General features: G+C 37.2%; 2 protein-coding genes and 2 long non-coding RNA genes across 8 annotated transcripts; 3 read left to right on the top strand and 1 right to left on the bottom strand.

Annotated features, from left to right (window-relative positions):
- Positions 1 to 1497: 1497 nt before the first annotated feature.
- Positions 1498 to 2001, top strand: LOC133792338 (secreted RxLR effector protein 161-like). Its single transcript, XM_062230241.1, has one exon. It carries the CDS (start codon positions 1498 to 1500, stop codon positions 1999 to 2001), a length of 504 nt encoding a protein of 167 aa, XP_062086225.1.
- An 11589-nt stretch (positions 2002 to 13590) lies between these two features.
- Positions 13591 to 17401, top strand: LOC133788767 (uncharacterized). Of its 2 annotated transcripts, XR_009873370.1 has the most exons (5): positions 13591 to 13990; positions 14310 to 14530; positions 15093 to 15155; positions 15293 to 16856; positions 17087 to 17401. It is a non-coding gene; the product is annotated as an uncharacterized LOC133788767 (long non-coding RNA). The 2 variants fall into 2 exon arrangements; XR_009873369.1 differs by having other exon boundaries at positions 13598 to 13990; positions 15293 to 17401.
- Positions 17402 to 30638: 13237 nt separating this feature from the next.
- On the top strand, positions 30639 to 32874 carry LOC133788764 (uncharacterized). Of its 2 annotated transcripts, none has more exons than XM_062226362.1 (8): positions 30639 to 31063; positions 31135 to 31191; positions 31277 to 31352; positions 31710 to 31789; positions 31928 to 31977; positions 32064 to 32148; positions 32249 to 32351; positions 32444 to 32613. In XM_062226362.1, exons 1-8 carry the CDS (start codon positions 30794 to 30796, stop codon positions 32467 to 32469), a joined length of 747 nt encoding a protein of 248 aa, XP_062082346.1. In that variant the 5' UTR covers positions 30639 to 30793; the 3' UTR covers positions 32470 to 32613. The 2 variants fall into 2 exon arrangements, with proteins under 2 accessions (XP_062082346.1, XP_062082345.1); XM_062226361.1 differs by having other exon boundaries at positions 30642 to 31063; positions 32249 to 32347; positions 32444 to 32874.
- Positions 32875 to 32931: 57 nt separating this feature from the next.
- On the bottom strand, positions 32932 to 36479 carry LOC133788765 (uncharacterized). Of its 3 annotated transcripts, none has more exons than XR_009873368.1 (7): positions 35785 to 36479; positions 35451 to 35584; positions 35142 to 35305; positions 34951 to 35066; positions 34310 to 34414; positions 34114 to 34157; positions 32932 to 33536 (listed from the first exon to the last, which is right to left on the bottom strand). It is a non-coding gene; the product is annotated as an uncharacterized LOC133788765 (long non-coding RNA). The 3 variants fall into 3 exon arrangements; XR_009873367.1 differs by having other exon boundaries at positions 32941 to 33536; positions 34951 to 35060; positions 35482 to 35584; positions 35785 to 36473; XR_009873366.1 differs by having other exon boundaries at positions 32945 to 33536; positions 35482 to 35584; positions 35785 to 36470.
- Positions 36480 to 56539: the final 20060 nt, after the last annotated feature.

The raw sequence follows: 56539 nt of genomic DNA, 5'->3' as shown, positions 1-56539 counted from the left end.
AAATCAACATACAACATAAATATTACTTAGTTACAAGTTGCTTCATCATGATCTTAATAATCTTATGAAAAAGATTAGAAGCACATAACTAGAGTAGAAATTACAAAATAAAAGACATACATACTTGCAAAATGCTCTTGAAAAACCCAAATGGAAGAGAGAATGGTAGAGAGAAAATGAGAGAAAAAGATGGTAACCAAAAACATTAAGCACCCCAAAAATGGTCTTGAAAGTCCATATTTATAGCCAAAGTGAGTTTATTAAAATAATCAATTTAAATTAATTAAATTGATTAGATTAATTAAATAAAATAAATATGGTATGTAGAGGTAAATTATAGGGTGTAATGATGATGTTGTGGTGAAAATGTGTAGGAAAAAGGGTAAAAAGTTGGCATTTTTGTCATAGGGGACAAAGGGACAAAATGCATTTTTGTTGGGCTCAATAAGGGAAATGGCAGCAATGTGGTGGCTGGGTGTTGGAGGGGGGGCCACGGGTTGGGCCTAGAGTGGGCCTCACGTGGTTGGGCTTTTGGAGAAACACCATTTTTCTTGTTACTTTCTTTCAAAATTACCATCTTTCCTTTGATTTTCTTGCTTTTCAATGGCAATAATTTTCCTACACAATAAATTATAAACTAAATTAAAATTAAATATTTTCATTAATAAAATATATCATATAACTCCCATGAAAACATTAATTAAAATTTAATTTACATAACATTTAATTTCAATAAAATCATATTTTTAGCATTCAAACTAACAATACTAATTTTAAATAATTAAACTACAATATTTTACAACAAAATAACTATAAAAACACACAAAATTATATAAAATCAAAATAAGACTAATAAATTTAAAATTACTTAAAAACTTAATAAGTTAATTAAAAACTCAAGAACTAAGCAACAATTAGCATATAAAATATGGTAAAATAACTCTAATTTGTAGAGTTATCAGACGTTCAGCCCAATTGCCAAGATTACAACAGTACGAGTCCTGCTAGCGCTTGCAGCATGTAAAGACTGGAGACTATGGCAGATGGATGTTAAGAACGCCTTTCTACATGGAGAGCTAGATTGAGAAATATACATGGTCCAACCAAGAGGATTTGAGGATAAAGTTTATCTTGAGTATGTTTGTAAACTGAAAAAGGCGCTCTATGGATTGAAGCAGGCTCCAAGAGCATGGTATGGAAAGATTGTTGAGTTCTTAGTGGAAAGTGGATATGTCATGACACAAGCAGATTCAAGCTTATTTGTTAAAGTAAAGGAAGCAAAGATCGCAGTTGTGTTTGGTATATGTTGATGACCTCATCATCACTGGCGATGATGAAGCAAAAATTTGCCAAACAAAGGAGAACCTGTCAGTTCGCTTTCAAATGAAGGAACTTGGAGAATTAAAACACTTCCTTGGATTAGAAGTTGACCAAACTAAGGAAGGTTTATTTCTCTGTCAATAAAAGTACGCAAGAGTTTTATTGCAAAGGTTTGGAATGCCCGAGTGCAAGCCCATCTCAACACCTATGGAAGCTAATGCCAAGTTATGCGTGCATGAAGGGAAGGACTTGCAAGATGGAGCAATGTACCGACATCTTGTTGGTAGTCTAATTTACCTAACATTGACTCGACCAGATATCTTGTATGCAGTTGGTGTAGCAAGTAGGTATATGCAACACCCAAAGAAACCTCATTTGGAAGCAGTGCGACAAATGTTGAGGTATGTTAAAGATACCATTAACTATGGCCTCTTATATAAGAAAGGTGACGAGGTTAAGATAGTTGGATACTGTGATGTTGATTATGCTGGAAATCATGATATCCGTCGATCAACTATTGGATATGTATTCAAGCTTGGATCTGGAGCTGTATCTTGGTATAGCAAAAAGCAACCAACGGTGTCCTTGTCAACCACTGAAGCAGAATATAGAGCATCAGCAATTGTAGCTAATGAAGGTTCTACACCAATCTATGGACAATGCAATGCCACTTTATTGTGATAATCAATCGGCTATTCGCTTAGTAGAAAATCCAGTATATCATGCAAAGACAAAGCACGTAGAAGTGCATTATCATTTTCTGAGAGAAAAAATGCTTCAAGAAGAAATAGAGATGCGAAAAATCAACACAGAAAGTTGCTGACATATTCACCAAAGGACTAAGCACAATCAAGTTTTCGAAATTCAGAACTCAACTAAACCTCGTCAAACGAGAAGAAGCTTAGAGATTCGGTAATGAGGGGGAGTGTTAAAATTCATTATCGTATCTAGAATGCTCTAGAGCTCTAGAATATACTAGGAAGAACATATAACATTGTAGAAAGTTCTTGAAGAAACTTAGAACTAATTAGACAATATATAGAGTTCTATAATCATTTAGAAAAATGTAGAAAGTAGTTAAATAAATTATAAAGTTAGAAAATTCTAGAAAGATTTTGATGTTTCCTTTGTAGCCTATAAATACAAATGTAATGTGTGTCCAAGTTCGTAGCAAAGTGAGTGTCCCAAAAGTGTGAATCTAAGTAAGTATTATATAAGTGTGTCTAAAAATAGTGTGAGAGAAATTATTAAGTGAGTGCTCCAAAACAAAGTGTGTAAGTGTTTAGAGTGTGTTGTGATAAAATATTGTATTCAATTCTTGGTGTAATTACTTTTGTAATAATAAAGTAATTACGTTTTCATGTGTTGTGGTGTTCAACAGAGGATGTTAAGGTCGTAATTGGACAAATGAGAATATGAGATGGGGCAACCTGTCAGCACTTATTATTTTGCAATAAGTTAAATACAAAACATATATGTTTTTAAATAGTTGTTGCGCAAGGATAGAGTTGCATAACAAATAGTACATAGTATGGTTTCCATATTGCTTACTTTGTCTCTATCACCGACTTAGTCAGTAACTTGGCTAAAAAGTATATTAGCCCTTAAATTAGATTATTAAAGATATTATACTTTACATTAACCATATTAATGCATTGACTTACTCAAGTAACTTGGCGAATTAAATAGCCTTCTTCCCATTATGAGGCTTACTAAAGAAATGGTTGAAATAATCTGAGTACTTAACTTGTTTATAATTAGGCTTCTCTCCACTCTCCAATTCTTGTGGCAAAGGTCCTATGAATGAATTAGGCTCTGGATTCACAAATATAGGAATTGAAATCCTGCTCATGTTCCTGTTAGGCACTGCTCGATGCTCAATGCTTTTGTATAAATCATTGCTCATTATCTAAAGCACATCACCAACGTTGATTACCAATGCACCATTCACAGGCGGCACATGGATCCAACTGTCTTTTATGTCACCTTCCCTGTGAACATAGAGCTCACCAGAGTCGTCTTGGAGAAGGACAGTGATGGTTGATATGTCCGAGTGGCGGCCCGACTCCTGCTATGAGTTCAGGGTTGGGACACTTGGGATAGTAACTGAAGTTGAGCCTCATTGCCCCCATTACCAAGTGTTTGCTCTCTTTGTCAATCTCCTTCACATTCAGTCTGTCAATAGCCTTTTGATCACAATCTCACCTCCCTGTACTCTATTGCTTCATGCCTAGTATTTTTTTAACAAAATAGAGAGAAAAAATGTTTTTATTTTTCTGATCCATTTACAAAACAGGAACAGCATATATATACAGTATTTCATCACATACCTCCTTTAATACAAAATAAATACACCAAAGAGGAATTCCTATAGACTATGAAACTGAAACAATTATGTGAAACGTTTTGATGCTTGTAACGTTTATTTATTGACTGTTAACACTCCCCCTCAAGTTGGACGGTAGATATTGATGAGTTCAAGCTTGTTTACTAGGAAATCAAATACTCCCTCGGATAACCTCTTTGTGAGAATGTCAGCCAACTATTGATCCATATGAACATATCTGATGCTAACAATTCCTCCCTCAATTTTTTATTTAATAAAGTGGTGATCCACTTCCACGTTCTTAGTTCTGTCATGATGTATATGGTTATGTGCAATACTGATGGTAGACTTATTATCAAAGTAAAACTGAATGAGAGCTTCGTATTCAATCTTCAATTCCCTTAACAGTCATTTGATCCATATTTCTTTGCACACTCAGTGGGCCATGGCTCTATACTTTGCTTCTGCATTGCTTCTTACAACCACCGTTTGGTTTTTACTTCAGCATTTTACCACATTGCCCTATACAATTGTACAATACCTAGATGTAGACTTTCTATCATTAACTGTTAGGAAAAATAATATTGCCTCAATGGAAATGGTAAGATAATATTACAACTCTAGACAATATATTACAAATAAATATTGATTGATTAAAAAGTGTTACAACTCTATGACAAAAGATACATGTAAATATAAAGAAAGAGGTAGAAGATGATAGAAATAGAAAATACAACTCTAAGACAAAATATACAAATAAACTAGAAGTAGTATAATGAAAAGATATAGATGAGATTACAACTCTAAAACAAAAGATACATGTAAAAGAGTGAATAATAGAAGAAAAGAAAAAACAATAGAATAAAAGAACAAGAATAAGAACAATAAACAAAGAACTCTCACTCACACAACCAAAGTGAAGAGTATTGGGGATCACCAACTTGAACAAGGTTTGAAACCTTTGTCCAAAAGCTTATTTCCCCCTAACTCAAGCACTAAGGGATCTCTCACAGATTTTGGAAATGCTTTCTGGAATAATCAAGCCTCAAGGTGTTTCTAGCCAAGTGCTCTAGTGGATAGAAAATGGTGTGTCTTACAAGTGAGCGTTAGGCTCCTATTTATAGAGTTTAGAGACACCCTTTGAATTTCAAATTCCACCAACCCTCATGGCTGTTACCAATGATTAATTGGGTGTTTTATGGAATTAAAATAGAGATTTGGGAGTTACTTGGCTGTTGGAAACGTTCAAAATTGGATAAAAACCGACTTAGTATGAATCTGTCAGCCACTAGCGCCGCGGCGCTTGGTCAGTTTCAGCAACTAATTTTTTAAGTTTTTTCCAAAACGTTCCAATTTATTCCCACTTGATTTTGTAACTTCCATACACAATATGGGAGTTAAAATCACATCTCTATCAGCCATTTGTCATATGGCTTTAAGAAATTCATCTCAATATTGTGTAACAACAAATCTACACAATAATGGGTGATATTTAGGAGTTACAAATTTGTGATGAATTTGTAACACCAAATATGTTACATGTTTGGATTTTTCACATATATCCAAATAATGTAACTCTCTATTATATGTTACAATATGTGACACTCTATGTCACATTTATTTAATCTAAAACATTATATTATAAAATAATATAATATTACATTATATTATATTATAAAATAATATAACATTAACTAACCCAGCCCAATCTTCATCTGTGAATACTTCCACCTTCCTTTCGGTTGTCTTTCTGAAGAAAAGGCATTTTCCTGGTGTTTGCTTTAGATACCTCAAAATTTTATATACTGCATTAAGATGTCTTTGACATGGATCATGCATATATGACTGACCAGACTTACTGCAAAGGCAATATCTGGTATGGTATGTGAGAGGTAGATAAGCTTCCCTACAAGTTGTTGGTATCTCCCTTTGTCAACTAGACTTCCTTCAAACACTTTCCTCTTGTCTCCGAGCTCGGTTGGAGTTTTGCTAGGTTTAATTCCTAGCATTCATGTCTCATTTAAGAGATCAAGAGTGTATTTTCTTTGGGAGACATAAATCTCCTTTTTGCTCCTAGCAAATTCCATTCCCAGAAAATACCTGAGAGGACCGATATCCTTGACTTCGAACTCCTTTGCCAACATTCTTTAAACTGAATCATCTCTTCAGTATGGTCGCCAATGACAATGATATCATCAACATACACAATTAGAATTGACATTTTCCCTCTTTTTGAGTGTTTGATGAAGAGAGTATGGTCAGTCTGACCTTGTATGTATCCGAGTCCTCTGATTACTTTTAGGAATTGATTGAACCATACTCGAGGAGATTGTTTTAGATCGTAGAATGATTTGTTTAGCTGGTAAACTTTGGTTGTATTGGGAGATTCTTCAAAACGTGTAGGCTAACTCATGTACACTTCTTCTTTCAACTCACCATTTAAGAAAGCATTTTTTACATCAAGTTGATGCAATTCCCAATTTAAGTTGACTGCAAGCGAGAGAAATAATCTAATGGTATTGAGTTTGGCAACTGAAGCGAAGGTTTAAGTGTAGTCAATTTCGTAGGTCTGAGTAAAACCCTTGGAAACTAACCATGTTTTGTACCTCTCAATAGATCCATTTGCATTATATTTGACCGTGAACACTCACTTGCACCCTGTTACTTTCTTATCTGGTGGTAACTCCACTAATCTCCAAGTTTTATTCTGCTCAAGTGCTTTCATCATTTCTAGAACTTATGTCTTCCATTGAGGAGTACCAAGTGCTTCATTAATGTTCCTGGGAATCACAACATCTGATAGACTAGTGGTAAAAGCTTTAAATGGAGATGATAATTTTGCATAAGAGATGAATTTTGAAATAGGGTGTTGGGTGCAAGATCTAGTTCCCTTTCTTAATGCACTAGGAATATCTAGATTTGATTGAGTGTTTGAGGGTATAGTACTTGAATCTTTTGGGAGAGGTTGTTCTATCACCGGATCGACCTCTTGACTGTGATGAGAATTTGTTACTTGTTTATTTCTTTCTCTTTTGGTGTACACCCAAATTTCTTTCAACATGTTTTGATCTTGAGGAAGAGAAGATGGAGGAGAAGATGGATGATTTTTTGATTCAAGAATGTGCTATGGAGGAAAGGACATGTCTAGGGGGTAATTTTAGACCCCACGACCACTGAGCTTTTTGCTCGTGATGAATGTGCTCCCCTTGAAGTGAGGTGGGAGTAAAGTATGAAGAATTTTTTGAAAAAGGTGACATCACTGGAGATGTAGAATTTCTTGGTGAGGGGACAGTAACAATGATAGCTTTTTGTGTAGGAGAACATCCTCGGAAAACTGTTTTTATGGCTCTAGGATCAAGTTTACTCCGGTGTTGGGAGTACACGTGGACAAAGGTGGTGCAGCCAAAGACTTTGACTAGCAGAGTATCTGTAGAAATGTGAGGATAGAGAGACTAAAGAATAGAGTATGGTGTCTTGAACTGAAGAGGCCTATTGGGAAGGAGATTGATTAGATAAGTAGCAGTGAGTACAACACCGCCCCAAAGATATTTTGGAACATGCATGTTGAACATAATGGCACAAGCTACTTCTAAGAGGTGACAATTTTTTCTTTCGGCTACTCCATTATGTTGTGGAGTATCCACACACGAGCTCTGGTGAACAATCCCATTTTGTAGAAGATAAGAACCGAGAGTGGTATTGAAGTATTCAGAACCATTATCGGTACAAAGTATCCAAATAGATGTCTGGTACTGTGTTTGGATCATTTTATGGAAGTTTTGGAAGACCTGATAGGCTTCAGATTTGTGCTTAAGGAGATACACCCAAGTAATTTGTGTATGGTCATCAATGAATGTAATAAACCAACGTTTACTAGAAGAGGTAGTGACCTTGGATGGTCCCCATACATAACTATAAACAAAGAGAGAAAGGGCTAGAGGGTGTGTATAGTTTGTGAGGAAAGGAAACACAAGTATGTTTAGCAAGTTGGCAAACATCACATTGAAAATCAACAACATTTTTATTGATAAACAAAGAAGGAAACAAATGTTTTAAGTATAAAAAACTTGGATGTCCAAGTCGACAATGCCACAACATAATTTTTTGAGAAGTTGAATCAAAAACAGAATTAAAAATAGAACTTGAAGTTAAACAATGCAAAGAAGACTCCTCTTTGTTCAGGTGGTGAAAGAAATAAAGTTCATCACGAATCCTAGCACTGCCAATCGTCCTCCCCGGTGATAGATCCTTAAATTGACAAGAATCAAACATAAATTTAGCAAGACAACGATTATCCGAGGTTAATTTTTGAATGAGGATTAAGTTTCATTGTAAAGAAGGAACATAGAGAACTGATTTAAGAAATAAATCAGCAGACAATTTTATGGTGCCAATTCCTACAATAGGTGAGTGAGTACCATCTGCAATCTTAACACTAGAGGTAGTAGAGCAAGGACAATAAGAATAAAACAAATGAGGTAAACCTGTCATGTGATCAGTTTAGCCTAAATCAATTATCTATGGAGTTTGGCAAGGCAGGATATATTGCCAAAGAGTGCTACTGAAGCACTATGAGATTCAGATCCAGATTTTGGTGCTATGGAAGATCGACTCAGGAGAGTATACAATTGTTCGAGTTTTCGTTACTGAAGGAAGGGACAACAATATTGCTCAGATTAGTTTTATTCTCAGATTGAGTTTGGTAGGCCTTTATGTCATTCTGACGACGAGGAGTCTAGTTTGGCAGTTTTCCATGAAGTTCCCAACAAGTAGATCATGTGTAGTCGTGACGCTAGCAATGGTCACACCAAGGTTTGTCTCAGGATTGTGTCTGCCATGTGAAGGTGGGCCTGATTTTGAGATAAGAGCAGAGATTTCTATGGGCTGCAAGTCAATAGAATTAAGCATAACACGACGTCCTGCTTCTTCGCGGTGTACCCCTAAGAATTCTTATTCAGTGCAAGAAATGGGGAACGACTGACAAGTCGACCTCTTACTTCATCAAGACTGTTGTTTAGGCCAGTAAGAAACTCAAAAACTTGTTCTTTTTCTAATTGTTGTCGTTGTATCATAGTGCAGGTAGCACACAGAGGTGTGGTCTCTAGATACATATCGAGTTCCTTCCATAATGTAACGCCTTGGTTACCCTAGAACAGTTACGGTGAACCGGAAATTTGACCCGCTACCCGAGTCCTTTGGTTGAAAATGTGATCTAAGTGTTATTATCAGGTTAAGGTGAAAAATCAGTAAAAAGGAAAGGATATGTTTTATTTAACGCATAAAACTGTTCATGGGCCCATAAAAGATTTACAAGTTATTTACATCCCAGAAAGGTCATTACTGTTTCAAAATCTCAAACCCGCCGACCTAAGCGACAAAAATAGGGTAAACCCCCTAGTTCCTCTGAGAACTCCTTGGCCGTGGTGGTCAAGCGGCCACATATGTACACATCATCACCTAAGCTCTCCACTCAAGGCTGGATGAGTTTTTCTTTCCCTTTACCTGCACCACATAGCACCCATGAGCCAAGGCCCAGCAAGAAAACACAATAAAGCATGATATAATATCAACAATGATCATAATAATCATTCAGGACTATCAGTCCAAAACATATAGGTGACAGTAGCAAAAGTCACAAAAGTGGGTACAGCTCCCTCTAGCCATGTGACGATAGGGTCACCAGGGCTTAACTGATAAGTGATCCTTTCATAAGTTTGACCAGGATAGGTGTATGGTGAATAGTCACCAACATAATCTTCCTCATGACCATAGAGTCATAACCTTGGAACATCGTTCCCTAGCCATGTGACAACAGTCACCGGGGCCTTATGCCCTGGCTCTGAGTTCTAGTCTTAGACTAGCCAAGCGCTTATAAGTTCATTGACCTTAGGGTCGGTCCAGCATTAATGTCATAGAGCCATCAATGCTGATATCGATTAGATCTAATCTTCATTTGGCTCGACGTTCATGACACTATGCCATTTCTGACTCTTAGGTCAGTGTCCCTGACTAGTCAGTGCCATATACAGATAAACAATATTTGCTAGCATTCAATATGCAATCCATGTCCACATTTATCAATCAACATGCCTCAATACAAACACGCATGTCACATATACTCAGGGTGCAGTTTTCTTACCTCTGGCTCGAGTGAAAATTAATATAAGAACGACCCTTGAGAACGATCAATCTTTTAACTCCTTGACGGTCACCTGGTCATAACCAAAATATAGGATTCATCAATGAAAATGATTAACAAAGGTTCCCAAACCAAAACCTAGCCTCCGAGACATTGAATCCTACTAAACCGGGTAATAGGATCGATCCCGAGGCCTAAGGCTTGAATCCCCAAGCTAAAAACTCCTTTCTGGCCAAAAATGCCCTATGGGCCGCGGCCTTCCCTAGCCGCGCCGCGGCTCCCCCCTCTGACAGAGGCGGCCCTTCCCTGCCAACCAACGTAGGCCGCGGCTCACCAAAGCCATGCCGCGGCTCATTATGCAAAACAGCAAGGAACCAGACTTTTCTCCCCTGCGTTCTCCTTGAAACCAACCCTTCAAACCAGTCCCAAACATCAACCTAACACCCAATTCAACCACTAAACTTCATCTACATCTCACCCTCATCAAAACCCAAGTTAAACACCAACCAAACTTCCATTAATTCCAACTATCCACCAAGAAATCACAAACTGAAAACTTAAACCAAAACAGAGTAAAACCAGAAAACTAATGGCTGAAACTTACCTCAAACTTGATATTAAAACCCCTTCAATGGATGAACCAAGTCTACAAACTCCAATCCTTGATTTCCTAGCTTGACTCCTCAATTTGGGCTCAAAAACTCCAAAGGAGAAATGAGAGAAAATGATGTACGGGAAGGAGAAGTGAGTGCTCTGTTTTTGTTCTGTTCTTCTACAGCCAACTAAAGTCCCATATAAGCCTAAGCCAAATGACCTAAATGCCCCAAGGTCACTTAAGGTTTCTAAAGTCATCCCAAGGGTAAAATTGGTATTTTCCACCTATCTCGTTAATCATAATTAACGCTTTCCAATTCCCGCTAATCTCAATATTCCCAAATACCAAATATTCTTATCCAGTTACCCTCTAATTCCCGGTAACGCTCTATTCACCAAAACACCCCGAGACTCACCCCGTGCCCCGAGCTCAAGCCTGTTATGACCAAACTGATAATTTATATTTAAAGATCGTCTCATGCCGAATAACTCGAACCAATCAACATTATAATGTGGCCTCACAATATATCATTGACATGCAAACAAATATACAATTATGCCCTCAACGGGCCAAATTACCAAAATACCCATGTAAACAAATGTGGACCCACGTGCATGCATTTAGCATCATATTATAATTTAATTCTCATAAACATGCATATATTCAGTTAATGGCATAATTAAACAAGTATGGCCCTCCGGGCCTACTATTCCCGCCATTAAACACATCGGAGAATTCAGGACATTACACATAAGTCTTGCAAATCAAAAAAATATTGGGTAACAGTTTAAGTACCTTGCTTGATTTCTTTGAGTTTGGTGTGAATTTCAAAAATCTAATAAGCATTACCAATATCATAATACATATTTCGAGCAACATCCCACACTTCTTTAGCGGTCTTAAAGAATAAATATTTGTGGCTGATTTTGGGATCCATGGAATTGATTAGCCACGCAAGAACTATAGAGTTTTCAGCTTGCCATACCGCGTACTTGGAATCAGTTAAAGATGGTGTAGGGAAATCACCAGTGATATATCTAGGTTTCCCACGACCACAAATAACAAGCTAGATTGACTGGGCCCACTGCAAATAATTTTTGCCATCAAGTTTATAGGCTGTGATATGAAGAGAGTTGTTGTCATGGCTATATATGGACTCAATAGAACCGCTAGAATGGGCAGGATAGGTTGAGTGGGCTGACTAAAGAGTGCCACTTGTTTGAGAGGATACTTACTGTCACAATCACCCCCCTTAGGGGACGTCGAACCCCTAAGGGTGGGGGGTGATTGTGACTGTCGGTATCCCGTTATCCGTAGGGGGAAAGACCGAGTAAAAGTTGTGCAATCCCACATCGCCTGAGGAAGGTCAAGTGTGAAGAGTCTAAGACTGTGTAGGTATGGGACTACACAATTGAAGATGGCTTAAATGGATTATGGGTACTACCTATGCCAACAAGATGCATCTTCTTTTCAGTAGCCCATCACTTGAAAACACCAAAGGTAAGCGTGCTTGACCTGGAATAGTCTCATGATGGGTGACCTCTTGGGAAGTTTTCCCAGGAAGTGTGCGAGTGAGGACAAAGCATGCTGGAAAGACTCGTGTTGGTTTGTAGGGCCAGTCGTCATTCCAGGAAGCAACCATAGTGGCGTGGGGCATTACAAAATGGTATCAGAGCCTTGACCCAACTGGAAGTGTGGCCAACAGGGACGTCAAACCCCTAAGGAGGGTGATGATTGTGATAGTCAGTATCCCTTGATCCGTAGGGGGAAAGACTGAGTAAAAGTTGTGCAATCCCACATCGCCTAGGGAAGGCCAAGTGTGATGATTCTAAGACTGTGTAGGTATGGGACTACACAGTTGAATATGGCTTAAATGAATCGATGGGTACTACCTATGCCAACAAGATGCATCTTCTTTTTGGTAGCCCATCACTTGAGAACTCCAAAGTTAAGCGTGCTTGGCCTGGAGTAGTCTCATGATGGGTGACCTCCTGGAAAGTTTTCTGAGGAAGCGTGCGAGTGAGGACAAATCATGCTGGAAAGACTTTTGTTGGTTTGCAGGGCCACACTCCTACAAAACTGGGCTATCCCGACACCCAACCACGACAGTCAACTCTGTTGACTGTCGTAATTGCTTAGCGGAACTCTACGCCAACAGTTAAAAACTGTAGGCATAGAGACCAACGCCGACAGCTAATAACTGTCATCGTTGCTTTTGATTGTCGCTATTGACCCCAACACCGACGGTTAATTCGAGACCAATGCCGATAGTTAAAAGGTGTCGCTATTGACCCCAACGCCAACAGTTAATTTGAGACCAATGCCGACAGTTAAAAGGTGTCGCTATTGACCCCAACGCCGATAGTTAATTCAAAACCAATGCAGACAGTTAAATGTTGTCGCTATTGACCCCAATGCCGACAGTCATAAAATGTCGCCAAAATTCAAATACAAAATCTAAAATTATAATTAATGAATAGTATAATTTAAAAAAAACTAAATTATGTAAATATATATTTATAAAAATTATGTATTTATTAAAAACTTTTAAAATTATATGTTTTTTGTTTCTAAATTTTTCATATTATTAACTTTTGTATTTATAATAATTTTTATATCAAAATTTAAATTTATTATTCTTTAACATATTTATAAAATTAACTATATTATTAACTGCATTATTCTTTAACATATTTATAAAATTTGTACATTATAATTTTAAAAGTAAACTAAATTATGTAAATATATATTTATAAACATTATGTATTTATTAAAAACTTTTAAAACTAAATTTTTTTGTTTCTAAATTTTAAATATTATTAAATTTTGTATTTATAATAATTTTTATATCAAATTTTAAATTTATTATTCTTTAACATATTTATAAAATTAATTATATTATTCTTAACACATTTATAAAATTTGTATTAGTTAAAAAATAGTTGTTTTATTAATTGGAAAAATATAATATATAAATTTATTAGTTATGATTTTTTATTAATATATATATTTAAATAATTTTTTATAAAATCCTATTACAATAATACTAACTGTTAAAATATGTTACTATTGAATAATTATAGAATCTGAATTTTTTTAATAGGGCGATGCCGACAGCTAAGCTATAAGCTGTCGTTATTGGAGGCAACAGCAACAGCTACCTGTCGGCATTGCCTCATTACAAAAAATAAAAAATTCAGCCTCCTCATATTTCCCACCTCTTTCTATCTTTTTCCATCTTTTCTTTTCCTATATGTGTCCTCCAACCTCCCTCTCTCTCTCTCTGACCAGCCATCTCTCCTCTCCTTTCTTTGTGACTCACTATCTCTCCTCTCTCCCCTCTCACCTCTCACCTCTCACCTCTCACCAATCCGCCCTCCAAACGACGCCGCCACCTCTACGACGCCGACGCCAACACTGGTACCCGCGACCCTAACTTGTCTCTCTTTTTCTGATGAAGCGATTCTCCCACTTCTTCTCTCACCTCTCGCTTTTCCTCGACCCCATCCCCGTATATCTTCCTCAATCTCTTGAAGATGTTGCGCCTCCGGGGAAGACGAAGACGCCGCATCTTTCTACCTCATAGTGTTGTCTTCTTATTCAACATTTGGTAATGTCTCTCCACCTTTTGTTTGTGTGTCTGTTTTATTCTTGTCATTGCTATTTTAGTTTGATAGCTTAATAGGTTCACTACGATTTAAGCTGTCTCTGGTGTTTGAAGAGACAAATAGCTCCAAAAACAAGAAACCACTCGCATATCACATAAAAATTTGTAGGAGTTGTATTGATGAAGCAACCCCACAACTTTGGAGCTTTGTTGATTATTTTTGTTGTATTTATTGAAATAAAAAGTTTTAGTTTCAAGAAAACCGGGATTTATTGTGTTTCTTTGACCCTTTTTCTCTGTGTGCGTGTGTGTGTATTTGTAGGTAAATCAACCCCTCAATATAAATGGCTTATTAAATAGCTACCAAAAGTGGACAGAACAGAGACACCGTGGCTTATTGTTCTGGTTCATTGCCCACTATACAATAGTTATGTGGATCATTTCATGGAGGGGGAACCCATGATAGTGGTTTTTGAACCATGATTCGTGAAGTACAAAGTTGATGTTGTTTTCTCAGGCCATGTTCATGCCTATGAAGGATCTGTAAGCCCTTTTACTTTCTATTCAAATTTAGTATAATATATTGTTGTTTCATTAGGCTTACTAGGATCTCAGTAGATAGAATGGTATCCCATGAATTTATCTTATTATCTTATAATACTTGTTTTGTTATGTCCTTGGACATATAGTTGTTTCCCCTTTTTTTTTCTCAAAAACAAAAAAGAAAACATTTGTAATGCCTTGAATATAAAACAGTCATCATGAAGATTCATGAAATTTACATTTTATTAATAAGATTTGTATGTACTCGAGCTCCGAAAGAACAGGGATTAAGAATTTTGTGAATATATACACAAATATCCCTTACAATTTTTAGTAAGTTCTTTATCTTTGGTAGGTATCTTTGCTGGTTTGGGATATGGTTAATTTATACTAAGCGATAAAATACGATACAGTAGGCAGGTGTACAAAATTAAGCTAATGTTTGCCTACTGTTTTATTTTAATTCTTAAAGTCTAGATTGCTTTATTCTTTTCCATACAACCACATGTGAATTGATGTTTTGTTTCTCCATGAAATTGCTGAGATGGTGTTCTCTGTGCAGCCTTGCCTCTTATATGACAGACGAAGATATCCAAAAGGGCATACTGTATCCATCTATTAAAATGTAATGGTCTAAGGCACATCCTGAGTGTATACTCAGAGGCACATCCTGAGTGTTTACTCAGAGTTGAATATCTTACTTGATTCCATTGTTTTTAACTGATTCTGTTATAATTGGTTATGAAATTCTTGTTTTTCCAGCTGGGTAAATTGCTTCCATTGCCACTACTTCAAGCCTTTTCACTTCCACTGCTTTTTGTTGTTATTGTTGCTGCAAACTTATGGTAAATTTTGTTATTTTTCAATAAATTTTGTTATTTCCTTGAACAGTTTTTGTTTTTCATTTATTGAAATTTATTCTAATGGGTCATTCTATGACAAAAATCACTACAAGAATTTGGTATTGAACATCAGAAGATCTCCTTTGCCTTTTTGCTATTGAAGGTCCTATATGTCCTATAAGTCCTATATAGGTGAATTCTTACTTATTTATTGAGAATGAACAAGAAATTTTGGGTTCTTGTATTCAAATATTGATTCTCTGTTTTTTTTCCCCTTAATTGTCCTGATTGATAGTATTGTTGAGCTATTATAGTTTGGGCTACAAGGATATGAGTTTTTGCACACAAATCAACTAGTAGATTGACCCAATGATAAAATCTCACTTGCAAAAGAAACTTTTCTTTATTTCTATACAAAAATTGGCTTATGGGGTATAGTTGATATGCCTATTTATTGGCTTTAAATTCTAGTTATTACATTTATATATGAGAAATTGGCTCATGGGGTATAGTTGATTTGCCTATTTCTTGGCTTTAAATTCTAGTTATTACATTTATATATGTGACATCAACTTTCCCATGATCTGGGTGCTACTGTATTTTCATGTCTGGTGGTCTTAGAGAACAACTTTTAGTTCTTGTTTATAGGGTCTCTATTATGATCTTTATTGCCTAAATAATCATTGATATTTTATTTTGCCTAAAGATGTAAGCCTATATTATTTTGCTTCAGTCTATATTAATTGATCAGGTCGCTTATATAATTGATGTTTCTCAATTTATTGATTTGGACCACCCTCATCCCCTCAATTTTCTATGTGAAGATTGTGTTCATGTTTCAGTAAAAGTTACCTGGACAACGTTAATGCTGATAAATGTATGTACCTCTATTCAATTAAATCTTTAAATTTTTAGCATCAAAGCCTTATAAAATCTTGGGTGGCATGCAGTATATTTTTTTTTTCAAATAGCATGGTGTGGCTGATATGACAATTAGAGACCTATTTCATTTTATATTTGATCCATGTTGTAGATGATGGTGTGGAAAGTTATCTTGAAGAGGTATTCCCTTATGTGCAGTCAAATCTTATTTTTATTTTTGTAAGAATCATAGGAAAAATTCTGACTGCCTTTGTTTTATATCAACTGCAACAAAGAATCATGTCGAAAAGGGACATAGCTGTAAAGGAACAAATTGTAGATTCTATATTTGTGCATGTATCATATTCAATATAGATAAAAATATATCTAAGCATTTTTTGGATTTTTTTTCCTTTTTTTTTTCTTTCTCTGTTTTAAACAGCTTAGATGCTGTTGATTTGGGGTCTTCTAGCCCTTCACCTTGCTGGTTGATTCAATTCTACCTTTCAACTATTGCGAACAAAACTTATTTCTTGGTATAGAATGAAAATAAGATATGGAGGGTTGCTAAAGCCATCCAAATGGCAACCAGTGAAATATGTAAACTTAACAACTTGTAGAAAGTAAGTGTGTAACATATTTTGATTCAATCATATATATATATATATTAATTTATATATTCATGTAATAGTCTTAATAATTGAAAGTTCCTGAGTTTAGTCCTTGAAGAGTTCTCAGTCATGAATGGTACTGTGTGTTAATGGGCTTAATAATTGTACTTATGTTTTCTTTACCATTCCTATTAAAAATCTATACTTTAATAAATAATATTAATGTTAGCTTCTCTGTTCAGCTTGGCGAGAAAAAATAACCCTATACACACACCCATATTTGGACATCCCTCCCACCTGTGTTTTACCTATGTCCAAATATGGGTGTGTATAGGGTTATTTTTCTCTTTTCAGAAAGAAAAAAAAAAAAGAAGGGAACAAGGATAAGAAATGGCAATCAACATACTGAAGAAGCATAGAAGATTTGGGCTTGAAAATTAGGAAGAATATTTATAAAAGAAACATGATTGAGAATTATGTTGTCTTGTTGAGATTTGTTGTATTATATCTTTTGAAGTTTATGGATTTATAATATTATAATGAATTTTTATTGATAATTATTTAGTCTCACGAGGATTTTATGTATTATTTACATTTCAATTGTATGAATAAATGTTGTATGTATATGAATTTTTATTATGATAAATATAATTTTTTTACAATGGTAATAATAATTAATTATATGAGTAATTTTTTTATTTAAATTTATATCAAACTTCAATTGTTAAAAATATAATTAAAAGTTTTACAAAACATATATCGAAAAATTATTATTTATATATATAAATTTAATATTACAGTGACACCTAATAACTGTCAGCGTTGCCAGCAACGGCGACACTTATTAACTGTTGGTGTTGCCAGCAACGGCGAAATTTATTAACTGTCGGTGTTTCCAACAACGACGATACTTATTAACTGCCGGCGTAGCCAGTAGCGTCGACACTTATTAACTGTCGGCGTTGCCCCAACGGTGACAGTGTTTAACTATCGGCATAACTACCCCTTCGTCGGCATAGGCAAACACGACAGTTAGTTGACTATCGTCATTACTCAATAGCGACAGTTAAAAACTGTCGGGAAAGCCCGTTTTTGTAGTAGTGTCAGTCGTCATTCCAGGAAACAACCATAGTGACATGGGGCGTTACATCATCGATGGTGGCCATTGTGAAAAAGGGAGATCTAAAGCACTTAAGATGCAGTAACAAGAAAAAAAAATTCAAGAAATGTGTCAAAAAAAAAATCTGGAACACAAAAATAGAACTGCCCAGAACAAAATGTGCCAAAAGATTTTGAAAAACATGCTGAGAATTGATTCTGAAGGGGACGTTACGTGCGCATGCCACAAACTTCGAAATAGACAAAAAATGAACCAAACTGAGAAAAAAAATGAGCCAACCTGTTTCTGAAGGGGACGTTGCCGAGAATTGGTCTTGAGATGATGGGAACCCGATTTTGTCGAAGAAGAAGAAGATTGGAGGAGCTGTCAGACTTGGGCTAAGGAGCGACCGCATGAGGTATGGCTGACCAAGAAATGAAGGGACCAACGACCACTAAAATGTGCACTTGGTTTTGATAGAGGTGCACCTGGACAGAGGAGAACGGCTAGACAGAAGAGCACGCCGAACTTGCAGAGGATCCCGCCAGAGAAGATGAAGTGCAAACTGCCGGAAAAAAGAAAAAATGAGCATTATGACTCTGATACCATAACGAAATAGAAAGAAAAAAAATGTTTTTTATTTTCTGATCTAATTTACAAACACAAGAACAATGTATATATATTGTATTTCATCACAGACCTCATGTAATACAAAATAAATACACTAAAGAAGAATTCCTATAGACTATAAAATTGAAACAATTATGTGAAACGTTTCGATGTTTGTAACGTTTTATTTATTGACTGTTAATATTTTTTTAAAATTATTATTCATTAATAAGACAAAAATAAGAATAAGTTCACAAAATTTACACACAAAAGAGTACATAAAGAGCGAAATTTAAGAACAACCAAAATTTACACACAAAAGTTTATATGCAAATTAAGTTCCATCAATTTTTTTTTTATATATATATATATAATAATATAATTCATTCATATAAACACTTAACATAATTAATCAATCATGAGATTGTCTTTCCACTCTAAAAATCCCAAAACAAGTAAATGAAAATTGAGATTGTCTTTCATTAATAAGACATAAAGCATCATGAGATTGTCTTTCCACTCTAAAACCTGCTCCACTCTCAGGCTGAAGCTCGTCGCCAATCAGACATTCTTCGATGGTAAATCTTTCAGATATTTCCTCTTCTCCGGCACCAGCAAGTCAAAAAATTGATGGATGAAGGCCTCGAGACCGTCGAGAATGTTGATCGGGATGCCATGGTTTACAATTTGAAAGAAACCCCACTTGGTTGCAGTTTCGCAGATGGCTTCTTTGACTTGAGGATCGTCCGACTTGGAGAAATCTATGATGGATTTGGAATCTTGGGTGTTGGTTATGGAGGAGTTGAATCTCTCATGAAGAGGTTGGATGTATTGTTGGGGGACAACTTCGATCCCCAAATCGGCTAGACCCTTTATGACATTTCCTTGGTTCACTACAAAGTCAGTGACGTTGAATGAATAGGGCAATGTCGATGCCATCTCCTTAGCTAGAGGATCTATCGTAGGTGCCAAATTCGTGATTGTAGTGCTATGATACACCTGAGTTGGGTTGATCCCCCCTTTTTTTGAGGGAGAAATAATATAATATTTTTATAGTGAAAAAGTTCATTCTAGGAGTAATTGGATTATTTCACTTATTTGAATCTAAGTAATTGGATTATTTCACTTATTTGAATCAATTTTTAACTTTTACACTGACTTTTAACATTAAAAAGACATATAAAATCATACAAAAACACTAAAACATCATCATTACTCAAAAAGTAACAAAGTACACAACTATTAAATATAGCTAGCTAACAATAGAACATTGATACCGAAAAGTCTTAAACACCAAATACATCTCCAATCTCATAAAGCCTCCTCTACTCAATAGAAAAAATGGGGATATTTGCACTGAAAATACTAAATATGTGATAATATTACACTTATATACTATATTTTTAACAGAGATAATATTAAATTTTTATCAATAGTTACACTTTAGTATCAAATTAATTTTTTTTATAGCATTAATGTCAAATCTTTATTAATAGTTGTACTTAAGTACCAATTTTTTTTAATGTAGTAATAATATTAAATCTTTGTTAATATTACACTTATTTAAGATATTATTACTATAGAAAAAAAATTGGATTGGTATATATGTGCAACTATTAGTAAAGATTTGATATTTTACCGTAAAAAAAAATCTATTTGGTACATAAGTGCTACTATTAGCAATGATTTGATAATATTGTCGTCAAAAAAATAATTTTGGTACTTAAGAATTGATATTTTTAATGCAAATAACCCTAAAAGATATAAGATAAAACTAAATAAAAGAATATTGATCAAGTATTATCTTTTATAATTGAGTGAGGGAAAGAGCTTTGTGTGAGCCGAGTGAAAATGAGAGAGGGAAAAAGTTATATGTGAGTGGAACCTGAAATTAATTTTTTGTACAAATATGCCTTACTAAATTTTACTTTTACTCGTTAACCTTGATGAATGTTTATAGGGCTACCTCGAAGACCTATGAACTTATAATTTCAAGCACCAATAAATTAGACAATTTAATTAAACTATTTAATCAAATAAATCATACTTATTAATCTATTATTATTTCACTATAAATATGGTATTGCATTCTTACAACTACAAAATAATTAACTTGGAATTCTTAAGTAGTCCATTGATATAACCATGTCATGCAATTTAATCATTCAATAATTAGCTCATAATTAGATAATTTTTTTACCCTTCTAATTACTTTTTTACCCTTATGTATCAATAATCCCCTAGACAGTTAATATATAATTCTTATTATAAATTTAGGCTTCATATTTGTTCACTCCAAAAATTAGCCTTTAAGGGAGTTCTATAATAGCAACAACACGAATTACTCAGCTATCGGTTAGTGAGGCTTTTTTGTGGCATGTTATAATCATTGTAACTTAATCTATTTATTTTTCTCAAATTTAGCATGATGATGTGGCAATAATTAAGGACACGTATCAACCGAAAAAAGTAATAACAACATCAAAGTTGGTCGATGTACTAGATAGAATAACCATGATGGTAACATGTCAAGTATGAGATAGTCAAGCAAAGTTGATCGATGATGTAGCTGATCAATTTTAAAAGGGGCATTTTCATAATTTTGATTCGTTGTGGACATAGTTGTATTTTTATTGTGCTATATGCTTGAGACCACATGAGTATGTGGATACCATCGTGATATTTGGCATGATCTGATCCGTTTGAGAAACTTAGCGGAAAAGTCACAACAGAGATTTATACCCGGCTCAAGGTGAGCCAAGCGATATTTCGGTAATTTTGTGTATTTTGAAAATTAATGGAATATGAGATAAATTGGGGGAAAATATTTTTACTTGGTAGATTAGTGAATTTAATTGGGAATTTTAAGTGTAATTAAGCTTTAGTGGGAAATTGAGGCAAAATGACTATTTTTGCCCTTGGGGTGCCTTGTTGGGAAGCTGGGAGAATAGTGTAGAATGGTCATTTAACCATTGGATTAGGCCAAGGCAGTTGCAGCCCACCTCCCCACGTTATACACTCTCCCTTTCTCTTTGTTTTTTCCCTTGCACACCTTCCAATGATTCAATCGCACACTAAGAAGGATGGAGAAATTTTGGTGGATTTGGGGACTTTGAAGTAGATTCAAGCTGTGGAGAAGAGGATTGAGCTGCCAAGATCATCACCTAGCTTTTGGAATTTCGAATTCAAAGGTAAACTTCTTGTTTCCTCTTCTTTGGTGTTCTTGGGAGAAAGTTTGGGAGTTTGGTAGCAATTTTGAATTTTGCTAGTTTTAGGTTGTTTAAGTGGGAAAATAGGTATTGGAGTAAGTTTATAATTGTTGTTGATGCTTGGTTGCTGCTAGGATTTAAGTTTTGAGGTTTGATACTCATATTTAAGTGGGAGCTTGGGTTCGAGAGCTATAAGTTGTGAATTTTGGCATCCTTGTGTTTTTCTGATATTTTAATGATGCTATGTTGGTGTTTGAAGTTGTGGTACTTATTTGTGGTTGTTTTGGTGACAAAATCTTATGAGAAAATGTCTTGAAATCGAAATTTGGGGTTTGGTATAGCTAGGAAAATCGTGGGTTACGATTTTGGGAAGAACACTTTGAATTCTGGGTAATTTTGAGTTTTTGGCGACCTAGCGCGACCGCGCTGGTGTCCCAGAAAGTGAGGGATTTTGAGTTCAATTTTGGGTTTTCAAACCATTGGCGCGACCGCGCTAGTGCCCCAGAAACTCAAATATTTTGTGGGCGCAACTGTGCTAGATATCCCGAATTGTTGTTTTTTTATTACTGAGGAAAAGGTTTGGGGTTCCTCGGGTTTATTTTGGGGGGCCACTTGGGGGCTGGGGGTCGTTTCCACCACCCCGTTGGCTAGAGTTAGTGGCTCCAATGGCTATAGTTTAGATTAGAACTCGGGATCTAGATTTTATTCCTGATAAGTGTATGCTTATGTTGTGACTAAGGTTTCTGCGAGGCTCGGGGCAAAGATTGCGCTCAGGGTTGTTTCACTTTTCGGGAAGGACTTGAGGTAAGAAAAGTTGACATTTGCACATAGAGCGGGCTTTAGCCCTATTTCATCTAGAAGTGTTTATGATTGCATTAACTATATGAGCTAGATGGTGTATGGTTATTACATACCTTGATTGTTTGTGAGTATGAAATTATTATTATCACCTTAGTGTTGGGAGATACATATATTAGCCGTAATCTTGGTGACGAGAGACGCACTCTATTAGGCATCGACCGTAAATATGGTGTGGGTAATGTAGATCGCTTGATATTGATTGTTATATAATGATATGATGATTATCGATTATATGCATGGCCTTGATTTATAAATTATTTGAACTGTCATCTATATCAATTGTTATATGTTAATGTTGTAACTGTTATGTATGTCTTGTGAAACTTTTCTTGCTGAGCCTCGGCTCACGAGTGCTCTATGGTGCAGGTAAGGGCGAGCTAGATGTAATAAGCGATGAGTTGGAGCTCTTTGGAGCGACGTGTACATATCCGGCTAGCTCGGCCGCCACGGTCTAGTAGTATGAAGGACTTAGGTTACCAATCTGATTTTCCCGCTTAGGGCAACTACTTTTGTAATGCTAAGTGTAATTACTTTTCATAAAAAAAAAACTCTTGTTAGGATCCCTGTAATCGTGTTAAGTTTCAATGGAGAAAGTTTGTACCCTTTTTTATCGAAATTTTTAATACCTAACATTTGATTAGTCTTAATTACACTTTTGAATCCAAATGACTCGCTTAACAAGTTAAGCACTATTTTAAACACACAGTGTAACGGTCCTAGATTAGTAGGGCATTACACCCTAGGCTCGACCCAAGCCGGACATTTATCCCCGTTGTGATTTTTCCACTAAAATGCTCGAAAGGATCCACTCATGCCAAATATCACACATATCTACATAATAATGTGGTCACAAGCACATAACATAATAGTTACAAATATACCATCAACAAGTAAAAATTACGAAAATACATCTTTTTAACAAAATTGGGTCTTTAAACACATTTAATACACATAATCATGTAAAAACAATCATATAACTTATATAATCACCCCACGTGTCTTCCTGACACACTAATCAACACACTTAATCATATTAGGAGATTTTGAGATGCTACATAAATTGTTTAATTCAATAATCTTATTGATTAATTTCATGATTACTCCACTATAAATATGTAATTGCACTCTAAGTATTTATAAAATTATATTTACGGAGTTTTCTCTTGTAGTCCATTGATATAATCAATAAATCTAGTTATGTCCTCCATTTATTGGTTCGTTAATTAGAGCTGGTCAAAATTACTGTTTTACCCTTTCAATTACATCTTGTTCCTTAAGTACCATTAATTTACTAGTGAATAATTAATCTATAAGCATATTATAGATTTGAGCTCAATAACTATTCAATTCCAGAATTAACCGTTAAGGGAACCAATATTCGATCTGTTTAGAAAGCACAGATTCCATTATTGTAAAATCATGTTCCCAGCCATTCATGATATTGAATCTCCAAAACAAAAGTCACTAGCCTTATTATGTCAAGAGACCATAATGAATGAATCAAAAGATCCAATAAACACAAACATGAGTTCATGATTACTCAAGATTTAGATTGATCTACAATTGGTCATCTATTATGATATGAATTAAATATTTATGGAAACAGTAAGTTTATAAAGATAATTAATTCATATCGGTCATGTCATATATAATCACTATTATATACATCCCCTTTACCAAGACGTCTATCAACATCAGTAATTTAAATCCAGATTACTCGCATCCCACATGCTAAGTAAACCCTTCTAGCAACCATTCATTAAAGATTTTGTACTTTAATATGTTGCTGACTATTTTATTCATTATATATGATCTTAATTCTCTCGTACTAATACAAGATCATATTCTCGTGAATGAATATGGAATTTTTGGATATTTATACAAATTATTCAAACAATAATTATAACATTCAAATATAATAAAATTGTACTTTTATTTAAATCAATAAAATATTTGTTTACATGCTTTTAGGGCATAAACCCTAACGCATTTTCCTTGCCCATCACTTTGGATCTATGCCCATTCCCCATTTAGATTTCATGGTCATCCTTTGATTTACATGAATGGTGGCATAAGTGTCATACCACCATCCTTGCACTTTGCCTAAGATAGCATTCACCTTACTCAAGGTTGCAACCAACTTCTCTTCGGTTGTGTTGACCTTAGATCCAAAGTTGGTATGTTTTCGGAACTTGCATTCCCTAGCCAAGTGGCCACTTTTGCCACAAACAAAACAAGGGTCTTTCACACCCTTGAATTGCCCTTCATTATTTCTTGGGCTAGGTAATTGTCCTTCTTCGATTGGGGTTTCTTGTGGGCGTTCCCTTTAGATTGAGAGGTTTTCTCTATGGCATTAGCCTTGAATGTCCCACCATTAGACTCTTCCATACACTTGTCTCTAGAAAGAGACTCATCTTCAATCCTTAGGTGTTTAAGGATCTCGTCCAAAGATATCTCCTCATTCTTATGGAGAATCTTCTTTCTATAGCCCCTCTAAGATGGAGGCAACTTGGCTATTATCCCACTCACAATGAAGAACTCTGGCAATGTTATCTTAAGAGTAGATAACTTATTTGCAATAACTTACAATTCATGTACTTGAGGGAGTAAGGGTTTTCCATCAAAGAATTTAAATTCCATATATTGAGTTATGGGTCATTTCTTGGTACCTTCTTCTTCGATTTTTACTTCTTCTCAAGTGCATCCCAAATCTCATTTTTTCGATGTTGTATCAGTGTAGAGATCATAAAGGTGATCCAAAAGGGTATTGGGTATGTGGCCTCGACATATGAGCTCGTCTTCTTCCTACTTCTTCCTTTCTTTAATCACTTCTTGAGTATCATCATCCTTTAGAACACCCAAAGTCTTCAAATATTTGTCAAGAATATAGTGAACATTCAATGTTGTGAGAAGAAACTTGATCTTGTCTTGTCATCGCACAAAGTTGGAGCCATCAAATAGATTTAGTCTCACTAGATCTTAGGACATGAAATTGAGGGATGAGATTGATGAACTTTCATTCATGACTTTGGTTAGTATAAAAACCTTAGAAATAGACAATCTTGGAAGACAAAACTAAGGTTTGGGTTAGAGATTTTTGATAGTCGGGGATATGTCTATACACAAACTTGAATATTACAATTCAAATAAACAAACCCAAGATAATATAGTCTACAATAGAGGAATAACACAAATAAGATCAAGTAATATAATAGACCTTTGGAGATGGTGAACCTTAGTTACATAAAATCGTAAAGGCTATGTTTCATGTGAATCAATGGAGGTGACAAAGGCTTGACACAAAAAGAATTTGTTGTCCAAAAATCTCTATTCCTAGCCATTTCTTAGAGATTGCTTGAAGCTACTACAAGTGGAATGAGATTGGGACTTATAAGCCTTGAATCTTCATACAAGTCAAGCTTTCTTGATGAAAATCTTGGAGAAAAATAGTAATCTTGAGAGCTAGAGAGAGTGTGGTGGGTGATCAATTCTCCAAAATCTCAAATGAACCATTTAAATAGTATAGGAACTCTCATTAGTCTCAACCAATGAGATTATAACATTTTAAATTAAGTTTTGGAGCCAAGATTACGTAAATGTACGGTCCCGTACGAACCACCCAGGATATGCATCGCCTGTCTAGGGGTTTCACTCCCAAGCGATGTGCCGCCTCCTACAGGTGACGCAATGCAGGTTCACCTGACTTGACACCCCCAAACTTGTCCCAAAACGTCTCCAAATGCCTCCAAACTTTTTGGGTACACTTATATACTCAAAAGAAACACTTTGTAACAAAAAAGATAGTTTATAGATGACTATACCAAAAGTCAACCCGCTCATGTTGACTTTACTGGAATCGTTATGATGTTTACAACTCTTCGCGCCTAACCAATTTCACTATGTATTTAACCAATTATAACACTTAGCGTATGTCACCATCGTATAGCTGGAGATTGGATGATTGACACGAGAGTGTTTGGAGAATAAGATTGTAGAGAATTGAGAGAGTTCAGAGTTTAGTGAATAATTGATGTCCTTGGGATAAACCTTTCATTCATTTAAATAGAGGAGTCTAAGCAATCGCATCTCCATAGGACTAGGTCGAAGGACGCGTAGAGTTCCACACTCTCCAAGATTCTCTCCCCATGGTTGTTGGAGGAGTGTAGATTGGATCTCTCGCGTGTAGGATGAACTCATTTGAATGAGTTTCATATCATCATTGACTTTGAGTAAGTTTGACTTCGCTAATGGGACTGGATATCTATGTACATATGACTTGGGCTCATAAGTGTGACCACTAGTCATGAAAATGAGTTTAAAGTTTTGGGTTGCTTTATTTAAGCTTATAGAGTATGTTTTATCAGACTCGGTGTAATATTTGGACCATGGGCCACTAATACCATTTTTAGCCACTACATCGACCACCAAAGGATAACAGACCCGATAGTCAGTATGCAGGAGGCTAACCATGGAGTGTCAATATGTTCGGCAGGTTATGAGCTGGAGTGCCTAAAAAAGGGATGATGATCTGAGAGCGATGCTTAACCAAAGGAGAGAAATACTGATCGAAGGCGGGGGTTCTACATTCTTACTATTGCGAATTGAGAATCTTCCTGATCAAAACATTGCATGAGAACCTATTCAACCATTGATATAGTTACATAATGGACTTATGGTCCCACCTGCAGTACAAGCACAACTCAATACTTTGAATCAAGTTGTCCAAAATCTAATCGGTAAGAAGCAAACACATGCAATCGATGATGAACGTAGAAAAATAGTCCCATTTTCTAGTAGGGTGTGTGTAGTTGAGATACCTAGCAAGTTTAAGATGGCAATATTGCCAACATACACTGGTAAAAAAGACTCGATGGCCCACGTAAACAAGTTTGAGATACAAATAGATATACAGAAGGTACCTAACGATGTTTGTTGTAGAATCTTCCTTGTGACTCTGGCTGATTTGGCATAGGAATGGTTCTTCAAAATTTAAACTTTCGACCATAGGAAGCCTCTCATTACTAAACTTCACTATCTCGAGGAGCTCCTCAGGAACAGGTGGGTTTTGGGGGTTTCGAAAAGGCATCATCTATGATAATTTTAAGGATGGTCGATGGAGCCAGTGGAGTTGTGACTGTACGAGTAGTTGTGTGTTGTTTAGTCACCCTCACTTGCTTGGTCGATGCCTCTTAACTACTCTTGCCCATGTTCTTGTTTTTTTTGGTAGTTTCCTTCCCTTGGCCGATACTTGTGCATTGCCAGTAAAGAAGTTCAAGGCATTTGGCATATCTGCAAGAGTAAACATAAAAAAGTTAGACAAACATTCATCATGGATATAACAGGCAAAAGTAGAAAAGTTCATCTAGTAGAAATAACCAAGCTAACTCTCATATCTATATTATCTACTCTTTATGTCCTACACTCACAATCTCATAAGAAGTCAATTGCCCAAGAAACCTCTTCTGGGTAATTGCTGGTCAATAAGTTAAAATTTTCACTCCCATCGAATAAGTCGTTGAGAGGTAAAGGAAGATGGAATGGAGGTTCTAAAGAATGTTCAAATGGATCTAGTTCTGATCATATTAAACTAGGAGAACTATTTCTCGATAATACCTTTGTACTGTTTTCATCTTCTGAAGAAGACAACTCGAGATGTTCAATCACAATTTGTTCCCCTTTTCGTACTAAGGAGAAACCCAAAAATCGCCCAAAGAAGAAGAAAAAGATATAGATCTTACTTGGCTGGGACGTGCTCTCCTTGAAAGTTGAGCTTAACGGTGCAAATATCTTCTTGTTTCGATGTCAAAGTTGGTTGGAAATAAAGCTTGAAGGTGGCGGCACCATGAACTTTGGCACTTTGAATGACCACCCATGGCAGCTAGCGGCGAGTGAGGCGACAAGGCTTTGGGGGTTGGTGGTTTTGGTGACCAACGAACACTTCTAAGTGGCTCATGTCAATGTTGGCAGTGGTCGACCATGAAAGAAGAAGAAGAAGAAGAAAAAAAAGAAAAAGAAGAGTCTACTTTTGATAATAATTTTTCTATCCGTATATTTAAAAAAAAAAATTCAAATTAAGGTGGTTCTTGCAATTTTTCCAATTACTAAGGGTGTCACCCAAATATTGGGCCTTGGTCCAAACTCAGCCCAAGTCACAAAAGTGACTTTACTTTAATATGGCTTTTGCTAAAGCAGCAACTAGAGCTGTAAATATGGGCCGGACTTTTAGCACAACACGAAACCGGCATGAGCCTAGAAGGCACGAGCACAACACGACACGAAAAAATATAGGTTTGGGCCAGGCACGACACGAATTCAAAATTGACACGGCATGACACGACATGTGCCTGAGCATGGCATGACACAACAATCCTGGAGGCATGTCACGAAAGAACGAACAAACTAGCCCGAAAGAATGACACGATAAAAAACTTGATATTTTGACATTAATAATGATAATAAATTTTTATTTTTCAAATATATAAATTAAAATGATAATAAAAGTCTATTACTTTTCTCGGTGTTTATTATTTTATAATTATATTAATTTGTTTTAAGATTTGTAAGTTAAATTTTTTAGCATTTATTAGTAGGTATTCAAATTCTAATAATTATCTTTGATATAATTTTATTAAACTATTGTTGAAAAATATATAAAAATATTTGAAACTATAATTTAAACAAAAAATGATTTTAGATTAGTGGCGAGTTCAATGATTGTTAAAGATGAGTTAGGGGTTCAATTCCCCATCTCACACTTTTTGCAATAATAAAATGAGTTTGATTTAGGCCTGAGGCATGAAGCATGACACGACATGTACTGTGCTGGACTTACTCTTAGGGGTGTTCATAAAACTGCACAAACCGTCTACACCGCACCGCAATTTGCGGTTTAGAACCCTTTGCGGTGCAGTTGCGGTTTGTATTTTTGCCAAACCGTGCGGTGCGGTGCGGTGCGGTGCGGTTTTAAATTTTATAAATGCGGTTCAAACCACACCGCACCGCATCATTATATATATTAATTTTTTTATATTATTTTTTTTAATTTTACTATATTTAAAGTTAATGCATAAATATTTATATAGTATAATTTAATATACACAATATCTATAAAGAAATATAATGTTTCATAGGATGCTAACACATATTATACTTCAATCTAAAGATATTCCTCCTTAATTAAAATGATATTTACGTTTATATTACATTTTTTATTTGTTATTAGTTTGTTATATTTTTATTGTTTTGCTTAAAGTTTATTAGCTTGTTGAACATTTAATTATTTTGTTAAACACTCTATGGTTATGAGATTTATTATGAATCTTTCTTAATTATAATATTTAATTGTTAAATTATTTGGCGATAGGTATAAACCGCCAAAACCGCACCGCCCCATATTTTTGCAGTGCGGTTTATGCGGTTTGAGGTCTATGCGGTGCGGGTTGCGGTTTGGAAAATTGTTCAAACTGCATATGTGGTGCGGTCCAAAAAATTAAAGAAAAACCGCACCACGAACACCCCTACTTACTCTTTCAAATATGGGCCGACCCGGTACGAATTTAAATACGGGCGGATCAGACCGAACCGAATTATTCGAAGGCTCGAAAATGTGTGGCCTAGTGAGGCCGGGCCCACATTTACAGCAGCAACCAAGGGACATTCAAGAAGCAAACTGTTATCCTCAGTGCACTAGGGGTGCACACGGGTCAGATTTTCAGGTTCATCGGGTTCGGGTTTTACGAGTTTCGGGTTAAGAAAAATGGTATCGAAACCGATCCGAAATTTTCGGGTTTTACTTGGGTTCGGGTTCGGGTTCGATTCGGGTGGGCTGGGCCATTTGTGTTTTGGGCTGGAAAGCCAAATTTTGCAAAAATACAATTTGTTTTTTTTCAGATTTTGGGTTGGGCTGGGGTAATGGGTTTTGGGCCGAAAAGACAAATTTTGCAAAAATTCCATTTTCTTACACTTTTTTTCAAAAATACAATTTTTTTTTCAGTGCACCTTATTGTTCTCAACGCAATTGGCTGCATTGATTCTTATAATTTGAAGACAGTAGAGGAAATTTGAAGCACTTCTTCTTCCTCGAGAGTTGAGCAGTCAGACCTTTTCCTTCAGCTTCAGGGTCTTGGTCTCAATATTTCAGGAAATATGGATTAGTTCCGTTGTTGGGAAAAATGGGTTCGCGGGTTTGGTTACGGGGTGATAGCATGTGTGGGATTATGCTGGGTCTTTCTCCCACATTTAGACACGCCAATTTTCCCTCAATGGTTTCAAAGGGGTTTAGTTTCAGGTTTAGGCACTGGCCTTGTTGCGGGCAAACAAGAGTGGTTGCCTTTGCTTCTTCCACTGACCAACTCCATCCCCAAGTCCAAGACAAGCTATTAACTAGTCCGGAACTTGTAGCCTTGGAATATGCTGACCTTAACCTTCCTCTTCCTGACAAGGTCACTCCCTTATTCCCTTCTTTCATATTTATTTATTATCCACCCCGTTCTCAGTTTTTTCTTCTATGCAGGAACTGGGTAATGTCAGAATCAGGCAACATGTCAACCCTCTCAAGGCCTCCTTTTCTGTCTGTTCCGTTTTCCTTTTCCATTTCTACAACAATTATTACCTAAACATCTATTAGAATCATATTCTGTTTCTTTTTGAAGTAGGTGCCAGTACAAGTGCCTCATTGGAATCAAGTCTTTAGAGACCCAACATTGCCACTAATGGTGGATATTGGAAGTGGTATCAACACTTAAAAACATCTTCTTCTTCTTCTTTTTTGGATATGCACAAATGACCCTTTTGCAGCAGCTTCATCTTTTCTTTATGAATCAAACAATAGAATTTGCGGTAGAATACTAGAATTTTTTTGTTTGGTGCTTTCTTTACACTTCAATTATTTATTTGTGATGTTCTAATTTAAATTATTTTTATCATCAGAATAATCGGTCTTTGTTTTTCCTGCATTCCGTTCAAATCAACTTGCTTCTATTCTATTAAAACAGAAAATCAAAAGGACAATCTTTGCTTATTATCCTCGTGAGAGTTTTTCAAGACATAAATTGCAGGTATCATGAATCTAAAAGATGTATATCTCAGGTAGTGGCAGATTTCTTATGTGGCTTGGCAAAAGAAATGCTGGTGTAAGAAATTATTTGGGCTTAGAGATAAGAGAGAAAGTAAGGGAAAACTCTGAATTTGTTTATTGTAGTAGAAAGTTTCATCTATCTAATTTGACGTATAATCTTGGCCCTCTTTCTCCTTTGTTTTGAACTAACTCTAAATCATGAGTTATTAATTCTCTTGTTGTCATGCAGCTGGTGAACCGTGCCCAGTACTGGGTTAAGGAGATAAATCTTGATAATGTGTAAGGGTTCATGATTTCATATTAGTTTGTGAAAGGTCACGTGTACCAATGAACTGATACAATTGTTAATTTAAATCAAATTACAGGCATTTCATCTTTGCAAATGCCACAAATTCTTTCAAACAAGTAGTGTCTACCTATCCTGGACCTTTGATGATGGTTTCAATCCTGGTGAGAGTGTTCCCTCTTGTCTTGTGCTTTCTATTACAGTCAAAGGTTAAAGCAACTAAGGCAATGCTTTGTCTGGTCATGTTTTGTTCTTAATGGGCAGTGCCCAGATCCTCATTTTAAGAAAAGACATCAGAAGAGGAGGGTGGTGCAAAAGCCTTTAGTAGATTCCATAGCTACAAGTTTAATGGGCGGAGGGGAGGTAGGTAAATACATGTTTTTTATGCCATAATCTTGAATTCATTTTTATTTGTATATGGTTAAAAGAACATGTGTATGTGGTTTTGTTGGCAATTAGGTGTTGATACAGTCGGACGTGTATGAAGTGGCTGTGGATATGAGGTGTTTATTTGATGGTGAGGCGAATACTCTGAAGCACATTGATGAAGTGGAGTCGAGTGTGTTATGTGATAGTGAGGGATGGTTGTTGAGAAACCTCACGGGGATAAGAACTGAGAGAGAAATACATGCTGAATTCGAAGGTGCGAAAATATATAGAAGAATGTACCGAAAGTCTATATAAGATTATTCATCACTTCAGGAGATGAGGTGTGACCATATCTGATTTATTATTTATTTTTGATAGCTGCATTTTATTAAAATAAATAAATTACATATTAAAAGTGTGTACCATTACTTAATCATAGAGTATCCACTAAACTCAAGGCAATACAAAATAATTAAACTTTTGTACTATTTTTCCTAGTATTAGCGTTGAACTGTTGATTATATGTGGCACACAATTACTTAAAATAAGTACAAGCTTGTCTTATTCTTTCCAAATTAAATATTATAAAACAATTTGCCCAGCATTTGATTTTATTTATTTATATATGTGAAGTAGATTTTGGATGAAGTTGTAACATTGAAAGATTGAAATCTCAGATTCTTCCAAGAATTTGTAAGAGAAAACTTGCTTTCAATGGCTCTGTGTGAATGTGGACAGCAATAGCAATAACGAAAAGTATGTACTGTACTGTATGATTTTCCTTTTAACCTTTAAATTAGAACCTAATCAAAACTATTAATTAGCCACAATTTGTACTCATTTTAAAATTACATGAAACTTAGCTCTGCTGAATCATCAACGCCATTATTTTGGAAAAGAAAGAATGCCTTTAAACTGACTCAAACCTCTGCTAGAACATGAAGCAAATTTTATGGAAGAGAACTCATAGGTGTGTGTACTCATCAAGACTAGCTTTCAGAGACCTTGATCATCAAATCTTCTCCAACCATAATAATAAATCAGACTCAAGCATAAGTCAATATTGAGCTTGCCATTTTCATCACCAGTGTAAGTTTTCTTTGTTGGTAAAAGCCTCTCCTTTAAACTCTTACGCCAGCAGTAACCATAATGGCAACTCAAATGAATCCCCAGTAATATCTACCTGAAAATTTAATCGTTTTAACATTAGAGAGGAGGAAAACAGCGTTTGTCGTATGCACTCATCTAGACTCACATGGACTTCCTACATAGTAATTTTAACTTTGCAATGTGAAAAATATTTCATTATTGATATGCAAGGAATGATTCAAGATTCTCAAGTCCATCTCGTTCTTCTCTTATCTAATATTTATATTCATACTCGAAAATTTCATGCGATATACACCAGGAGATAAAAGTATCCAAATTCAACCCAACTTTTCAGGAAAATGCTAAAGGGCACATAGAATGCTTCAGCACTACACATATAGGGTTGGTTCTCATTTATATATCTTCTTATGCATATAGGATTCTAAAATCTCAGTTGTGGTAGTAAACACCACAAGAACCATTATGCTTTTTATTTTGTTTTTCGTTCGTTATTTGAGCTAACTATGATTGATAATATATGCAGATACCAATATTAGTGCATTTAATTGAATAATAAATTTACCAAAGTTTATCCAACATTCCAGAAACAGTATATTCTCTCAAAATAACATGCTCTTGGAATTGTACAGAGCTGCTGCAAATAATCGTACCTTGGATTTTAACAACCGTATGATTCAATATTGTAATTAACAATCTGCACATACCAGGAAAATGAAAGAGTAGACACAGCTTCAGATCTCATATTATTTACAACAGAAGACGAACAACATACATCAATTAATACATGGACTTATAGAAAGCTTATTATTCTTTTCCCTCCAACATTTTGTAATCAAATCAATATACCTTCACATCAGAATCTATCTGACGGTGACGACCCATAAAGAACGTTTTACACTGCACTTGTCACCCATTTGCAAAGGCATCCCCTAGCATATAAGGTGGGATTACCTAATATCATTCAAATCACCAGACAAGTATAATTAAAATGACTAACAAGAAAGTTTATTACAACCAGTACAATATAGAAAGACATATTTCAGGATACATCTCATAAATACACACCTAACATTTCAAAAAGGGTGACACAAGAAAACGAAGAAAGTAGTATTAAAAATGAAAAGAGAAGAACAGCGTAAGCCTAAAATTTCTCCTTTGTTTAAAATTCAATCTCCTTTAAACAGCAATAGATTGAATAAAACTCAAGTGTCTTATTAAATATTCAGAAGGGCTAGGCATGAATGTTTAGCTAAAATTTTAATTGATCGAAAAACATAAATTGAGAAATTATAAAGGCCAGGTGAGTACAAAATCTATAACTAGAAAGGCAAGCAATGTTGCTAAAATGATATGCCATATTGTTTATCAAGTTTAGCAGAAGTCAATACTCTTACTGTCCTACTCCTGCATGTGGGGATGGTGTACGAAAAGCAACATGACAATACAAAAGAAGAAAAAAGAGAGATGAACAGATAATAATGCATTACCAGCCCAACCTTCGAGCAAATACGGATAGCAAACACAATTGCAAAGCTCAGATCCAGAGTCTGCATATGAAGTATGCCTTTTTTTCAATTCAAATTATACGTTCAATGCTCTGCTCCTGATAAGGGTCATATCACTAAATACCATTTTTTTAGAAAGAAAAAAAAACAAAATGAAAAGTTAAGAATCATACCTGTTGTTATGTAGGTTGAAAACTGGTATGTTGGGTTCAGCCAATGAAATTTAAGCGTCCAGGTTGCTTGGTTTTATTTTTCAAACCAGATCCTGCTTCTCTCTAGTTCTAGTGATAGGAGTGAGCAACATCATTCTACTAACAGGAGTGACAGGACTATATGTCTGCATTACGTAGAAAAGCGAGCTAAGGTTTCTTAAATAAGAATAAACCATCGTTTCTAATATAGGCAATCTCTCAGAAAAATCATGTCAGATTAAAAGCATCATTGTTTTGTTTTATTTCTAACAGTGGATCATGTAGGCTTACGGTGTTATTTCATTTGTTAAGGAAATCTGACCTGCTGTGTAGACTGGTTATATTCAAGAGCAGCTCGACCTGATTCAATGTTGCCTATGTTCCATGAATATTTTACTTCAGCAGAGTAGATTATATCTTTTTGCCTGAAATGAAAAGACATTAGACATTTGACTTGACGGGAAAATTTTACAAAGAAGCAAGATAGAACATCCACTGATCCAGCATTCTTTCTTCTGAATTTCAACTTCATCTCCCAAATAAAAAATAAAAATTTGAAAATCTGAAGAGAGAATTTTTTTTCAAAAAGGGGATAACTTTCATAGGAATAATTAGAGGGAATTACCATTAATCTTTATAGAAGATATGTCAGAAATTTTGTGCCAATCTTCCCCAGTCGCTCTTTGGCACCGTCCGTCCTTTTAGCAAACGACAATTATAGATGCTCAGAGAAGCAGGTAACCCATCTTCCGGAAAGCATTGGAGCTTGTTGCATGATTCAATGCTCAAACTCCGGAGGGAGGTGAGTCGTTGAAAGTTCTTACCGTTGAGGACTTTTAAGTTCTCAAAATCATAAATTAATTAAGAAATGAGTGTAATTGGAAGCAGGCCATCCTCTGGAAATGAATCCACCTCATCTCTACTGTGGTATTTTTATTCCTCCAAATCCCAACTAACTTAACAGATTCTAAGTTTTCAGTTGGTAGAATAGATGTAGAGGTGAGCTGGCTATAAAGGGAAGAGGGCTCGACTGAATGAAGACACACGAAGAGAAAAAGTCTAGGAAGAAGAAAACACTGGTCTGAATCAAGAAGTGCAGAGAAAGAGAGAGAGTGGGAGAACAATGGGTTTTGTAATTGGGCTAACACTAACGTACGAATGTATATGTTAGGCTCAAGGGAGGGGCTGAGTTTTTAGAGATTACTCTCTATTGAAGACTCTTTAGTTGAAGATCTAATTCCCAACTGTGTTGTATTCTATACTTCATATTCATTCAATAAAGGGATAGTGTTCAAATTGGATGTAGAGCCAAAGATCACATTGATCTTTGGTCTTGAACCAGTATAATTGTTCTGTGGTGTCCTTTCTTTACTTAAAACTTTGTTTAGATTATGTTCATTTGATTTTCTTCTAACTTTAACACTTTGTTTATGCATATGAAAAGTTTGTTTAATTGGGCCATTGATTGCATACACTTTCAGTGATAAGTTCTTGATGTTATAACAAAAATCAGTCTATTTGATCTTGAGTTTTGATATATTTACAACAAAATCAGAGCCAGGTTCCACAATCGAAAAGAACGACTCAAGATCTTGACATATCCGCTGCAAGATTGATCAAGAAACTATCCAAGAACTCATGTCAACAATGGCCAAATTTGAATTGGAAAAGTTTGATGGAGCAGACGATTTTGCTCTATGGAGGGAAAGCCTCAAAGGAATTCTAGTGCATCAAAAAGTGGCAAAAGTTCTTGGTGACACCAAACTTTTGACTGAGAAGAAACCTGAAGAGATTGCCGAGATGGAAGAGATGACTTACTACACCATAATCATGCACTTATCCAACAATGTTCGAAGAAAGCTGATTGATCAAAAGACAGCCAAATGAATCTCGGATAAGTTGGAAGAACTCTATATGAAACCTTCAATTTCCAGCAAGATAAACTTGCTTGAAAGACTATATAGTTTCAGAATGATATCTACTCTGTCTTTAGATGAAAATATTGACAAATTTAATGAAATTATTGTAGGTGTTGCCAATATTGAACACAAAGTAGATGAAGAGAGCCAAGCCGTCATTCTTCTGAGATCCCTACCAATCCCCTATCAAGAAGTAAAGGTTGCCATTAAATATGGTAAAGATGTGATAGCATTAAAGGAAGTTCTTGGTGCTTTGAAGTCTAAGGACTTTGAGTTACAGCTGGAAAAAGAAGCTAAGAAAGAAGAAGTATACTTGGCAAAAGGAAGGAACCCAAAAAGAAGTTATTCAAAGAACCAACATCATTCTCATTCCAGGTCAAAATCTCGAGGGAAAGGAGACAGAAAGTGTTATTTCCGTGGAAGACCAAGACACATTCAACGATTCTGTAACAAGTATAAAGAACAGCAAGCAAGCTTCAAATCACAGCATAACCCAAAGATTAATCAAAAGCATAAACATGATCAAAAGACACTGCAGTAGCCGAAGAAGATACTGATGATTGGTCAACAGATGGAGATGCTTTCACAATCTTAGAAACCACACAAACCAGGGAGTGGATTCTTGATTCTGGCTGCACATATCATATGTGCCCAACTCGAGAATCATTTTTTGATTATAAATAAATTGATGGTGGTAAAGTTCTAATGGGAAATGATTTTTCTTGCAGGGGCATTGGAATTGGGAAGATAGCTATTAAACAATTCAATGGAGAAGTGAAAATTTTGTTAAATGTGAGGCATATTCCAGATTTAAGAAGGAACTTAATTTCCCTTGGAACTCTAGAAGATGAAGGATATTCATACAAGTCAATAAATGGAAATCTGAGGATTGCTAAAGGAATTCTACTAGTGATGAAAGGCAAGAAAATAAATGGTTTATATATATTGGATGGGGAAACAATCCTTACTGCTGAAGTTGGAGTTATAAAAGGTCAAGAAAATGAGATGATACTGTGGGATCAAAAACTCGGGCACATAAGTGAGCAAGGCCTTAGAGAATTGCACAATCAAGGGATAATTACCAAGCTAAAGATATGTGCTCTTCCCTTCTGTGAAGCATGTATACTTGTTAAGCAACATAAGATCAAGTTCACTCAAGCTCGACACACCACAAAGAGAATATTAGAATATGTTCATGCTGATTTGTGGGGGCCTTACAAGATTCCAACCATTACAGGTAAACAATACTTCCTTTCCATAGTTGATGATTATAGTAGATGTGTGTGGAATTATTTATTAAGAACTAAAGATGAATGTCTAGATCACCTTAGAACTTGGAAAACACAAATAGAAAACCAAACTGAATTGAAAATCAAAACTCTTAGAACTGACAATGGCCAAAAATTTGTTAATCATGAGTTTGATATTTTGTGTAAAGAAAGTGGCATAACTAGACATAGAACAATTGTTAATACCCCTTAACAGAATGGGGTAACTGAACGTATGAATAGAACCTTGTTAAACAAAGTTCGATGCTTGTTACTTAGCTCAGGATTAGGGAAAATTTACTGGGGAGAAGCCTTAGCAACAACATGCTACCTAATAAATAGAAGCCCAAATAGGTCAATAAATTTGAAAACTCCTTTTGAAATGTGGCATGATAGACAACCTAACCTTAAACACTTGAAAGTATTTGGATGTAAAACATATGTACACCAATCTATTGATAAACTAAAACCTCGATCAATCAAAGGAATTTTCCTTGGATATCAAATAGGCACAAAAGGTTATAGGATCTGCATAAACCAAAAGGGTAGGCTTAAAATTGTAGTAGCAAGAAATGTTGTTTTCAATGATTATGATTTCCCTTACTTAACAGCCGAGAAGCGTAGTTTGTCCTTTGATATTGCAAGCAATACAGGAACTCAACATGTTACTAAAACTGAGATTGAGCAAGACAAGCAAGAGGAAGCATTAGAAGAAGATCAAGACTCATCTACAGAAGCTGGAACTGAAATCACAGAAACACAAAAAGATCTAGCAGACTATCAGTTAGCAAGAGATAGGACCAGAAGAGAGATCCATCCTCCAACATGCTATGTAGAAGCAGACCTGATTGCTTATGCCCTCTCTGTAGTGTAACAAACACAAATCCATGAACCAAACAGTTTTGAAGAAGCTACCTCAGGAAAGGATAAAAACATATGGCTACAGGCCATGAAAGAAGAAATGGAATCACTCACCAAAAATAGAACTTGGGACCTAGTAACCAAACCAGTGAACCAGAAAGTAATAGACTGTAAATGGATTTTCAAGGTCAAAGAAGGGATAAAAGGTGACGACTCAGTAAGATACAAGGCTAGGTTGGTAGCTAAGGGCTTCACTCAGGTAGAAGGAATAGACTACACAGAAATATTTTCACCTATAGTGAAGTATAAAACAATAAGATTGATGTTATCTCTAGTTGCACAACAGGATTTAGAGGTGGAGCAACTAGATGTGAAGACTGCATTTCTGAATGGATTCATAGAGGAAGACATTTACATGAAATAGCCACCAGGATTTAAGGTGGAACAAGACATTTCAGTAAATTGAAAAGGTCACTATATGGCCTCAAGCAATCCCCAAGACAATGGAACAAACGTTTCAACACTTATATGCAAGACATCGGGTTCACAAGATCTCTATTTGATCATTGTCTATACTACAAAGGTTTAGATTCTTCTACTGCATTTTATTTGCTATTGTATGTAGATGATATGCTTATCTTAAGCAGGGACAAGGTTGTGATCAAAAGCATTAAGACCAAACTTAAAGAAGAGTTCGAAATGAAAGAATTGGGACCAATACAAAAGATTCTTGGCATAGAACTTGTGAGGAACAGAGATGAAGGAAAGGTGTGCCTAAAACAGTCAAGTTACATACAGAAGGTAGTTAAAAAATTCTATATGCAAGATGCTAAAAGCACTTTAGTACCTTTAGGTGGCCAGTTCGAATTGACAAAGGAACAATGTCCTTCAAATGCTGAAGAGATGAATGAAATGAGTAAGGTGCCTTACTCTCTTTCTCTGGGATGTGTAATGTATATCATGGTCAGTACAAGACCTGATATTGCACATGCTTTAAGTGTTCTAAGCAGGTATATGTTGAATCTAGGCCAAGAGCATTGGAAAGCTCTCAAATGGCTCATTAGGTACTTGAAAGGCACCTAGGATCATGGTTTAATTTACAAAAGAATTGAAGAAAAACTGGAACTAAAAGGATATGTGGATGCAGATTATGCAGCCAATAAAGACACGAGAAAGTCTACAACATCCTATATGTTTCTCACTAATCATAATTGCATATGTTGGAAAGTTCAGCAACAATCAATATTGTCACTATCTACTACTGAATCTGAATTCATGACAACAATAGAGGCTTTTAAGGAAGCAATCTGGTTAAAAGGAATCCTACAGGAGTTAAAAATATTGAAAGGTGAAGTAACAACCTACTCGGACAGCCAGTCTTCAATTCATCTTTGCAAGAACCCAGTGTATCATGAGAAGAGCAAACATATAGACATCAGATTATTTTGGATAAGAGAGAAGATAAAGGAATGAGCTATAGAACTGAACAAAGTAAAATTCAAAGATAACCTAGCAGATGTTGGCACCAAAGTGTTGACCAAAAGTAAGTTTAGACATTGTCTAAACTTACTCAACCTTGGAAACTAAGTTGATTGTTTAAGAACACTATCTCTATTTCAGTAAACATCAATTCCTAGCAGCTGTGATTTAAAGGAAGAAGGTGGAATTTGTGGTATTTTTATTCCTCCAAATCCCAACTAACTTAACAGATTCAAAGTTTTCAGTTGTGTTATCCCCAAAATTTCAATTTGATGATGTGGCAATCAGAAGTGACAAGTGGCGATGCATGGTCAGTAAATGACACATTAATAGTCAATAAATGTATTAGCCAAGGAGGGAAAGGTCGGAGATTAATCTTCGGAGTTGTGATATTACTGGTCATGAAAATTATTTATCTGGTTTGGAAGTGATTTGACCGACCAGGTATAATTTTTGTCCGACCGGTAAAGATTTTGACTGACCAGTAAAATGTTCTGGCCGACCAGTGGAGTATTTTGGCCGACCAGTCATTTGTTTTGCTAGACCAGTAAGGTGTTTTGCTAGATCGACAAAGTGTTTTGCCCGACCAGTAAAGTGTTTTGCTAGGCCAGATATGTGTCATGCTAGACCAGAGATGTGTCATGTTAAACCAGAGGTGTGCTAGAGGAGTGTTTTGCCTATACCGACCAGAGGTGTGCTAGAAGGTGCTTGCCTATGCCGACTGGTGGGTTGTCTTGGCCGACCAATCACTTCGGGGATGGATTTGGTCGGTCCACGGATCAGAATAGTAACTCTTCAGTAAAGCTTCAGTAACGACTTCAACTCGAATCATTTGCAACTACCGCGGGAATCTCTCAGATATCCCGAAATAATAGCTATATTATTGTAATTTGAATTTATTTATATTTTAGTTAATTAAAGTTGGTTGGAAGAACCAAGGAGCCAGTCAAAGGGATAATTCTGATGTACGATCCATGAGCCTATAAATAAATGGCTCATGGCATCATTTAAGGGGATCGGGTCTTTTGAAAGAAAAAGGAGCTCTCTGGTTTGGAGAACTTGGGACTGTTACTTGGGGCATTTTCTAAGAGAGCTTAGAGAGAGAAAGCTTGTATTCTCTATAAAGAGAAACTCTGTATTTTTCTACTTACACTTAAGAAACTCAGTTGGCTCAAGTTCATCTGATCTTAAATGTAGGCTAAATATATCACAACTCCAAGTGGATTAGCCTATTACCAATAAATTGGGGCTGAACCACTATAAAATTATTGGTGTCGTATTTTCTATTAAAGGCTTATTGTCATTTTGACGTCTACTCGTCGTTGGCCAAAATCATGGTCAACAAATTGGTAGAATAGATGTAGAGGTGAGCTGGCTATAAAAGGAAGAGGGCTCGACTAAATGAAGACACACGAAGAGAAAAAGTCTAGGAAGAAGAAAACACTGGTCTGAATCAAGAAGCGCAAAGAAAGAGAAAGAAAGTGGGAGAACAAAGGGTTTTGTAATTGGGCTAACACTAACGTACGAATGTGTTAGGCTCAAGGGAGGGGCTGAGTGTTTAGAGATTACTCTCCATTGAAGACTCTTTAGTTGAAGATCTACTTCTCAACTGTGTTCTATACTTCAGATTCATTCAATAAAGGGATAGTGTTCAAAATGGATGTAGAGCCAAAGTTCACATTGATCTTTGGTCTTGAACCAGTATAATTGTTCTGTGGTGTCCTTTCTTTACTTAGAACTTTGTTTAGATTATGTTCATTTGATTTTCTTCTAACTTTACCACTCTGTTTATGCATATGAAAAGTTTGTTTAATTGTGCCATTGATTGCATACACTTTTAGTGATAAGTTCTTGATGTTATAACAAAAATTAGTCTATTTGATCTTGAGTTTTGATAGATTTACAACAACTACAAATCTTCCAAAGTGATAATGATGCGAGAGATGTGAATCTTTGGAGATCCCATCACATGTGAACTACCAGCAGCTTCTCACAATCCTTAATCTGGATAGAGTTTAAACGTGAGAAGGATCTCCATTCCAAAAATGACTCCACTTTCGGACATCTCCTTATGTATAGAGATCCCAGAGATGGAAATAGGGAATGTGCCAGTTGTGGTGCCCCTGAAACCAATGTCACAAGTTGAACGCATTCGTAGATACGCAATTCTGTCAAGGATGGAAGAACTAGTCTAGCACCTTCTCTGTTGGCCCTAACAAAATACCAATCTTTCCAACTTGACATTTTCCCAATGCTCAATGTTTTCAAGGATCTAAATGGCTCCGTAGCATTAGAATAAAACTCTTCACCTATTGACACCAACTCATCAAATCCAGTGATGTCAACCTCTTCAAGGGAGGGCAATTGCCTAAGTGAAGCCAAAGAACGACATCCTTTACAATTTTGTAGATGCATGATTATAATATTAGAGAAAGAACTATCGCCTAACCAATCTGGGAATATTGTACCTATGTAATGATAGATGAATAATTTCTTCAAATTTGAATTTGTGTGAGGTTGAAGCTTATCAAGAACTACCGCTGCACTTTCTCTCCCTAAATCATTACTATCACCAAAAGGCCAACTTAAACGCAACTTACTGACGTACTTCATATCCTTCAGAATGTTCTCTGACAAATCCCGTCATCAACAATGTTCTTGAGCCCTGAAGTATCAAGTTCACCACTTATTTTATGCATTGTTTTCAAGTGGTTAATGTTAGACCCGCTATATTTACGCAATCTATATTCACCAGATAAGGTCTGGAAGTTTGTCAGATCGGACAGGCCTTGTGGAAAATCCTCCAAACCTACTCCTATAATATCAAGATGTTGCAAGCTGATCAAGCTACCTATTTTGTTGGGCAACTCAGTAAGACTTGTATAAAATGACAACAGTAATATTTGCAAATTCATCAAATTGCATATTGTTTTAGGTAGCCACGACTTAGAGATAAATCCAAATAACGTAAATACTTCAAATCGCCAATTAAATCGAGCAACTCGGTATGAGCATAGCCATACAGAGATAACACCCTTAAACTTGGTGCTGTTGACAACAATGTTGTTTCCACCGGTTTAAATGGTAACTTTCTCATCTTGATTTTAGAGAACCATCCATTTACACATGCATGCAGAATTTATACCTACTTCTTTGTTGAAACAATGACTTTGATACTAAAATGTCAAAGTATTGTTGGTATGGTAATGTAACGCCCTGGTTACTCCAAGACTGTTACTGTGAGCATTTAATTGTGCTTAACTAACTAATTGAGTCATTTGGTTATAAACATGCATCTAGGTATTATTAACAGGCTAAGGTGAAAAAAACTGATCAAAAGGAAATTATATATTTTATTTAAAACATAAAACTGTTCATGGGCCCATAAAAGCGTTTACAAGTTATTTACAATCCAAAATGGTCATTACAGTGTAAAATTACAACCCGCCGACCTAAGCGGCAAAAATAGGGTTTACCCCTAGTTCCCCTGAGAAACACCTTGGTCGTGGTGGTCAAGCGGCCGCATATGTACACATCGCAACCTAAGCTCTCCACTCAAGGCTAGGTGAGCTTTTCTTTCCCTTTACCTGCACCACTTAACACCCGTGAGCAAAGGCTTAGCAAGAAAACTCATTACTGCATGTATATAATATCAAATGATGATCATACAGAGCTTGTAGCCCTAAACAGATGAGTGAATATCACTTCAAGGTTTTGGTAACCTTGCTAGGGCTTGTAGCCCTAATCTGATGAGTGACCAATGAGTAAGTCACTAGCTTAAACCAGATGAGTGACTGATGAGTAAGTCACTAGCTTGAAATCAAATGAGTGACCAATGAGTGAGTCACTCACTTGAGCTCCGCACCCTAGCCATGTGACGATGCAGTCACCTGGGCCTTCTGGCCCTGGCTCTATGTGACTAGCTATTAGACTAGACAAGCACTTTTGTTTTTCATCAAACTTAAGGTTGGTCAAGCATTTCATGCTCAGGACGATAATGCTTATGTCGACTAGATCTAATCTTTTCGGCTTGCGTTAAACACGCTAAAACCGTTCTTGACTCATAAGCCAATACCATACAACCAGTGCTCAGTACTACTGCTGAACTTGACTATTAAGTCACAGCTTCATAGTTAATACTGACACCATTGCCGATTCTGACTAATAAGTCAGTTCCATTCACAAGTAAGAAAGATTTGCAAAGCATTTGATATGAAATCAATGTCCACATTTAAGCACTCAACATGCCTCACTAATAACCATGCGTGTCACATATGGGGTGCAGTTTTCTTACCTCTGGTTCGAGCGAGAAATAGTAAAAGAACGACCCTTGAGAACGATCGACCCTTTGATTCAATAGCGGTTACCTAGTCATAACCAAATATAACTTTCTATCAATGAAAATGAGCAATAAAAGGTTCTTGACCTAAACCTCACTCCCGGGACCCCGAATTGTACCCAAACGGTGAGTAGATTCGATACCGAGCCTTAGGAATTGAAACCCCGAGCCCAAAACCCTTAAAAGTGCCCAAAATAGGAATCTAGAAAAGCAGGATAGCGCTACAGCGCTACCCTCCTAGCGCCCCAGTGCTACAAGCAGGGCAGAATGCCCCTAGCTAGCGCTGTAACGCTACAACCAGGGTTTTCAACCCTGGTTCCCTCCTTCAACTCCTCCATTTCCAACCTAAAAAAAAAAGCTTCCAAACCTCATTCAAACTCCTAATTGAACCTCAAAACCATATACACAAGTCCTAAGCATCATAACCTAAGCAATCCTTTCCAAAAACTCCCATCAATCCTCAATATCCAATCTAGAAATCCAATAGAAAAACAGAGCAAAACCAAAGTTTTAATGGCTAGAACCTTATCTCAAGCTTAGTATAGAACCCTCTTCAATGGTGGAACACAATCCTAAGCCCTCAAGGTCCACTTCCTTAGCTTAGTTCCTAAAAAAAAACTTAAAAATCCAAAGAGAAAATGAAGATAAAATGGTGTCCGGGAGAGAAAGAACTATGCTATGTTTTGGAAGGTTTCTACAGCCTTCAATGGTTGATATAATCCTTAGGGTGATGTAACGACCCAAATTCGCTAATAAGGCTTAAGGACCTTGATTAGTGTGCCAGGAGGGCAGGTTGGGATTTATGTGTGATTTTATGAATTAAATGCATGGTTATGATTTAAAGCATGTTATTTGACTATTTGTTTATCTGAGATGCATGACTATGTATACTAGTATGCATGTAGGCCCGGATCGTGTTAGAAGGGCGTAAATGTAATTTTGGCCATGATTGGCATAACGGTATTGATATGTGATAATTGTATTCTGTGAATTGTACCACGTGGGTGTGGTTGTATTATTGTGATGCACGTGCCGAGACGGTCCTAGAGAGCTAGTTAACTCAAGAGTTGCAACGGGATTTCTGTACCCGGCTCGGGAGGAGCCTAGGGGTACCTCGGGAATTTTATGGTTAAGTTGAGATTTAGCGGGTAATGGTTATTGGAGATTTAGTAACCTGGGTAACCATTAGTTACTGCTGAGAGTAACAACTTTTAGAGAGAAAATGGTAGAAATGAAATAGAAATGAAAGGACTTAAGTGCCCTTGAGGTTTAAGTAGGAAAAGATAGGTAAGTAAGGGTAAAGTGGTCATTTGGCAAGGTTAATAGACAAATTTGGGCTGTGTATATGGGGTGTACGGTTTGGGGCTTATTTATGTTTAGTCTTGATAGAGTTTGAAGAGAAGAGAAATGAGAGGGAAAAGCTAGGGCATGAGGAAGAAGAAGAAGAAGAAGAAGAGAAGGAGAAGTGGGAGTCTAGGAAGGGGTCAAGCAAGCCTTGTGTGGATTCTCCATTGGAGGTAAGAGCTTTATACATACCTAAGTTTTGATTTCTGTTTTGAATTGTAAAATCTAGAGCTTGAGTTAGTTGTTTGAGTTTTGGGATGAGTTGCTGAAAATAGGAATCAATGGGTGTGAATCTTGGGTGTATTGATGTTTTGAGCTTGAACCTTGAGTTATGGGTTGTTATATAGTCTATTTGATGTTTGAAAATGATTTTGGGGTTTGGGTATTGGTTTAGTATGAATTGGGAAGGTTTTAGCTCGGAGAAAACGCAGGAGAAAACCCAGAATTCTGGGTCTGCGAAGGCGTGCCGCGACATAAGTTTTTCGTGCCGCGGCAAGGGAGCCTCTGGCTGGTGGGTGCCGCGGCACAAGGATGTGGTGCCGCGGCACAAGGCAAATTTCAGGGCATCATTTTTAGGCAATTTTAGGCCTTTGCTCCGGGGGTTCGGGGGATGACTCCGGGGTGTTGTTTTAAGGTTTTAGAAGTCCCGAGAGTGCGGGATTGGTCCCGGGAAGTGGTTTTGGGTTGATTAGTATTGAGGGATGTTTCTTGTGTGTTGTGACTAGGTTGTTGGTGAGGCTCGTGCTTGAGGACCGTGCTCGTGGCTTAAGTGCATCAGGAGGCTCGGTGTGCAGGTAAGAAAACTATAACACCCGAGGTTAGGGCATGGCCCCAGATTGTATTATGTGCAAATGTTTAAACCTTAAATGAATCATGATGTGAGTGAATGATTATTTTGAATGTACTATATGTGTGATTATGATGAAATGAGCGGCAAGGGCCGAGTACGGCGTAAGCCGGGGCGGCCGTGGGCCGGGTACGGCGTAAGCCGGGGCGGCCGTGGGCCGAAAGTAACACCTAGCACATGGGATGCTATATTCAGGGTGGGACCCAAGGGATACATGAGTTATCCTCGCGGTGAGAACCGATACCCCAGGCTTCGGTAAGGCTCTGGGGCGGCATGGCCGTGTTTGCTTAGTCTAATGATTGACTTGTTTAATTGTGGATTATCTGTTATGATAAACTGTATACGTTGCATATGTTATGTTCTGCATGAGTTTTCTTGCTGGGCTTCGGCTCACGGGTGCTCTGTGTTGCAGGTAAGGGCAATGATTGAGTCAACCAACCATGAGTACGGAGAGCGTGAAGCGATGCGTACATGTTTGGCCTGCCCGACTGCTTTGGTTGGGGGTTTATTCGAAAATGGCTGTAATAATCTATGATTTTGTAACCGATCAACTGTAAACTTATTTCATGATGTAAATAGTTTTCAAACCTTATTTTGGGATCCCAATTGTTTAAATACTAGAAGTTTTTATTGAGTCAACGCATTTTCAAAGAGTACAGCCTTAACTTTTTATTAGTCACACTTTTGTTTCAAAACCTCGGTTAGCGAGTTCATTGCACTGTTTTGTCTTAAAACTCACTTAGTAACGGCTCTAAGGATGTAGGGCGTTACAACTTGGTATCAGAGCGAGCCAAGGTTTATTGGTTCTGGAGATCGACCGAACATGTACGCTCGCTGTCAGTGACAAGCTCGACTCAGGGTTGGTTGGTATGAGTGATGGACATGTCTAAATATATGTTTGAATGCCTGTTTGCCTGCTTATTTATATGGAGCATGGGGAATGAAATGACATATGCATGAGATACTGATAGGGCCTGGCCCTTGACTATTGCATGTTGGGATTGATGCATGCTGAATAATACTATTATGTATGTGGATGAATATTGGCATAATGGTTCGCATATTGAGTGTATGTGGTTAATTTTCTGGATTTAATTCATTAGTTATATTTGTATATTGGCTTGTTTGAAGCATGATAAGTATGGATTTACTTAGTAACGATTGAATCTGGTAGCTAAACGTATATCATTGTGGATTTGACCTAGTATATGCTTGTGTGTGCATTATACCTGTGGATATTTGGATTTAGTTGTGAGTTGGTTCAGAGTATGAACCTCTGAGTTCAGGAGTTTGGTCGGTTTGGACGGATGAACTTGAGTTGTTGGTTCCTAGAAGGGTTTTGTGGACGTGATATTGTGTTGAAAGGGGGTTTTAGATATAAGTTGGAATTGAGATCTCCAGTTACCCCTGAAAGTAGCAGCAGAGGATCACTAGTGTGTGAGCTAGCTGTGGAGTTTGTTAGTTGAGATGGGATAGAAGAACAGTGGATTCCTTTGGGGAAACTAGCTGATTCCGATGTGTTAACAGTAAGGTTACCAGTGTTGGTTTACTGTGAGGTATGGACAGATAAAGGTATTACATGAGAGGTTTAAGGGGTGTTATCCTCGGGTTTTGAGGAGAGCTCGAGTTGGCAAGGGATTTATCAATAGACGAGCAGAGTTAATTCCACCCTTGGTTAAGGGGATGAGGGATCCTGATTAGAGGGTCGTGTTAATGTTGAGGCAGAGAGGTACCCGGATTTGGTACTCGGGCTGAGGTACTGGCTTAATGGGTTTGGAAGGACCTATATGATGAAAGGTTAGAAGAGATTTTAAAGACATGATTTGCACCATGGAGATTGGTGGGCTTATAAGTTTGGCTTGGACTGTTGGGGGTAACAACAGTGTAAATCAATGGGTTTGGTGATCTGGGTAATTCATTTCGGAAAGTTATACTGATGGATGTATCCGGAATTGATGACGACCCATTTAAGGATTTAAGATCGGGAATAGTCTAAGGTATTTGGGCTGCTCTGAGGTATGAGTTTATCGTCTGCATGTGGATGGCGGAGAGGGCCATGTTGTTCGAGGAACTGATGGTTGATGTTTAGAGCATGAGTGATAGAGCCGCAAGGGCGGTGCTTCCTTTGATGGAATTAGTAAGGATAGATTTGTGATAATCAAGTTAAAGGGACCCCGGATAGTTCTATGGCTTCTAGTTTGCCAGAAAGGGGGAAAAGTCTGATTGATAAGATGGTACTTGTGGTGATAGAACGCAGTGAGGTCGGATTCTCACTTTTGAGGGGAAAGGACCCCAGACAGTGCTTGGGCACCTAATTTGAGCTTTGAAAGAAGTTTGGTTACTAAGGTGGTTGTCAAGATGGCGATAGGAACCAGGGAGGTTATTGGTATACATGAGGAAGAGGATGCCACCTGAGAGGAGGCCAGGTGAGGGCATGACTTCTACGTAGAATGACTCGAGATGTTAGGATGGATTTCCCATGGTGCGGGAAACGGAGAACTGGAATGCATCGATACATTCGAGGTTCGAGGCTGAGTCCTCAAGGATGAGCATTTAACTGACGAGCTTATGCTTTGGACATGTAACGAACTGGAAGGGCTCGGTGTTGGGAATGTTCCGAGAGGGAGATGGACATAGAGAGGTTGCCTCAAAGGTGCCATTTGAGAGGCCGAGGACAGTAATACTTATTGAGAAGGAATTAGAAACTCTGGCAGATGAATTGTTGAGGATATCATCTGGAGTACGTAAAGGAGACAGAGCTGATCAGTGGAAAAATTACGTGGGTATGTAAAGAAAGATTTAGGGGATACTTCAAGGTCAGACTACAGATAAGGATCGGTATAAGGAATGTTGTAAAAGACGGTTTTGGCCGACAGAAAGTCTATTGAAGCAATCGAAGGAATCTGAGCCTGGTATAGCCAGTGTGCTATACTGCGGGGATTGTTGGCATCGTCGGGTTAGAACAAAAGTTTAATGTTGGATACAAGATGGGACGATGTCTCCAAGAGTTGATCTAGGACCTGGATTTTACCAGTTGGAAACCAAGGATAAAGACTTTTCGTGAATTGATTAGGTGGCACCGGGTAGGGTGTGAGAAATTGGTAACAAGGATTCTGGAACTGTTCAAGCTGCAGCAGCACAGGTAAATTCTTTAGGCGGAGAATGCGTGAACGGTATGGACAAGTCCCCTTCAAGCTCACGAGCAGTGCATGTGGATTACTCCCAGACGGAAATGGTGAGCAACTGATTATTAGGCTGAAGACGTTAGTACCCAGAAGGCGGTGTCTCAGGTAAGGTTCTACGGAGTGTTAGTTTGGGAGTCGTCAAGAGTATTCAGAATAGAGCTACAAGAAGAAAGGACAGGTATGAGGAGATTTGATCTGAAGCCGCAAGGAAGCTAATGAAGAACATCCAAAGAATTGAAGGCATAACAAGACTGGTAAGCGCGTCATCTACTGCATAAGCACCTCCGAAGATTACTACATCAGAGATGAGAAGAACAGTAAAGTTTGAGGTTAGATGGACTGAGTGGTGTCAAATCAGAAAGAAATTCAGAAGACAAGGTAAGATTTGATTGGTTACGGACGATGATGGAATTTGCGTGTGTTTTGGTTAAGTAAAGAGTGATTTCATAAAGGACCTGATCTATGGTAAGGTTATGAAAATGTGGGAGTGCATCACGGGTTGGGCACGCCCAGGATTAAATTGATGCGAGGATGGATTAAACCTTGCGGGAGGCGACAGAATGGATCATGGTTGATGCACTTGGAACATTAAGTCGACCGTTGTGTATGGCATAAGGAACTTAAGTCTTGAGTATTAGTAAGAAAGGTTATCATTGAGACTCAGTGCGGTGAAAAGTAACAGACGGATGATCAGTGTTTGAAATCCTTGATTGAAAGAAGGGCGATGTAATTGGAGGCGGAACTCCTAGCTGTGAGGCATGTATAAGTCAAAGGATAACGCCATAAATTGTAATAGAATAGACAAGGCAACGTCTGAGATTGGCATAATGTTAGTAGGCAATGATTAGCTGGTGGGTGTCACTGAGCTATGGAATTCAAAGTGTTGGTTTGAGTTGAAACAGGGAAGGACCCTGTCATGGTGGTACAAGTAGGATACCAGGATCGAGTGAAGGATCCAGATAGGATTTGGTTTTGAATGAGGGTTCTGTATGGACATCATTCCACCTCCTAGGGTACGTCGTACCGGGAGGGTCGAGCGGGTGACGGAATCTTGTGTTTTCCTTTGGACCCTGAGGGGTTAGGTGATGTGGTAGTGTATCACGGGAATAGACCACTTTGGACCTTGAGTAAAGTGATTGGACATGAAAATTTTTTAACTCGGTGGTTTGAGTTGATGTAGTTGGTTCAGGGGAACTGGTAGCAGGGTAAAACGTCGATGATACGGAATTGAGACCCAAGAGTATTTTAAATTGTTGGAATGGATTTAGAGGACAAAAAGAACAGAGTGGGAACCTGGAATTATCAGTTGATTGCAAGTGATTGGCAGTCTGAAAGTTATCAAATGTCTTATCGAGTTGAGCGCTGAGTAGGCGAATACTTGAGGTATTAAGGGAAGTGTAATCCCTGATGGATTAGTCGTGGTGGCAATTGCTGGTGTCTTGATTAATGTAACGCGACATAGGGCTTGGTAAGAGGTGAAGGATAGTGAATGCTACAGTTTGGCTTTAGTTCAGAGTGAAAGCCAAAGAAGTCGTTGAAACTTCTTAAGGCAGGAGTGTCTGCCTATTTTGAAAGATTAAAGAGTTGGTAAATTGCTAATTTATGAGGAAATAAAGTTCCGGAAGGAAAGAGCTGCGTCTCTGCGTAATAACAAACGAGGATTGGTAAGGTGTTCAGAGGACGAAGGGAGAGTTCTGACTCTTAATTCAGCCTAAAATTCTGAAGTTGTATTAAGTGTTAGGCCAGCGGGGCCTACAAGCTGATCCCACCTAGTAGAGGTGATGACGTTTGAGAATCTCTGGAATCAGGAATAAGACAATGAATTGGTCATTGTAACCTAGGCAGACCCTGGGCTTCGGCAGGGTTGCGGTGTAGCGAAAGGCTATCGAGAGTATGGCCGTGAGACAAGATCTTGTGAGGCAAGATTGTTACTCCTGTAAGACTGTTGTTGAAAAGTAAAGTAAAGGCGGTGGACCTTGGAAGTTATGGCCAAGAGCTGCGGGTTTATTGACTGATATGTTGGATAAATTTCGAGGACGAAATTTTTATGAGGAGGGGATAGTTGTAACGACCCAAATTCGCTAATAAGGCTTAAGGACCTTGATTAGTGTGCCAGGAGGGCAGGTTGGGATTTATGTGTGATTTTATGAATTAAATGCATGGTTATGATTTAAAGCATGTTATTTGACTATTTGTTTATCTGAGATGCATGACTATGTATACTAGTATGCATGTAGGCCCGGATCGTGTTAGAAGGGCGTAAATGTAATTTTGGCCATGATTGGCATAACGGTATTGATATGTGATAATTGTATTCTGTGAATTGTACCACGTGGGTGTGGTTGTATTATTGTGATGCACGTGCCGAGACGGTCCTAGAGAGCTAGTTAACTCAAGAGTTGCAACGGGATTTCTGTACCCGGCTCGGGAGGAGCCTAGGGGTACCTCGGGAATTTTATGGTTAAGTTGAGATTTAGCGGGTAATGGTTATTGGAGATTTAGTAACCTGGGTAACCATTAGTTACTGCTGAGAGTAACAACTTTTAGAGAGAAAATGGTAGAAATGAAATAGAAATGAAAGGACTTAAGTGCCCTTGAGGTTTAAGTAGGAAAAGATAGGTAAGTAAGGGTAAAGTGGTCATTTGGCAAGGTTAATAGACAAATTTGGGCTGTGTATATGGGGTGTACGGTTTGGGGCTTATTTATGTTTAGTCTTGATAGAGTTTGAAGAGAAGAGAAATGAGAGGGAAAAGCTAGGGCATGAGGAAGAAGAAGAAGAAGAAGAAGAGAAGGAGAAGTGGGAGTCTAGGAAGGGGTCAAGCAAGCCTTGTGTGGATTCTCCATTGGAGGTAAGAGCTTTATACATACCTAAGTTTTGATTTCTGTTTTGAATTGTAAAATCTAGAGCTTGAGTTAGTTGTTTGAGTTTTGGGATGAGTTGCTGAAAATAGGAATCAATGGGTGTGAATCTTGGGTGTATTGATGTTTTGAGCTTGAACCTTGAGTTATGGGTTGTTATATAGTCTATTTGATGTTTGAAAATGATTTTGGGGTTTGGGTATTGGTTTAGTATGAATTGGGAAGGTTTTAGCTCGGAGAAAACGCAGGAGAAAACCCAGAATTCTGGGTCTGCGAAGGCGTGCCGCGACACAAGTTTTTCGTGCCGCGGCAAGGGAGCCTCTGGCTGGTGGGTGCCGCGGCACAAGGATGTGGTGCCGCGGCACAAGGCAAATTTCAGGGCATCATTTTTAGGCAATTTTAGGCCTTTGCTCCGGGGGTTCGGGGGATGACTCCGGGGTGTTGTTTTAAGGTTTTAGAAGTCCCGAGAGTGCGGGATTGGTCCCGGGAAGTGGTTTTGGGTTGATTAGTATTGAGGGATGTTTCTTGTGTGTTGTGACTAGGTTGTTGGTGAGGCTCGTGCTTGAGGACCGTGCTCGTGGCTTAAGTGCATCAGGAGGCTCGGTGTGCAGGTAAGAAAACTATAACACCCGAGGTTAGGGCATGGCCCCAGATTGTATTATGTGCAAATGTTTAAACCTTAAATGAATCATGATGTGAGTGAATGATTATTTTGAATGTACTATATGTGTGATTATGATGAAATGAGCGGCAAGGGCCGAGTACGGCGTAAGCCAGGGCGGCCGTGGGCCGGGTACGGCGTAAGCCGGGGCGGCCGTGGGCCGAAAGTAACACCTAGCACATGGGATGCTATATTCAGGGTGGGACCCAAGGGATACATGAGTTATCCTCGCGGTGAGAACCGATACCCCAGGCTTCGGTAAGGCTCTGGGGCGGCATGGCCGTGTTTGCTTAGTCTAATGATTGACTTGTTTAATTGTGGATTATCTGTTATGATAAACTGTATACGTTGCATATGTTATGTTCTGCATGAGTTTTCTTGCTGGGCTTCGGCTCACGGGTGCTCTGTGTTGCAGGTAAGGGCAATGATTGAGTCAACCAACCATGAGTACGGAGAGCGTGAAGCGATGCGTACATGTTTGGCCTGCCCGACTGCTTTGGTTGGGGGTTTATTCGAAAATGGCTGTAATAATCTATGATTTTGTAACCGATCAACTGTAAACTTATTTCATGATGTAAATAGTTTTCAAACCTTATTTTGGGATCCCAATTGTTTAAATACTAGAAGTTTTTATTGAGTCAACGCATTTTCAAAGAGTACAGCCTTAACTTTTTATTAGTCACACTTTTGTTTCAAAACCTCGGTTAGCGAGTTCATTGCACTGTTTTGTCTTAAAACTCACTTAGTAACGGCTCTAAGGATGTAGGGCGTTACAGGTGACAAGACTATATTGCCCCTAGGTCATTTAAAATCCTTTAAAGGCTTCCAAGGGTAAAACTGTCATTTCCCACCTATTTCGTTACTTATAATTAACACCCTCCAATTACCGTTATTCCCAATATTCTCAAATACCAATAAATCATATCCCATTACCCTTTAACTCCCGGTAATGGTCTAATCACCAAATTACCCCGACACTCGCCCCGAGCCCCGAACCCCGAACCCCGAACCCCGAATTCAACCCCTTTATGACCAAACCGCTAACTTGCACTCAAAGATCGTCTCATGTCGAATGGCTTGAACAAATCCACATTATAATGTGGCCTCATCAATAATTCTCCAACATGCATGACAATATACAATTACGCCCTCAATGGGCCAAATTACCAAAATGCCCCTAACATGAAATGTGGACCCACATGCATGCATTTAACATCATATTATAATATAATTCACATAAACATGCACATAATCATTTAATGGCATAATAAATCAATTATGGCCCTCCCGGCCTACTTATCCAACCATTAAACCTCATTAGGGATTTTAGGGCATTACAGGCAAAATATTTTTTGCTCTCCATAAGAAGATTAATTTGTTCCTCGTAATTGCAAAATCTTTAGGAAATATTGAACAATAGGCAAAACAACGCTTTAGCTGAGAAGGAAGATAACGGTAACTCAGCCATAAAATTGGAAGAATATCATTCTCCTTACTCAGCAACTCCCATATACCGTTTTTTAGTTCATTTTCCCACTCCTTTCTATCTGATTCAAAGCGTAAGAGACCAACCAGAGATTTCATAGCTAAAGGGAGGCCTTTACATTTTTTTAACAATATTTCTACCAACTACTTCTAAATTTTCTTGTAAATCTTCAAGTACACCTTGAAAGGCATGTTTTTGCAAATAATTGCCATCAATCCTCATCAGACATTGTCCCTAGTTGGTGAGCTGGAACAATTGCCATCATTGATGCAATTTTTTTATCTCTTGTCGTCACAATGATCTTACTTTTTTGTGGTCCAGATTCAAAAGCACACTAAGATATCCTAATGGCCATAATTCTTGTTCCAAACATCATCCAAAACAAAGAAAAACCTTTTCCCTCTCAGTGTTTCGTTCAATTTTATTTGGAGTTGACTTAAGTCGTTATCATCACATTTTCTATAGACCATAGGATCAAGAATTTTTTTTGTTATTCTAGTGATACTAAAATCATCAAATACCATGACCCATTGTCTGACATCAAAATGCTCATTCACTCTGTCATCATTGTAAATGAGAGCTGCAAGGGTATTCTTGCCAATCCCACTCATTCCTACGATGGGCATCACAGAGAGAGAATATACACTTTGTGTAGGGTAAGAAAGGAATATACTCAGCTCAAATGTAGATGAGGTCTAGTATTCTATTTATATTGTAGAAAGAGATCATTACAAATATATGGCAGCCTATAAATGTATCATAATTTGTTATGGCACAAAAAACAAATCTTTACAATCATTAGGTGATGATATTGTTGGGACCACAGAGAGAATGAATCTCTAATCATCACTGTGCTGAGATGAGGATTGTTGATATGTCCTGCATATTCTCATTTCTTTACACCATCCCTCAAACGCAGGGGTGAAGACTGAACTCCAAGTTTGGAAATCAAGAACCGAAATCTCTCATGAGTCAATCCTTTTGTTAAATAGTCAGCTATTTGATCACATGTAGGTATATATCTTACTTCCAATTCCTTCTTTAGAACCTTGTCCCTAACAAAATGAATATTAAGCTCTATGTGCTTTGTTCGATCATGATAAACTGGGTTCAAAGCCAAGGCAGCAGCACT

The sequence above is a fragment of the Humulus lupulus genome, chromosome 7 (assembly GCF_963169125.1).
Source record: "Humulus lupulus chromosome 7, drHumLupu1.1, whole genome shotgun sequence".
In the NCBI taxonomy this organism is placed as follows: domain Eukaryota; kingdom Viridiplantae; phylum Streptophyta; class Magnoliopsida; order Rosales; family Cannabaceae; genus Humulus; species Humulus lupulus.
Note: the sequence above shows the minus strand (reverse complement) of the source record. Positions and strands in the feature narration are given on the sequence as shown.

What these genes read in the sequence shown, in the direction of transcription:
- LOC133788764 (XM_062226361.1), top strand. Translation starts at nt 30,794, where the DNA reads ATGGGTTCGCGGGTTTGGTTACGGGGTGATAGCATGTGTGGGATTATG. An exon ending in AATGGTGGATATTGGAAGTG is followed by an intron (nt 31,353 to 31,709) that starts GTATCAACACTT and finishes TGTATATCTCAG; the next exon opens with GTAGTGGCAGATTTCTTATG. An exon ending in TGATGATGGTTTCAATCCTG is followed by an intron (nt 32,149 to 32,248) that starts GTGAGAGTGTTC and finishes CTTAATGGGCAG; the next exon opens with TGCCCAGATCCTCATTTTAA.
- LOC133792338 (XM_062230241.1), top strand. Translation starts at nt 1,498, where the DNA reads ATGCCCGAGTGCAAGCCCATCTCAACACCTATGGAAGCTAATGCCAAG.